The sequence below is a fragment of the Protomyctophum parallelum genome (genome assembly GCF_964188405.1).
Source record: "Protomyctophum parallelum genome assembly, chromosome: 19".
NCBI classification, from domain to species: domain Eukaryota; kingdom Metazoa; phylum Chordata; class Actinopteri; order Myctophiformes; family Myctophidae; genus Protomyctophum; species Protomyctophum parallelum.
Window position 1 is genome coordinate 19,703,639 of NC_139717.1, and position 72,089 is coordinate 19,775,727.

The window sequence follows — 72,089 nt, forward strand, 5'->3', positions numbered from 1 at the left end:
TGTTTTCATTTCATATGGAAATAGAGAATCATAGCAACAAAATAACATTATTTAGATTGTCTATTTTTGGAACAAAGTCTTAAACAATGAAATGCATCTTTAAACACACTTGCATTGGGAGACAGATCATGACAAATGCCTGCTATACAGAGTCTAGTATACTATCTCAAGGTACTTTGTGTGAATGTCTCTGGGACATATCTTCCATTGATCTTATGCATACCTTTGAAAGACACTGTGATGGTGTTGCTGTATTTGGAATATTGTAGGTCATTCATCCGTTGACCTGTACACTGGTATTCACCACTGGGATTTTCAGAAGGACCTAAAATGTATTCAAAGTTTTCACTGGAAGTGAAAACTCTGGTTGAAGGATTATTATTATCCTTCAGCCATGTGTATGTCCAGTCAGAAGACCTTTCTGGTATTTTACACTTCAGAGTAAGAGTCTCTCCAATGAAAGTCTCAGGCCTGTCAGGGTGTCTGCTGAGAACAGGAACAGGTGCTTCTGTAAAACGCACACACACACACACACACACACACACACACACACACACACACACACACACACACACACACACACACACACACACACACACACACACACACACACACACACACACACACACACACACACACACACACACACACACACACACACACAATTATCCTCCACGCACATTTCTGTGTTGCCACCACTGTTACTGTGACACTGCCTGTGGTTGGTGCCAGATGCTCTAAATGTTTGTGATGTCTTTGTGCTCAGATTGAAGAAATTAAAAATTAAACATCTTTAATTACAAAAAAAGAAAAAAGGATATTTGTCTCCACCAGGCCGAAGGCATGTGGGGAGAGTATGTTTTGCACTCCGTCCGTCCGTTTGTGTGTCCGTTTGTGTGTCCGTCCGTGTGTCCGTGAACAGCTAATCTCGGCCACCGTTAACCCGGTCGATGCCAAATTTTGCACACACACTCCCTGGATGCCAACCATGAACCTCTGCCCCAAACTTTCCACAACGGCCTGTTATAGCGCCACCAGGAGGCCGCTTTGTGCAAAACAACCCGGTCGATGCCAAATTTTGCACACACACTCCCTGGATGCCAACGATGAACCTCTGCCCCAAACTTTCCAGAACGGCCTGTTATAGCGCCACCAGGAGGCCGCTTTGTGCAAAACAAGTTTTTGCACAGTACACCTACACATTTTGTCCAAACATCACGCAAATTGGTACACAGTCTCTCTAGAGCCATTCAACCAATCCGGTCTTTCAGATTTCTCAGACTCCATCCTGATTGGTTAAGATTGGCTTCCAAAGTTCACAGGAGTGCTCAGTTTCAAACAAAATGCTGCAAATCATGAACACATCGCGTGATTTCCATGAAATTGTGCACCCACATTCCCACTAGGCCCAGGACAAAATGCCACATGAACAATTTCAACTCAGCCTCAAGGTGGCGCTATAACTGGCCCAAAAGTGTTTTTACCTCTAACTGCACGGATCTGTGGATAACCTGGTGGAGACCTGTGCCCGGAAGGGCACTTTTTCTAGTTATATTGTGTTTCGGCCATTCTCAAATCTTTAAATTGAGAACTGCTAAGGGTGCTGTCATACTCATTTGAGTCTTGACCACAGCTGGAGAGCCCTTTTCTACCAATCGCATTGCTTGTCTGGAACTACCTGATTGGAACTACCTGTTAAGGAATTATAGAGTAGGCCTACATTATATTTGAACTCACCAGAGACAGTGACATAAACATTGTTGCTGTACTGTGTGTAGTATGTTGGGTTTCCTCTCCCTCCTCGACACCAGTATTTTCCTGCACTCTCTGAGACTCCAGTGGGCCTGAATGTGTAGGTTGTCTGTGTTGTCACCGTAGTCACTGGTTTAGAGTCTCTCTTGTCTCGGTGCCAGGAAATGTTCCATGAAGCTGTACTCTCCACTTTACAGGTGAGAGTCACTGGATTTAATTCCAGTACACTGAGTCTCTCTGATTCCAGTGTAGGCTTTGGTTGAGCTGTGATTTATGACAGAGAAATTCATTTGAACTGTGAATCTATTGAGGGTCTGTATTTCTCTGACAAAAACATGGGAATTTGTTTTTATTTCACGCACGCACACACACAGTACACACACACACACACACACACACACACACACACACACACACACACACACACACACACACACACACACACACACACACACACACACACACACAGATACCAGTGTGCTGCAAGCACTATGGAGCATGCCTCATCGATATGCGGTAAATATAACACAGATGAGGTGTACTGCAATTAAGATCATAACACGGACATACACGGAATTGGCATTAAAGTGCTGGGTTTTATAAACCGTACATGAACGTGTATGGCTCGAAATGTGTTAAACCTTTAAATGACCATGAATGAGCATAACATAAACACAATGTCAGTGTGATGAGTAAATTATATGACTTACCTGACACCACCAAAGTGACTTCATCACTTTTTTTCACAACCTGGTTATTCCCTTTAAGACGACCGGTACACTGGTATTCACCACTGGACCGTGTGCTCTGTAGCGTTGTTTTAAATACATAAGGATTCTGATCAGAGCATGTTTTATAGGAAGCACCATCTTTGTCTATTGAATAAGACCAGTCCTTCTCTCCTTCATTCATGTCACATGTGATCGTAACAGTCTCTCCAGTGAATGCTGGGTTGGGCAGAACGGTCAGAACAGCTGGAGGTCTCTCTACACAAACACATGGATCAATCATTGTGTTGTGAATAAGACCATGTAGTGGAATATAGTGGAACAGGGCAGAGCATAGAAGTGGGAGTAGTTTTCTGGTTCCACTGAAAAACTGTCCATTCATTTTTCCCATAGAGATGTACTGTAATGTTTTAAGCCTATAAAGCTATCCATGATCCTGGTGATTCATGACCATAATACCTTGTTTTATTCTGTGAAAAAATAACAAAGATTTAATGGTATGATAATACATTTAGTTTAGCGTTTTTAATAATAATAATAATAAAAAAAAATGCGGTGGCTTGATTTTATAGGCTTAAAATAATTTATATAAATATGTTTGTAAATCTCTATGAGAAAAATGAATTGCTGATTTTTCAGTGGAACCAGAAAACCACTCCCACTGCTTTGCCCTATAAAGCTGTGAAATAGTGTGTTTATAACTCACCAGAGACAGTGATATCAATGGCTTTGCTGTACTGTGTGTAGTATGGTGGGTCTCCTCTCCCTCCTCGACACCAGTAGATTATATTCTCTGAGACTGTGGGACTGTAGGTTGATCCATCTGTCACCGTCACTTGTTCAGACTCTTCGTTGTCTGACTTTACTATGTCCCAGTAGATTCCCCATGGAGGTGTACTGTCTTCCACAGTACAGGTGAGAGTCACTTTGTCTAATGCCAAGACACTGGTACTGTCTGATACCAGTGTAGGTGTTGGTTTAGCTGTAATTTATAAAAGAGACATAAAATAGAACTGTGTAAGTATTTCTCACAAAAGCTTGAAGTAAAGAGCATCCTACACCAAAAAGAAAATATTACACCAAGAAATACAAACAGGACAAATTATGTAATCTATAATCTGAGATATGTCTGTCTGTATGTCTATTGTCTATAATTGTCTGAGGCAATGCCGCTGCTCCTCACTGCAGGCTGCATCAATGGCTCCGAATTTGCACACAGGCATTGTTGCCCATTACATTATCTTAACAGGTCTTAACTTAACAGGGCCCTTGTTTTTCAATTTAACAAATTTAACACTGTTTATTAGCGTTTTTTGCCAACTCTATTTAACTCTAGCACCGAAGTTTTTGCCGTCACTGCCGCATGTGCGCAGTTACAGCACAGTTCGTTGCCTAATCGAATTCAGTTACCTCCCGTCCCCTCCCTAACGCAGGTTACAGAATCGCACAACAAAAACACAGTCATTGTTTATGCATTCATTTTTTAATTGGAAATTGTAAGGGAATAGGGCAGGTATTTTAGAGATAAAACTTTAGTGTCGCAAGATAACAACTCGGCCACGGGAACGCCCATTGCGCAATGTTAAATCCCACAATCATTGGGTAGATATACATGCAGCTCATCCCTGGGAAACAGCACGGTAGATTACTTCATCACTGACATGAACCTGGCATCTCTCAGAGCATTCACAGTCAGCCCGCAAACACCCCTGTCAGACCACAACAGATCTAAACAGAGCAACACACAGACACAAAGAACAAACGCCAAACAAACTACACAACATAAGAAAACGTTACAAATGGAAGGAACATAGCGCAGAAGCCTTCCAAAATGCTATTAGACAAAAACAAGTCCAATCACAACTGGACCAGTTCCTAGAAATAACCTTTGAAGAAAACAGTGAAAGTGTAAACAGGGCAGTAGAAGACCTCAATTATATATTCGAACTTACAGCCTCACTAGCAAACCTAAAAGTTTCAAACAAAAAAGCCAGGAAAAATGCTGAGAATGACAAATGGTACATAACGACTGCAAGAATCTCAGGAAAAAATTAAGGAAACTATCAAACCAAAAACACAGAGACCCAGACAACCACAACACACGTCTCCAATATGGGGAAACACTGAAACAATACAAGAACACAGTAAGAGAAAAAAGAGATCAACATGTTAGAAACCAACTTCAAGATATTGAGGATTCCATACAGACAAACAGCTTCTGGGAAAACTGGAACAGACTTAATAAACTAAAACAGGACGAACTACCCATCCAAAATGGAGATATATGGGTGAACCATTTTTCTAGACTCTTCGGCCCAATCGAGAAGAACGAAGAGCAAAAACAAATAAAAGATAAACTACAAAACCTAGAGTCAGCCATAAAAGACCACTAGATTCCCAAATCAACCTAAAATAACTACAAGACAAAATAAAAACACTTAAAACAAAGAAGGCCTGTGGGGCAGACGGAATCCTAAATGAAATGATAAAATTCACCGACCTCAAATTCCAACTGGCCATATTAAAACTCCTAAATATCGTGCTCAGCTCTGGGATTTTCCCCAGCACATGGAATCAAGGGCTGATAACGCCACTCCTGCACAAAAGTGGAGACAAATATGACCCAAATAACTACCGTGGGATTTGTGTAAACAGCAACCTCGGAAAGATCCTCTGCATGATCCTCAACCACAGAATTCTAAATTTCCTCACATAAAGCAATGTCCTGAGCAAATCACAAATTGGCTTTCTACCAAAATATCGCACAACAGACCACATTTACACTCTCAACACCCTAATTGACAACCAAATAAACAAAAACAAAAGCAAATTATTCTCCTGCTTTGTCGACTTCAGAAAAGCATTCGATTCAATTTGGCATGAGGGCCTGATGTACAAACTGTTGGAAAGTGGCATTGGAGGGAAAACCTATGACATCATAAAATCAATGTACACTAACAACAAATGTGCAGTTAAAATAGGCGAAAAGCACACAGCCTTTTTCCCCCAAAACCGAGGAGTCAGACAGGGATGCAGCCTGAGTCCAACACTCTTCAACATATATATCAACGAATTAGCAAAAACGTTAGAACAGTCTACAGCGCCAGGCATCCTCTTGGCAAACACAGAAATCAAATGCTTACTTTACGCAGATGACCTGCTGCTGCTGTTATAATAATAATAATAATAATATATACGATTTATATAGCGCTTTTCTAGGTACCCAAAGTCGCTTTACAGAAAGAAATACAGTCATATTTATTAGAAAACAAATTAAAAGGTTTAAAAGGTTAAAAACTAGGAATAAAAATCAAAAGAGGGGCAAACAAGAAGGGTGTGTGTGTGTGTGCGTGTGTGTGTGTGTATGTGTGTGGGGGGGGGGTTATGTAGGGAAAGCCAGTTTGAAAAGGTGAGTTTTGAGTGTGCTTTTGAACATTTCGAAGGTGGGGGCAGCTCTGATGTGGGTTGGGAGTGAGTTCCAAAGAGAAGGGGCAGCCACTGCGAAGGCCCTGTCTCCCCATGTCCGTTTGTTGGATCTGTGGGTTTCCAGTTGGTTGGCAGTGCTTGACCTGAGGGAGCGGGAGGGGACATGGCGGTTGATGAGTTCAGAGAGGTAGAGGGGGGCCTGGTTGTTGAGGGTTTTGTAGGTGATGGTGAGTGATGGTTCCCAACCAAGGAAGGACTACAGTAGCAACTTGTGGGTAGATTTTGAAGGTGCGTTTTACCAATGGAAATACATAAATTGGCCTCGCTCTGCGCACATTCGTATTATGAAAGGCATATCGGCCCGTGTTGAACGCACTGGCCCGTGTTGAACGCACACACATTATGGCTTACCGCGTTCCTGAATATTTTAGCATTGTGGGAGTGTCCATATGTTAATTATTTTCGCTTTGCGCAATTTGCTATTAAGCCCCTTGACTTAAAGACACTCAGCGCATAACGATTAGACGTGGGTCTGACCACCTCATAAACGCAACAAGCACTGTTTGATTTTACACTTGAGCGGCTCTGGAAGGCTGGTAGAGTGTTGCCATGTCTGTTTATTATAAGCGGCTTCTTTTTCTGTAAAGTTGCTTGTAAATATTGGTAGTTGTACTATTTTGTGGTTGCTTTTCTTGTTTCTAAAGTGGTTATTTGGGCTTTTCTCCTAATGTTGTTTAAACCAGTGATCCTCACACAGCACATTCCCATGTCAAGGATCCCCAGATTAATGCATTTGCCCAACTAAGGACGGCTAATCCAAAAATTAAAAAAAAAAAATCCAAGATTACTTTTGAAAATAGCAGATCTATACCAGCTCACAATGCATCACATTCATTCATTAAAACTATGAACTCTGACTGCAGGGGGATATATATAATGATCATTATAACAATGTGCAAGAACATATTTTAAAAGAAGGAAGAACTTTATATTTGTGGACAATCAAAATATGTTTTTTTATTTTAATGTGGTGTCATTAAAAATTAATCTGGATGTGGCAGACTCACATGGCACTTCATTTAAAATAGGTTACAGACCCCTGTTATATGCGCTTATTTTTATAGACCTATTTACTTGTTTCTATGAGACATGGCAACAGCCTCGTTTTGCTCTTTCTTTTTTTTAAATGTTGAGATTAGAAACGGCCATAATTCTTTCATTTCTCAACCTTAAAAATAAATAAAAACATCTCCATAATCCGTGGGAAGTTTGCTTTCATATGCTGTATCACACCCGATTCAAGTCTTCTTCAATAAAATGCTACGAGCGAACTCAGCGAAGACCATACCATCGGGGCCACAGCATTACGCAGCACGCATTCAACTCATTCCTTCGTCGTGACTTGAATGAAATAAAATATAATAAACGTTATTTTACTGGTGTTTTTCAATAGAAACAAATAAAGAGCGTGTGTAGGCTACTGTGTGCAAGTGCAACAGTGCATATACATGCATGCACTAGGCTATATTTCTTCCGTGTCGGGATGGTGATTGAGCTCTTCAAGTTCACAGCCCGTTTGTCTTTCATAAAAAAACGTTGATATTAGCCTATAAACACTCATGGTTCTCTCATTTCTCAACCGTTTTATTAAATGTAAAAATCTCCATATTCCTTAGGAATCTTGCTTTCATTCGCTGTATGGTACATGGTTCTATCGTTATCGAATTAAACAATATCAAACGAACTTGCATGTTCGGGGGTTAGACGATTCTGGGAACATTACGCATGGATTGCCAATTTGACTATATAGTGCTATCTACTCGCAGTTCCATTCCGATCTGAATGGTATAGGTGGGTCTGTTCTTTTGAGGCATAAAGGTGATAGCATGCAGTGCAATAGGAATAATTAACCCAAATGTGACAAAGTCATGTCATGTCTTCTATGGTGCCAGCCTGAAGAAATGTAATACCACGATCCCCAAAGTGCGCATTCCGTATGTGACATCAGCTGACTGGTAAATAGAATAGTACGGACATGTTGATTGGGTACGTCTCAAACACGCCTTAAACACACCCATGACTAATTCAAGGCCGTTTTGCGCACTCCGCGGGGTGTCAAAAGCGCTTCTTAACATGCCCAAAATTGCAATATGACATACCACACGCCCCCAGATCATAATACTGTAATTAGATTAGTAATATAGAAGTAAGTAAAATAGAAGTCCTAAATCAACCCCTTGATCTCCTACACAAATTCTCCCAGATATGGGCCCTGACAGTGAACCTAACTAAGACTAAAATCATGATATTTCAAAAAAGGCCCAGCCGCCAAAACCACCAATTTTTCCTAAATACAATCCCACTAGAACAAACAAAAAACTATACCTACCTTGGCCTAAACATCAGCAGCACAGGGAACTACAACCAAGCTGTAAAGGACCTGAGAGACAAGGCAAGAAGGGCATTCTATGCCATCAAAAGAAACATCAAAATAGACATCCCAATTAAAACCTGGCTTAAAATACTGGACTCTGTGATAGAACCAATTTCCCTCTATGGTTGCGAGATCTGGGGACCATTAGCAAACCATGACCTTGAAAAATGGGATAAACACCAAACCGAGACCCTACACACAGAACTCTGCAAATCCATTCTCCGTACCCAGCGAAAAACACCAAATAATGCATGCAGGGCAGAATTAGGACGATACCCACTCATAATCAAAATAAAAAAGAGAGCACTTAAGTTCTACAACCACCTAAAAGAAAGTGACCTAGATGCACTCCATAACAAGGCACTCACACACAGTGAAACTCTAGAGAGATGCCCCCTCAGCCACCTGGCCCTGGAACTCCGGGCACAAACACAAACAGAGCCACGAGATAGAAAACCCATTGGACTAAACCAAATTATAAAACAGCAAAAGGAAAACTATCTGACACATTGGAAAGAAGCAACACAAAAGCAGAGTAAACTAGAATGCTATCTGGCCCTAAACAGAGAATACACAGTGGCAGAATACCTGAGCACCGTGACCGACCCAAAACAAAGAAAAATCTTAACTAGGTACAGACTCAGTGAGCACAGTCTCGCGATCGAGAAAGGCCGTCATAGGCAGACGTGTATCCCGAGAGAAGACAGACTATGCACCCACTGCACACAAAATGAAGTGGAAACCGAGCTACACTTCCTGCATCTGTCCATTGTACCAAGACATCAGAGACACATACTTCCCACTGATTACAACCACACACAGAGATTTTGAAAACATGACCAATGACAAAAAAATCCCATATCTGCTGGGCGAAGTACAACAATGTGCAAACACAGCAGCAAGATTTGTGAGTTGCTGTGATAGGAGAAGGATATCAAATGGAACACAACCACCCTAAAGACCAATCATTGTGTATATTCCTGCACTATACCTGCATCGAGTGACCTGGGTACATAGAATTTGATCTATTGAAGATTCTGACCTTCAAATGTACATAATCCTTGTAATGATTGTATTGCTGTATTGTTGTATTGTTCTTTCTGCTTTGGCAATGTAAACGTATGTTTTCTCATGCCAATAAAGCCCTTTGAATTGAATTGAATTGAATTGGGTGCATGCAAAATAGGGCACACGGTCTCTACAATATATATTTTTTAAAACAATACTTTTGTGACTGAAATACCAATTAGGTACTGTACGTTTAAAACCACAATTTAATATTTGACTCAATTCCTTGACTTACCTGATGATACAATCAAAGTTACTATATTGCTGTCTCGTTGAGGTGTTTTATGTTGACTGTGACACTGGTATGTATTTTGACCATCTTCCTCTGCTTGTAATACAAAACGATTCTGATCAGTGGAGCTGATATGGTTTCCATTTTTGTATAAGTACCAGCCTTCGTCCTCTCCTTCCGTGTCACATATGAATGTAACACTCTCTCCAGTGAATGCCGGGTTGGGCTGCACGCTCAGAACAGCTTTTGTTGTATCTACACAAACACACAAGTAGAATCAAACCAAATGGTACAAACGTGGTACATCATACAAAACTGACATAAATATATTACTGTAATAATTGAGAGGTTGAATTGTGTGACAGGTGTAAATATGATCTTTACTGAGTGAATAAAGACAAAAGATAATAAATTATTCCTCACTTTCGCTGAGTCCACAGGAGAGGAAGATGCTCACCACTGGAGAGAGAGAAAACAAATTGATCAAGCTGAGCATGAGTTCTCAAACTCTGCCCGAACCCGACCAGGGCCAACCCGATCTGACCAGGACAGACCTAACATGTATAATATATTATACAGTATATATATATATATATATATATATATATATAATTATTTATTTATTTTAATAATAAAAGTAATAGTTCTGTTCTGTCTATTTAAATATGTTTGTATTATGAAGATGGTGCTGACTGGCGTTTCACTTTTACAGAGTGACAGAGTTCTCAAATTCTGCCCAAACCCGACCAGGCCTGACCCGAAGTTTTTGGTCCGGGTCGGGCCTAAAATCTATGCTAATAGGGCCAGGCTGGGCCTCGGGCCTGATCAGTTATGGCAATGGCCTGTGGAGAACTCTAACATAATTATGCTATATGGCTCAAGTTCAATGAGAAAAAAGTACATAATGACTTGAAAGCGATTTTACTTTAAAACACTTCTGAGGTCATTTTAACACCCACTCTAGTTTCTGTGCGCAGCACATACAGTATTTAAGGTGTAGGCTACTATTTTATCTTGTCAAATTTGGAAGTATCTATAGAGGGCATTTCCAAAAGGACTTTCACTTCTTCTAACCCACACATGCAAAATGTTTCACTTTACGTCATGCGACTTCCTCATGGGGTTCTGACAGCAGCAGCAACCCACGACTTACAGTCCTGAGTAACGCCCCTTTATATTGTGTAGATTGTGTGTACGTTTTGAAGAATATGTTGAAATCCTTTCATAACGTATGACAATACCAACCTTACAATCTGAGGCTGCACATTAACGCATGGTTAAAGGTATATTCAGTGATTTCACTTAATTCAAATATCACTTATTTTTTTGTTTTGTTGTGATAATCCTCCCTACTATAGAGTGTGCTGGCCATATAAGGAGTTCCTCCCTGTCCCCAGTTAACCCCTGGGGGTCAAAAAACCTTAGGTTTCGTTTTTGACTCTCTATCCTGATTGGACGAAAGGCTGGGTCCCACAGCCAAAAACGTTTTTTGAGTAAAATCACTGAATATACCTTTAATCGTTACTGGAGAAGAATGTAAATGTAGCCATATTTGTAAATGTAAGTTTATGATGGTGTCTCTGTACTGTATACTGTAGTTGCATCATCACTGCTGTAATTCAGCCTGTTGTTCACGTTTTTATTATTATATTGTATTAGTTGTCCTATAGTCACTTAAAATATTGATGAAATGGTAAATATACATTGAGGTGAAAACTTTGGTCACGATCCTAAATAAAATTATACATTTTCATTTACATTTTTTAAACTTTAAACTTTAAAGTGGCACTATGTAACTTTTTTTTAAATTATTACAATGTAATTGTGTTCAATCTGTATCTTAATACAATATAACTTAATATATAATTGAGGTGGTTGTCTTTTGTCTCCCTGCTCTTCAAATGAGACATTTAGATCGTGTCAAAGGTCATATAGACACAGGATCTGACATACATTTTGACCTGGCAGGCTCTATTAGGATAGTAACCATAACACCATATAAAGAGTAAAGTTACATACAGAATTACTGATTTAATGTATTCAAACTCATCAGCTTAATACTAGTTTAATGGTGATATAAAATAACTGACCTACTATAAATAATTATACTCACAGAGGAGAACGGAGGGTTACACTGTAACCCAGGTTCTCTGAGTGGAGAGACTGGCTCTCCACTACATATTATTAAATATGTACGGGAACTGACCCCACAGGGCAGTGTTCATGGATATCTCTTTAAGACACATATACTATGGTGGCCCTGCCCAGATTGCCAATCAGCGGGCTATTTAAGCCCCATCTGTGCAGAGCCACTTCGATTAACTTGATTGACACGAATTTCGGAAGCGGCTCTTTCGTGGAGAGCCAGTCTCTCCACTCAGAGAACCTGGGTTACAGTGTAACCCTCCGTTCTCTATCGTGTTCGAGACTGGCTCTCCACTACATATTATTAAATATGTACGGGAACTCTCTAAGACACACCGCGAGGAAATAAGCAGACCAGCTGCCCCCGCGGCAGCCCGAGGCAGTTTAACCTGAATTCCATCCGAGCCTATAAGTGGTGAGCGCCATGAGTCACAGGTGCTCGCCAAAATGCTCCAAAACTTCAGTATTCATACCAAGTAAGTAATACTCGTGGCCTAGGCGCAAGACGCCACCTAGGCTCAGCTGGCCCAGCACGATGCTAGGCCAGTGACCACCGGGGTGAAGGGCTGCTCAAGCCAGCCCGTCAGATGCCCGGCCGACCTGACCGGTCAAGGTGCCGGTGACCCTACCGCTGAGTAGCACGCAGGAGCGACTCCCACAGGGGGAGCGGATGCCACCACGTTCCATCGGTAGGACAGGGTGAATGTAGGCAGAGTCGCCCATGTCACTGCTGTGTAGATCTCTGTCAGAGATACACCACTGCACACTTCATCCGTCTGCATGTAAAGAGAGGACAGAGCTCAATCACCTGATTGAGATGTGCCCCTGAGAGAACCTTGGGGAGAAGGTTGGGTCGAGGTGTAAAACTACTCCATCACCCGGCCGAGCGTGTCAGGGGTTGACAGCGCTCACAACTCCCACATTTCTCCTTGCAGACGTGACTATATAATACTGCTGTCTTGAGTGACAGCATGTCAGGCTCACTGACTAAACGATTTTAAGGGGGCTCATCATAGAGCCTCCAGGGCTAACGGCCTGGCCCCCAAACAGGACTGGTGGGGCCCTAACCTGAGCTCCTCTGAGCACCAGGGTGCCATTCGGGAAATGTAACCAGGTTACTGCAGTCTGCAGTCATGCACTCCCGCTCAAGTCAGCCCTTCGGACAGTAGGCCAACAGACTGTTGAAGCCGTGTCCTGATGCGGAGCCCAGCCCACTCAGTGAGGAGGGTGCTGGCTGTCACATGGATACCACACTGGTATAACCTGCTAAATGCGGACGGCATCGACACAGAGTCCGTCACACAGATCTCAGATAGAGGGACATCTCGTCATCAGTGCATGGGCCACAAGGCCCTGCACGGATTGTGCCCACATCCCTGCCCACCTATATGCCTGCTAGATTGTTTCACAACCCAATGAGGGAGCCCAGTCTTGGAGACCATCTGCTTAAAACAGTTTGGCCCATTAGAGGCCCTGACAGGGCCCAACCGTGACTGCAATCCTGCTTTACCACCCTGCTTAGGAGGGTGGGGAGGGTGCAACTCAACAGGCTGACTGGCTCGTACTCTGATCAGGCCGTTATGGTATAGAATGCAGGGATTGGTGCCAGCACCACCTAACCAATGCCATGCAGGAAGTGGCAGATCCTTCATGCACTCATAGGGACATTCTTGTGGCTGACACTGCTAACAGCAAGAATGCTGTCCTGCGAGAAGCCACCCAAGTGTCCCCGCTTAATTGGCTCATGCCGCAAGGCAGACAGTACCACCTCCCGTGGGGGGACTGCCGACCTAATGTGCGAGCACCCTTCAGTAACTGGGTGATCCTTGTGTTGACCTTGTGTGGGACAGTGGTCCGCCGTGTCACAAGGTCACCGGCATAGCCCATTACCCCCGGACGAGGAGGGAGCTCACTCCGTGGCTCCGATAACCGGTTTCCCCCACACAATTACACCCAGGCGCTTAACGGCCATGCCGTAATACGCCCTTCTGGTGGTTCTGCTCCCCCATGACAGTCTTTTCACACTCACTCTGCTGTGTGAACCGGCGTAACTATACACGTTTCATACATGTAAACTGACACTGTCAGCAATACGCCTGCATAGTGCCTGACCGTAAAGGACAGATAATGCACTGGCCGCATGTTCAGGGGAGCCGGGGGGACGCAGTGCACCGTGGCCGCCCTCAGCCCTAAGGGGCGGAGGCACCAGCTGGCTCAACTGCCAAGAGATGCCAGCCAGCAAACTAGTGCTGTGGGATCCAACAAACAGGCACCGGTCACGAGGACGTCCCACGCTAACATACGTGGATGTACTCAAGAATGACGCCGGAGCGCAAAGTACCAACAAACTGACCAGATGGAGAACCAGGATGACTGGAAACGACGATGGAGGGCTCGTCTGAGGACGACCTCGAGAGTGATACAACCCTTGACATGGTGGAACCTACTCAGGGGTCCACCTGAATTGACCGCCACTGTCTCGAGAGACAGCATGTGGGGGCTGGGTTCCCTGAACTGTCAGGACTGAGGAGTGGGCTCGGTGTGCTGAGCACATCTAGCCATACCCCGCCGGTTGGCCTCCAACCGGACCCGTAGGCCCCTGGAGCTGCCAAACCTAACTGGGGTTGCGCAGCCTGAGGAGCCGTTGAGGCAAGTTGCTCATGATGGAGCATTCCTGCCATCACCTCCTGCATCTGTTCATCTGCACAAGCCTTCTTAGCTTGTTGGAACAATGCACTGACCTCCTGGCCTAACAAGGCCAATGGCTAAACAGGCAGCTTCATTGGACGAGCTCGGCCTTCCTGCTGCAGCTCGGACTGTGGAAACCGAAGGCGCCACACCCGAATAGTCTTGCCCGCTGCTACTGCCTGGGAAGCATGAAGCCAGTCGCTGTAGCTCCTCAATAAGGTCAGGGCCCTTATGGTCACCGAAGCGCCGTGTAAGCAGGTGACGGTGGCATTGACAAAATAGCCCTGTGTTGGCTAGCTGCGCCTAGATAGCCATGACTTCGTGACTTCTCTGGATGAGAAGAGCTTTCTCTGTGGTTTCAGACCGGTAACCGGATTCTACCCCGCAGAGTCACACCCAGGTGCGTAAACGGCTCGCCGTGACACACTGTATACTGTATCGTGTGCTCTGCGCGACAGCCACAGCACGCTCTGCTGTGTTACTGAGCCTGGCTTCACCGTGAAACTACACCACGGACGCATGAGCTGACCCCGTCAGCAATACGCCGTATAGTGTGCCAATGGCTGAGATTCAGGCATACTTCCTGGCAGACCCAGCATGTCATGTCTGTGTCACTGGGGAACCAGATCCACAGACAGAACTACACCACGGTCGCGTAAGCAGGCGCCCCGCCAGCAATACGACAGTATAGTGCGCTATAATGCCTGCATAATTTGCCTTCAACCAAACGTCGGACAGACATAGCACGTCCTGTCTGTGACAGAACTACACCACGGACGCATGAGCTGACCCCGTCAGCAATACGCCCTATAGTGTGACAATGGCTGAGATTCAGGCATACTTCCTGGCAGACCCAGCATGTCATGTCTGTGTCACCAAACATCGGACAGACACAGCATGTCCTGTCTGTGACAGAACTACACCACTGTCGCGTGAGCTGACGCCTCGCCAGAAATATGACAGTATAGTGCGCTATGATGACTGCCCAACCTAAAGGGAAACATTCGACTGACCCAGCACGTTCTGTTTGTGTCACTGAACCCAGATCCACAATACCGAACTACATCACAGGCGTGTAAGCTGGCGTAACACCAACAATACATGTATTCATGTACTTTTTGTATGTCCGTTTCATATGGACCCCAGGAAGATTAGCTGTCGCCTCGGCATCAGCTAACGGGGATCCATTCAATAAACAATAAACCATACCCTGTAGTGTATAGTGTGCTCTAATGGCCGTCTGACCCCAAGGAATTTTGTTAGTCTCACCTTCAAACGAGACAACAGCTAACCCGAGAGGGCGAGTCAACGCTCGCTCCCTAAACTGCACACTGTAGTGCATTAATAGGCTGCTGACACTCGTAAGTAGTCTCACAGAAAACTTTCACTAAATCCTTCTTTACAGACCTGTCCATACCAGGCAGGGCAGGAAAGAGGTGGAGCTATAGCCTGAGCTTAGCTCACCCAGCTCTGCCAACCTGGGACAAGGTTCAAGGTAGTCTTTATTTATCTCCCTTGAGAAAAAATTGTCTTGGAGACAGAGTCACAGCTGTATACAATTAGCATACATGTTCACATAAAAATGACATTTCTATGGGACATTTTAGTCTGTCAGTGGAAACGACTGGTCTTTTGCCTCTAAAAACAGGCCCCCATGGCCCCTCCAGCTTCAGCTGGAAGGATGAGACCATTCGTACCGGGGGCGGGGTCCTCATACCAGGGCCCCCGCAGGACACACACTGGTCATGGCCATCATCTGTGGGCATGTGAGCTCCACATGCAGCCTGAGAAACCCCTGCTGTTTCCATCTCCTCTTGTCTCTATATAGATATATTCATATACCTATATTATTTATTATATGTGTACCTATATATACATATATGTATACATCTTGTATTGTACACCATATTTTAACTCGGACTGTGCTCAACAGGGAGTGGGCACATAGTAATTGCTTGAACGTGAGGGGTCATAATCTACCCTTTGCAGAATCTCACAATGCTGCATAAACGAATCAAGGCAACATGGTACCCTAAGACATCCCCATGACATGGATTCTCAGTGTGCTCTCTCTTTGTTAGGACAGAGTCCATACCAAATCAATGTCCACAGTTTGTTTTGTGTCACCAGCAGAGTTATGGACCTCTGGAAGAGGTTGTACATAAACTGCTCAGCCGCTCTGAGGCGCTCTAGCACAAAACCATCTGACATTAGCACACTGGAGCTTTTGTATATCATTCCAGTAGGCCTACAAGTACACATGCATAGTGTGGTGTTGTAGCCATTATCATACTTATAAGCATATAAGTATATATTAACCAGAACCAATTGTGACAGAGTAAGCGATTTAATTGCAGCGCCTGACACGGTGGGTCATCGGGAGTTTTTGTCTCCTGATCTTTGAGCCACACCGCCCTCTTGTGAACCATGAGGCACAGTGCAGTCTGGGCAGCCGTCCCTGACGGGAATCCCTCCTACACTATGACGCTCATGTCAACCTGTCAATGAGGAAGTGGAACACGCTGGAATTGTTTGTTTACACTCTCTGCCGTGTGGTCTGGCCGGACCGCGGCGGCAACGATCAGCGACTGTAGATGGCCTCAGAGTACGCCGACTAGGTCAGCTCCTCTGGGTTCTACCCCGCTACCCGCCGCAACGGTGTACAGCCGCGATGATCAACCAGGAGGTCCACCGACGAGGTCGGTTTCGCTCGGGGTCTCACAGCGCTTCTGCAGCCAGGGAACCAAGGCATCGCCAACGTGGTCGGCTTCGCACTTGGCTTTGGCCACACCGAACGCCGTCCCAGGGAGCGGACGCACGGACAAGACTGAGGCTTCCTCCACTGTCTAGCGGATTCGGCACTGCGCTTGTTGTTGCTGCTGTTTTATCAGTAGAGCTACGCGGCGCCCTGAGAGGAGTCGTCGAGACGACCGGCTCTCTCACCGCTTCTGCGGCCAGGGAACCAAGGCGTCGCCAACGTGGTCGGCTTCGCGCTTGGCTTTGGCCACACCGAACGCCGTCTCCTAGTTTCCCCCAACGTGGTCGGGTTTCACTAGGGACGGACGCACGGACAGGCTGAGGCTTCCTCCACTGTCTAGCGGATTAGGCACTGCAGCTTGTTGCTGTTGCTGTTTTGTTTGATTTCTCGATGGAGCTACGCGGCGCCCTGAGAGGAGTCGTAACGACGACCGGCTCTCTTCTTACCTCCGGTAAGCGGACTGTGTGCCACGCAGCTGTATGTTCTAAATATATATATATATATATTGTTTAATAAGTGTCAAAACTGCTGAGATACACGAAACGTCTGCTCGTGGAAATGAAAAAATCGAAGTGGCTCTGCACAGATGGGGCTTAAATAGCCCGCTGATTGGCAATCTGGGCAGGGCCACCATAGTATATGTGTCTTAAAGAGATATCCATGAACACTGCCCTGTGGGGTCAGTTCCCGTACATATTTAATAATATGTAGTGGAGAGCCAGTCTCGAACACGATAGAGAACACAGTGTAGTTTCATCTTCTCTTTAACGGCTCCGAAAAACCTTATACTGTACTTCCTGTTAATAGTGAACTAATAGTTGGGGGGGAGAGAGAGAGAGAGAGAGTCATATGCCGTGAGCGCTTTGGTAAACTGCTGTTCCTTCCTCTTCTACGGTGGAGAGGCTGAGAAAAAGAGTGCAGTTGCAGATCATTTCCAGAGATAATAATGATGATGAAATTTTGACCATGACCATAGACCTCCAGGGGTGCCCAAAAGTTAGATCGCGATCTACCAGTAGATCACAAAGGCTGTGCAGGTAGACCACATGACATTCCCCTAAAAATATATATATATATAAAATAGTTTTATATATACATTTAAAACTATTTTTGCCATCTGTCACTTGAATTAAGGTGAATTATTGATTGATTGACATAAAAAAGGGCCTGTCAGCTCAAACCCACAAACAATGCAATACCGTATTTCCAAGAGTGTTGCATAAACATCAGTAGCATTGTAAAGTTATATGCAAAGAAACTACAATTTCCATTTTCACCCTTCTATTATATTTTGTAACATCATGCAGCGCCACTATTCCAAAGCCCTCAGCTACATTTTTAAACTACCCATCTCACATCTTGAGTGAGGTCATGCGCGTGCACACACACACACACACACACACACACACACACACACACACACACACACACACACACACACACACACACACACACACACACACACACACACACACACACACACACACACACACACACACACACACACACACACACACACGCCACAATAATTATTAGCCAAGTATCAGTAGTTCTCAAAGTGTCATCTGAGGACCCCCCCCCCCCAGTGGTCCTTGAGGGGCTTCCAGGTGGGTCCCCGGCCAAATGTTGTAATAATATAGCATAAAAACCAGTTTCACCACTTTAACCCTTTACATTAGCTATTTGAAAATAGCCGATGTACAAGCTCACCTCACAACGTGTCACCACTGTGAAACCATGTGTGCTTGTGTAGATCAGCTATTTTCAAAATATAGATATAAAGGTCCCTGCACATTGGACACGTTTTCGGATTTTTAGCTGCGTTTTTCCGTCGGTTTTCCAAAAAACGCGCCCAGTGTGCAATGAGAGAGAGAGAGAGAGAGAGAGAGAGAGAGAGAGAGAGTGGTCGTCCACTCACAGTTGTACAGTTTTTTTGTATTCAGTCACAGTGCTCGCTGCAGGGACTCCGGAAGTGCCACTGAACCGTGAACCGATTCAGTGAATCGGATCATTGCCGTGGGCGTGAACCGAATCGCTCACACACTGAAATGATCCGTTTGGCACATCACTAGTAGCATGGTGTGAGCTACAGGTCTGAGCATGCACTTAAAGAGGATGTGGTTTTGTTCATGACTTGTTGGTATTTGCAGTGGTTTCCGGTCTCTCTCCATGCATGTTGTGAAACCGTAAATACATAGATCTATCAAGGTGTCTATTAGGCAAAGTGATGAAGTCAAATGACTTGTAGGATGTCGTTTAATATAAAGATAAACATAGGATAATGTGGCAGGACAGGACTGGGAGATTGAAGTTTAGTGTATTCGTGATTTTTTACAGCAGCGAACAGTAGGCTACAGTAAGTAAGTAGCAATGACAGTAGGAAACCTCCCTTGGTGAGGCTCCATGGCCTGTGTCATTGTGTCAGCAAGCAAAGCAGGAATACATACCGTCATGTCATACAAAAGCGAGATGGAGAGATTGGATCAACCGTCAAAGTTGTCTTATACAACAAATACACACACTGTATTTTGCAGTGGTGGAAAAAGTAGGCTACTCACAATTTGTACTGAAGACATGTATGGAATTCAAAATGTACTTGAGTCTGTATCAAAATGTACTTAAAGTACAAAAAGTACCTTTTAATGTTTGTTCTTATCTTTAGTATGCCTAATATCAAACATATTACTTGGAGAGACTGTTAAAAGTAACTGTCTTAAATACATGACACATGTCATAATACTAATAATAATATTAATAAGATAAGCAGGAGGAGTTTATACAACAAAGTATTTATTAAAATGCAGATAATTATACAAGCACACATCGGATGAACCCATGCAAACTTCTGCACGTTTATTCTAAAATGTATTTATTCACAAAGCCTACTTAAAACAACACCATCTACAACCTACTAAATAATATGCAAATATTACTTGCCACTTGCCATCAACCTCTTAATCACTATAGTTGATCTTCATACAACAAAAAAAAACTATTTCCCAATTTACAAAAGCATTTTATAAATGTATAATATATATGTTTTCAAACATTGTTTAAAATAGAGACTAATGTTGGGTTGATGTGGTTAAAAATATTTGTATAAATCCAGTAAACAATAATATAAAAACTTAAGCCAATAATAAAATAAAAACATAATTATTCAACATTATACTTCATTAACATTTTGAAGGCAGTACAGTAACAAACCTATGCTAAAAAGATAACACCAAAATCCCCCACGGGCTTGTTTCCATTACGGTCCACTATACTCAATTCATCATCATGACATACACTACACAGTACATTACAAATATAAGAATCAGAAAATAAAGACTGTGTGCGTGTGCGCGCATGAATGTGACATGTGCACATGCACATGCATTTTGAGTGCACATGCAAATTGGTTGTGTGTGTGTGTGTGTGTGTCCAATTGCCTAATTGTGTCTATGTGTGTCTAATTGCCCATGTTTCTTGCATTTATATGGTTAGATGCATTAATTTAAACCTACAGTAGGCCTACATAAATTTTTTGCTTGTAATATCCACAACCCATATGAGTTTTATTATGGTCATTTGGGTCCAGGCTGCTTCACATTCTATACGTCTCTTTATCATGTATAGTTTCATTATGGTCATTTGGGTCCAGGCCGGTTCACATTCTATACGTCTCTTTATCATGTATAGTTTCATTATGGTCATTTGGGTCCAGGCCGGTTCACATTCTATACGACTCTTTATCATGTATAGTTTCATTATGGTCATTTGGGTCCAGGCCGGTTCACATTCTATACGTCTCTTTATCATGTATAGTTTCATTATGGTCATTTGGGTCCAGGCCGGTTCACATTCTATACGACTCTTTATCATGTATAGTTTCATTATGGTCATTTGGGTCCAGGCCGGTTCACATTCTATACGTCTCTTTATCATGTATAGTTTCATTATGGTCATATGGGTCCAGGCCGGTTCACATTAGGTCTCTTTATCATGTATAACACCCGATTGAACTGGGAAGACTTTTACTCAGGAGGAGAGCGACGCAGCTGTGTGAAGCCTGATCTATATGCTTCATCGCACGACAGTGTTGCACATTGAAAATATCCGACCTATTAGCTAAGACCGAGATGCGTTGAGACGTGTTGTGAGCTTAGAGTTTGGATACTTTCGCGGTTGCAACAATGTAATGAATAGGCTGATCTAAGATCAGATAACTGCAGTGCAACTATACAGGCAGCAGGTTCATATTGAACTTTAAATATGAATGCTACAAAAAACTATGCATTGCAATGTTGTGTTACATTCTCCAAATTATAATAATAATAGTCTAAGTAGCCTATAATATCTCTGCTTTCGGGAAGAAACCACCTAACTCCAAAATGTTCATTCTTCAGGAAATTAACCTTATATTTTGAAAACAAAGCAATACCGCCTCATCAAAGTTGTTGTTGTGACTTTATATATTGTCAATTACTTGCATGAGAGGGAGAAAGGTGGTGGAGTTAGTTGCTTTAGCAGACAGTTTGAGGGTCCAATGGAGTTAAGAGGTTTTGTCCAAAGTGTGTTTTACTTAGGCCTACTTTACATTGGCTCAATATTTTTCGAAAACAACAAACAGATGTAAAGGGTGTTCAATAGCACTAATGCAAAAACAATTCCAATTCTCAAAAATGGAGTTGGGTGGTTTCCTCCCGACAGCAACATAATAATATAACCCCTGCCTGATATTTTTTATTTAACGGTCAATTAGAAATGCTCTGGGTCAATGGTGGATATATAGTGGCTAACGTAAACCTTGGTGCAGATACATGTGTCTTCATCCACGTGTGGTGTTGGCTTTGGTTTTCCTACACGGCTGTATCTGAGGAAATGAAACAGAGTTACAGTAACATTTTAAAACGGGACACTGTGTCATAAAACATGCAGTATATTAAACATTAGTCTGCGTTTCCCTAAATGTGGAATGTGAACAAGTTCACATCTCGTTCAGTTTTTATCATTCATTAAGTTCTCATCACATATATACTGTATACCTCTGCTCACTGGAGTGGAAATTCACTCAACAAAAATAGCAGATCTACAAGTTCACAGCGCGTCACTTTGTGCCACACTATGACCTATAAATCTGCTATTTTTGTCACATCGTGAATCACAGGCACAAAACACATTTCTAACAAATCCAATTAATCTGAACCTGTATTAACTCTCCTGACATGAATGCTCCACAATAACACCAAATTAAACCAGATTTAAATATTGTATTGGATGTTTTAAAAAGTGCATACTGTACCATTTGCATATACACCATCAGGTTGTTTTATCTGAGACTCAATGACTCTGAAATTGAAATATGTATCAGTGATGAAGAATAAACCAATATGTAATCCACTGCTGTCATGTTGGTGAATATACAGAGATCAATACTGTACCATACCTGACATAAGCTGGATCTGTGAATTAAAAACAATATGTTATAACATCAATAGTTGAACCAAATGAAAACCTAATCTGGATAATTTCATACTTTGAAAAAGAGCAGATCTACACAGTCATAGTGCGTCACATTGTGCCATAATATGAGCTTGTAGATCTGCTATTTTTGTAAACTCGTGAACATTTTGTGCAAATCACAGGAACAAAACACATTTCTAACCAATCTAGAATAAATCTAGAACCTGAAAATGTAATGACTCTCTCCTAACACGAATCTTCCACAATAACACCAAATGAAACCAGATTTAAATCGTTGAATTGGATGTTTAAAAAAAAGAAAGAAAAGTGTATACTGTACCATTTTCATAATCATCATCAGGTTGGTTTATCTGAGACTCAAGGACTCTGTAATTAAAATATAAATATGTATCAGTGACGAAGAATAAACCAAGATGTAATCCACTGCTGTCATGTTGGTGAATATAACAGAGATAAATACTGTACCTGACATAAGCTGGATCTGTGAATTAAAAACAATATGTTATAACATCAATAGTTGAAATGAAATGAAAACATTCAGCTATAAATGTTTAGTCAGTGTCTTCCACATGTTAACCCAATCTAGGTCATTTCATACCAGATCTACAAGCTAATAGCGCGTCACTCTGTGCTATGAGCTTGTAGACCTGCTATTTTTGAGAAAGAAAACACACACATTTCTAACAAATCAAATGAATCTGAACCTGACAATTAATCGACTCCCCTAACATGAATGTTCAAGAATAACACCAAATGGAACCAGATTTAAATAATTTGATTGGATGATTAAATAAGTGTATACTGTACCATTTTCATAGTCATCATCAGGCTGGTTTATCACCCCATAGACGCTTGTGTCGCCTAAAAGTAAATTACATGCATTAATGTGGTGCCAACTTTAATTATTTCAGTGATGGTTCCTATTTAGTTAATGCTAATGAGGAAAAACAAACACAACTGGACTACCAAAAAGGACTTTAATTGAAGATGTATTTCATTTTGAGTTAGACAAGAATTGATTCAAAGTAGAAGCAGTTGTCACAAGTGTCCTTAATGAACGTGATTGGTTGAAAGACTGACCGTGCTGCAGTGGGCTGTACACATCATCAGCAGACGCCTGGTCTGTAGCTGGGCTCTGATTGGTTCCCTGAGACCGGGCGGGTCTGCAATTAAAAGATCCATATTTATCAGCGGTAATGAAGTATAAAAGAAGATGTAATCTATTACTGCGGTCATGTTGAGGAGTATAGACAGAGTAAAGGTCATTACACACTGGCGAATTGGCGACGCGATATATTCGTGCGAATAATTCGAATTAAAAAAAAAACAATTGAAGTCCATGACAGCTTCCACATCAGTGGCGAATGTGCAAATGTGCGAAAATGCGACCGTTTTCGCTTTTATTTGTTCGCTCTGGTGTCGTATTTTGCAGAGATTCGCAGGCGAACTGCAACATGCAATATTTCGCATTTTCAGATCGCTTATTCGCATCGCGTCGCTAATTCGCCAGTGTGTAATGACCTTTATACTTAGTAGTACTCACCTGACACCACATGGATCTGTAAATGAAAAACAACACAAGTATTTAAACCGTCTAATTATCATCTTTGCAATCTAGATACAATCCTAATGTCATCTATAGGTAATCCATGCAGTGCAATCACACACTTAGACCGCAAGCATTTATTGATCAATTATGATCTAATTCACGCCAGTATTTTTTTAGTTGAGCTCCTATTTTGAAAAGCCACAATTCCAGACTCCCGGAAGTGAATTAACATAAACTAGGAAGGTGAACAGGTCCTGGACATGCCTTGTTTATAAGATGGATCTATGCCAGTGCGCTGGAGAGCTCCACATCGGCGGCTCTGTGCCATCAAATAAACGTTGTTTTGACCAAAAATCTGGGATGGGGCGCTACGAGCTTGTAGATCTGCTATTTTTTGAAAAATCTTGAAAATGTGGCGCAAATCTTTGAATATATATTCTTTCAGAGCGAACGTTTTTAACTCAAATCTTTGCTTCTGGGGGGGTCCCTGCAGGAACAACATAATTTCCAATGGCGGTCAGCGGCCTATATAACTTCTGGGTTCTTGACATCAAATTGTTCGAGAACCACTGATAAAGAAACATAGGTTTTTCAGAAAACTCATGATTTAGAACACATTTTGTAGAATCGGCCTCAAGGTCTAAATGGTTTAATATAATAATCAATTTGTGAGTGTTTCTCACCTTTAGATGTTCCGTATCGCCACAGCAGGAGCAGCAGGATGGACAGTACAATCACAACAAGAAGTCCTACTATCAGACCCACATGTAGAGGACTCAGTCCTGCAGGCATAGGAGTCAATGAACGTTGAGACAGGACCGGCAAAGACAATAACATTTTAGTTACGGAATACCTTCATAAATTGGACTACAGTACACATTCAGTATAATCTACAAACATGATATATGGCATAATTGGCATTTAGTGTTTTGATGGTCCTTGTCACATGACTTAGGTACAGTACAAGATAATTTGTTGTTGATGATTCATTCTATTTTGGCAATAAACAGTGACATTTGTAGCATTTTACGTGCCGTTACGTGACGTGTTTAGAGGCCCCTCTCGCAACATTTGTCAGACAATCATAGCCAATTAGACTGGAATATATCTCTGACTCCAGAGATGACAGTGGGCTGGAATTGCCACCAATTTGGGATGGTGCATCGTCCTTGATAGCCACAACCGGGGAGTGTGCAAGCAAATGATGACACTGATCGGTCCAATTGGTGTCCAAGATTAGCTGCTCACAGACAGACAGACAGACAGACAGACGGACACATGGATGGGGATGAACACATATAATCTCCGCCTCCCGACCGGTCGGCCTGGCGGAGATAATTACTCACCATTAGTTGTGTTCAAGGTAAGAGCATCACTGAACTGAGAGTATAGTAAACTGGTTCTCCTCTCCCTCCTATGCACCTGTAGACTCCCTCTGACACTGTGATTGGTCCAGTAGAGTACTGACCACCCTCTAACTCTCTGATTGGTCCAGTAGAGTCAGAGTAGTGACCACCCTCTAACTCTCTGATTGGTCCAGTAGAGTCAGAGCATTGGTACCAGTAATAGTTCCATCCAGAACCCTCCTCCACAGAGCAGCTCAGTGCAACACTGCCCCCTGCTGGGATGACTGTCTGCTCAGCTGTCAGTGTGGCCTTTGGTTGATCTGTTGTTCACATTAGAGAGAAAAACGTAAAATAAATACACTGGCTGAGCATTTGTAGAAAGGTGGTTGGTTATGACAAATCCTGGTGTTTTGAAATGTATTTATTTGTTTTCATTTCATATGGAAATAGAGAATCATAGCAACAAAATAACATTATTTATGTCTCTATTGTCTCTATTTTTGGAACAAAGTCTTAAACAATGAAATGCATCTTTAAACACACTTGCATTGGGAGACAGATCATGACAAATGCCTGCTATACAGAGACTAGTATACTATCTCAAGGTACTTTGTGTGAATGTCTCTGGGGCATATCTTCCATTGATCTTATGCATACCTTTGAAAGACACTGTGATGGTGTTGCTGTATTTGGAATATTGTAGGTCATGATTCCGTTGACCTGTACACTGGTATTCACCACTGGGATTTCCAGAAGGACCTAAAATGTATTCAGAGTTTTCACTGGAAGACACAGCTTTATTATCCTTCACCCATGTGTATGATGTCCAGTCCAGTCCAGCCTTTTTTGGTATTGTACACTTCAGAATAAGAGTCTCTCCAATGAAAGTCTCAGGCCTGTCAGGGTGTCTGCTGAGAACAGGAACAGGTGCCTCTGTAGAACACACAGACACACACACACACACACACACACACACACACACACACACACACACACACACACACACACACACACACACACACACACACACACACACACACACACACACACACACACACACACACACACACACACACACACACACACACACACACGTTCAGTTCAGTTTAGTTCAGTTCAGTTCAGTTCAGTTCAGTTCAGTTCAGTTCAGTTCAGTTCAGTTCAGTTCAGTTCAGTTCAGTTCAGTTCAGTTCAGTTCAGTTCAGTTCAGTGAACCTGCGAACAACAGACCTAACTTTTATTTTATTTAATTTCGAGTAGACAAATATTATTTATTTTCACCGCTATTTCTCCCCAATTGTCATTATGTGACAATTATCCTCCACTCACATTTCTGTGTTGCCACCACTGTTACTGTGACACTGCTTGGGGTTGGTGCCAGATGATGTATTGTATGTTTGTGATGTCTTTGTGCTCAGATTGAAGAAATTAAAAAACATCTAAATTACCAAAAAGAAAAGTATGTATGAAGTGTTTCGGTCGTTTTTAAATTTAAATTCTTAAATTGAGAACTGCTAAGGGTTCTTTCATGCTCATTTGAGTCTTGACCACAGCTGGAGAGCCCTTTTCTACCAATCACATTGCTTGTTTGGAACTACCTGATTGGAACTACCTGTTGTATATAAGGAATTATAGAGTACAGTATATTTTAACTCACCAGAGACAGTGACATTAACATTGTTGCTGTACTGTGTGTAGTATGGTGGGTCTCCTCTCCCTCCTCGACACCAGTAATTTCCACTCTCTGAGACACTGGTGGGCCTGAATGTGTAGGTTGTCTGTGTTGTCACCGTCGTCAATGGTTTAGAGTCTTTCTTGTCTCTGTACCAGTAAATGTTCCATGAAGCTGTACTCTCCACTTTACAGGTGAGAGTCACTGGATTTAATTCCAGTACACTGGTTCTCTTTGATTCCAGTGTAGATTTTGGTTGAGCTGTTATTTATGACAGAGAAATGAATTTGAACTGTGAATCTATTGAGGGTCTGTATTTCTCTTAACTGACTAAAGGAACAAAATATTATTTCACACACGTGCGTGTGTGAAATAATGCACGTACGTACACACACACACACACACGTACACACACACACACACACACACACACACACACACACACACACACACACACACACACACACACACACACACACACACAGATACCAGTGTGCTGCAAGCACTATGGAGCGTGCCTCATCGATACGTGGTAAATATAACACAGATGAGGTGTACTGTAATTAAGATCGTAACACGGACATACACAGAATTGGCATTAAAGTGCTGGGTTTTATAAACAGTAAATGAATGTGTATGGCTCTAAATGTGCCTCATCTGTGTTATATTTACGATGAACCTCTGCCCCAAACTTTCCAGAACGGCCTGTTATAGCGCCACCAGGAGGCCGCTTTGTGCAAAACAAGTTTTTGCACAGTACACCTACAGATTCTGTCCAAACATCGCGCAAATTGGTACACAGTCTCTCTAGAGCCATTCAACGAAACGGGTTTTTCAGATTTCTCAGACTCCATCCTGATTGGTTAAGATTGGCTTCCAAAGTTCACAGGAGTGCTCAGTTTCAAACAAAATGCTGCAAATCATGAACACATCGCGTGATTTCCGTGATATTGTGCACGCACATTCACACTAGGCCGAGGAAGAAATGCCACATGAACAATTTCAACTCAGCCTCAAGGTGGCGCTATAACTGGCCGAAAAGTGTTTTTACCTCTAACTGCACGGATCTGTGGATAACTTTGTATGCCAACTCCCTAGTTTACTTTTGTTGCCCTTTTATCCAACCACCAGATGAAGGCAAGCTGCAATGTCCTACATTCCTATCCTGGTGGAGACCTGTGCCCAGAAGGGCACTTTTTCTAGTTATAAATATAATATTACATTCCTCCAAATAGCTGACATCAGCAGCCCGACTTGAGCATATCATTTATTTTTTAGCATAGTAGAATATGTTGGAAATTCCCCCTGGTCACAGTGGTCACTGGTCAGTCAGAATGACTGAACACTGAACAGTGTAACAAACCCCACCGGGCACCCAGTAGTTTCTAAAAATATATATTTTAAAGCATGTACTTTTTCCTACTCCAGTTCTTGAACTCTTCAAGTAGGCCTACACATTTTGGCTGAGTAATCACTTGTAGTTGAGTTGACCAGGAAATTGGAATAGTATACCCTAGCTCTGGTCCATAGCCCTGAGGTCCATACTATAGCCCTAATGCAAAGGCATTAGGGCTATGGACCAGAGTCTATACCCATTACCCTGACTCAATTCTGGGGTCTAGTAGGCTACTGCCTACTAGTTAAACTTAAACCTTATGACCATGAATGATCATAACATAAACACAATGTCAGTGTGATGAGTAAATGATATGACTTACCTGATACCACCACGGTGACTTTATCGCTTTTTTTCACAACCTGGTTATTCCCTGTAAGACGGCCGGTACACTGGTATTTACCAGTTGACCTTGTGCTCCGTGGCGTTGCTTTAAATGCATAAGGATTCTGACCAGAGTATGTTTTATAGGAAGCACCATCTTTGTCTATTGAATAAGACCAGTCCTTCTCTCCTTCATTCATGTCACATGTGATCGTAACAGTCTCTCCAGTGAATGCTGGGTTGGGCAGAACGGTCAGAACAGCTGGAGGTCTCTCTACACAAACACATGGATCAATCATTGTGTTTGGTTTAGACCATGCAGTGGAATATAATAGTAGAACAGGACACAGCAGTATAAAGCTATCCATGATCCTGGTGATTCATGACCATAATACCTTGTTTTATTCTGTGAAAAAAATAACAAAGATTTAATGGTATGATATAATACATTTAGTTTAGCGTTTTTAATTAAAATAAAACAACTATTCACCAGGATCCTGAGTGGCTTAAAATAATTGATATAAATATGTTTGTAAATCTCTATGAGAAAAATGAATTGCTGATTTTTCAGTGGAACCAGAAAAGCACGTCCACTGCTTTTCCCTATAAAGCTGTGAAATAGTGTGTTTATAACTCACCAGAGACAGTGATATCAACGGCGTCGCTGTAATGTGTGTAGTATGGTGGGTCTCCTCTCCCTCCTCGACACGAGTAATTTGTACTCTCTGAGACTCTGGGACTGTAGGTTGATCCTTCTGTCACCATCACTGGTTCAGACTCTTTGTAGTCTCTGTACCAATGGATGCCCCATGGAGGTGTACTGTCTTCTACAGTACAGGTGAGAGTCACGCTGTCTAATGCCAAGACACTGGCTTTGTCTGATACCAGTATAGGTGTTGGTTTAGCTGTAATTTATAAAAGCAACATAAAAAGCTTGAATTAAAGAGCATTTTACACCAAAAAGAAAATATTACACCAAGAAATACAAACAGGACAAATGGTGTAGTAAATCTATCTATAATTTTAGAGATGTCTGTCTGTATGTCTATTGTCTATAATTGTCTGAGGCAATGCCGCTGCTCCTCACTGGCTGCACCAATGGCTCCGAATTTGCACACAGGCATTGTTGCCCATTACATTATGGAGGTCTTAAGAGCCGAGGGCCCTTGTTTTTCAATTTAACAAATTTAACACTGTTTATTAGCGTTTTTTGCCAACTCTATTTAACTCTAGCACCGAAGCTTTTGCCGTCACTGCTGCATGTGCACAGTTACAGCACAGTTGGTTGCCTAATCAAATTCAGTTACCTCCCGTCCCCTCCCTAACGCAGGTTACAGAATCGCACAACAAAAACACAGTCATTGTTTATGCATTCATTTTTTAATTGGAAATTGTAAGGGCATAGGGCAGGTATTTTAGAGATAAAACTAGTGTCGCAAGATAACAACTCGGCCCATTGCGCAATGTTAAATCCCACAATCATTGGGTGCATGCAAAATAGGGCACACGGTCTCTACAATATATCTTTTTTATCTTTTTTAAAACAATACTTTTGTGACTGAAATACCAATTAGTTACCGGTAATAACAATACGTTTAAAACCACTATTTAATATTTGACTCAATTCCTTGACTTACCTGATGATACAATCAAAGTTACTATATTGCTGTCTCGTTGAGGTGTTTTATTTTGACTGTGACACTGGTATGAATTTTGACCATCTTGCTCTGCTTGCAATAAAAAATGATTCTGATCAGTGGAGCTGATATGGTTTCCATCTTTGTATAAGTACCAGCCTTCGTCCTCTCCTTCCGTGTCACATATGAATGTAACACTCTCTCCAGTGAATGCCGGGTTGGGCTGCACACTCAGAACAGCTTCTGTATCCACACAAACACAAGTAGAATCAAACCAAATGGTACAAACGTGGTACATCATACAAAACTGACATAAATATACTGTAATATTTGAGAGGTTGAATTGTGTGACAGGTGTAAATATGATCTTTACTGAGTGAATAAAGACAAAAGATAATAAATGAATCCTCACTTTCGCTGAATCCACAGGAGAGGAAGATGCTCACCACTGGAGAGAGAGAGAAAACAAATTGATCAAGCAATATCAAGCTGAGCATGAGTTCTCAAACTCTGCCCGAACCCGACCAGGGCCAACCCGATCTGGCCAGGACGGGCCTAACATGTATAACACGGGCATAACATTATATACATAATATATATATATTTTTTTTTAATAATAAAAGTAATAGTTCTGTTCTGTCTGTTAGTTGGATCAAGTTCAATGAGAACAAATGCATAATGACTTTTTTTTTTTTTTAATTTTTTTTACCTTAAAACACTTCTGTGGTCATTTTAACATCTACTCTCGTTTTACAGGCACCCCAGACAGTATTTAAGTTGCTTGAGCAAATCAAATATAGAGGGTATGCACATGACATCATCGTACCTGGAAGTTACAGTATTTTTGCCACTGAGTGGCAAAAAAATACTCTCTGGCCTTGACAGCCCATTCATCCACACAGAAAAGTCCTGTCTGTTTGCATTAAACAATGTTAAACTCACCAACAGCAGCTGTACGAAAAGCTTGAATTATCCTCTTTCTATCTGCAAAGTTTTTGTTTCATAAAAATGAACCATAGAAACGTTGTCGTTATGAGCTACTTTCTGTCAAGAAATGTCCTGCATTTGATTATTTTTCTAAGTATCAGACTTTGGAAGTGCTTGTTTTCAATAACACAACATTTTACTGCCTCCTGCATTATGTGGCATTTAGAAACAGGTGGTACGCAGAGACAATTGAGTGATTTCCAACGAGCGCTTCCAAACTGCAACACTCCATGCTGCTCAATGTTTTGCCTAGATGAGGGGGGCGTGTTCTGATGGGAAAATCATGCATGTGCATACTCTCTATAGCTACATTTATTTTATATCCATTTTATCCATATCTTGTCAATGGAATTGTGTTTATCTATAGAGGGCATTTCCTAAAGCACTGTCACTACTTCTAACCCACAAATGCAAAATGTTTCACTTTACGTCATGCAACTTCCTGGGGTTCTGACAGCAGCAGCAACCCACGACTTACACAGTCCTGGGTAACACCCCTTTATATCATGTGTACGTGTGTGTTGACAGTGTTTTGAAGAAAATGTTTAAATCCTTTCATAAAGTATGACAATACCAACCTTACAATCTGATGCTGCACATTAACGCATAGTTTGATATATTGAGAAGAATGTAAATGTAATTTATGTAAATGTACTTTTAAGTTCATGATGGTGTCTCTGTACTATATAGTTGCATCATCACTGCGGTAATTCAGCCATGTTGTTCACGTTTTTATTGCTTAGTCAATTAAAATATTGATGGAATGATAAATATACAGCGAGGTGAAAACGATCCTAAATAAAAACCAAAAACATTTTCATAGTTTAAACTTTAAAGTGGCACTATGTATGTTTTTAAATTAATACAATGTAATTTTGTTCAATCTGTATCTTAATACAATATAACTTAATATATAATTGAGGTGGTTGTCTTTTGTCTCCCTGCTCTTCAAATGAGACATTTAGATCGTGTCAAAGGTCATATAGACACAGGATCTGACATGAATTTTGACCTGGCAGGCTCTATTGGCGTAGTAACCATAACACCATATAAAGAGTAAAGTTACATACAGTATTACTGATTTAATGTATTCAAACTCATCAGCCTAATAGTTTAATGGAGATATATAACTATACTATAAATAATTATACTCACAGAGGAGAACACAGGCCACAGTGTGTAGTTTCATCTTCTCTAACGGCTCCGAAAAATCTTATACTTCTGCTAATAGTGAAATAGAGAGAAAGAGAGAGAGAGAGAGACAGAGAGAGAGAGAGAGAGAGAGAGAGAGAGAGAGAGAGAGGGGGGGGGGGGGGGTGAGGGGGTAAACTGCTCTTTCTTCCTCTTTTACAGTAGAGAAAGATAATTGCAGATCATTTCCAGAGATAATATCTAATGTAATCCTGGGCGCTACACTTCCTCTGCCAAACTGTATGCATCAAGCATAGACGTAGCACGTGGAAGGAACACGTTATTCCGACCAGTTCCTTTCCCCTCCATCAGGCCAGGGGGAGGTAGTTTAGAGACCAGGATTACTGCATGTTTTTGTGAGGGTACCTACCCTAGGGGACACGGGGAGAACATGCACACAGAAAGGCCCTTTCGCCAACCCCACCTCGGGTATGGGCACTGATGACGCGGAGGAGAGAACATAGCCCACAGCGCCCACAGCGTCCCCAGCGGGGATCGAACCCAGAACCTTAATTCTAGCTGTGAGGTGACAGCACTACCGACTGTGCCACCGTGCCCCTCGAGTGACTTCTTGACCCTCAAGGCTCCTTTTGCTAACACAAAGTGGGGCAAGGCAGCATTCTCTGTCGGTGCTCCATCTGATTGGAATGAGCTCCAGAAATCCCTAAGAATTGGGTAATTTCTGGGAAATGATTTCCAGCACTTTAGTTCAACATTGTGACTGTTTTAATTAATTCTCTATCTTTTATAGTTCTAGTTTTCAGTATTTTTGTATTCTATTTGTATTATGTGTACACACACACACACACACACACACACGCACGCACGCACGCACGCACGCACGCACGCACGCACGCACGCACGCACGCACACACGCACACACACACACACACACACACACACACACACGATTATTATAATTAGCCAAATATCTCAATAACTATAGCAGTGCTTTTCAAAGTGTCGTCTGAGGACCCCCCCCCCCCAGTGGTCCTTGAGGTGCTTCCAGGGGGTCCCTGGCCAAATGTACTGTATTAATATAGCATAAAAAACAGTTTCACCACTTTAACCCTTTACATTTTTTGGAAAAAAAAAACGATCTACAAGCTCACACAACGTGTCACCACTGTGAAACCATGTGTGCTTGTTTAGATCAGCTATTGTCAGCTATAAATGTGAAACATACTGTAGCCTATATTTTCTTTTTAAATAACGCTGTTAGGCTACTGTAGCCTACATATGTTTGTGTGGACCCCAGGAAGAGTAGCTGCTGTTGCAACAGCTAGCCTACTATAAGGTAGAGCTATGTGGATCCAAATAAACAATAAAATGCAGGGTGCACAGGGTAGCATACAGGATATCGCTCTTGCTGCGTGTTTACAATCTCACATGTTTATAATGATTCAAGGTTGTACTTTATTTAATCGTTACATCTTGTGTACTGCAGGTACATATAAGCAACTCTTGCATGGTGTGAGTGAGCACTTAAAGAGGATGTGGTTTTGTTTGTATTTGCGGTGGTTTCCTGTCTCTCTCCATGCATGCTGTTGTGAAACCGTGACTACATGCAATAGCAAGAGGTGTAATAGACAAAGTGATGAAGTCAAATGACTCGTAGGATGTAGTTTAATATAAAGACAAACATAGGATAATGTGGCAGGACTGGCATGATTTAAGTTTTTGTGTATTCGTGATTTTTGACAGCAGTGAACAGTAACACCCCTTAGCAATGACATATCAGTAGGAAACCTCCCTTGGTGAGGCTCCATGGCCTGTCATTGTGTCAGCAAGCAGAGCAGCAAATGGAATACATGTCCTATACCAACAAGTTGTCCTATACCGACAATTAACAACAAATACACACACATTTGCAGTTTGTTTTATCATTAGTAATATCAAGCATATTATTGGAGAGACTGGTAACGCTGTCTTAAATACATGACTAATAATAATAATAATATTGATAAGAGAAATGGGAGGAGTTCATCCAACAAACTGTTTTTATTTTTTTTAATTAAAATGCAGATAATTATATACAAGCACACATCGGATGAACCTTGTTTACATTGAAACGTCATTCAAATTTCTTAACAAACTGAAGCTACTGCATGTTTATTATAAAATTTGAAAACCACCACTTCACAACTTTTCAACCTATCTTCATATAATAGGTCCTCACTAATAATCACAATTATTTTCTACTCAGTCTGTGTCTCATAGGAGGGCTGTGGGCAGTTCAGAAACCTGTCCACCAGTGACATCATCGTTAGGCAGATTTTCTTTTTTAAACAATTTCTTTCTACAAAAGATGTTTCGATTTTTTCCATTTTAGGTTTTTAGGTTTTATTTTCCCATTGCAACTTTTCAGGACTAGAAAGCCTGCCGTTTCTATTATCTTGGATTCCCCATTGATGATGAAAAAATGGTGCCATTTTACCATGATTATTAGTGAGTTATTAGTGATTATAGTAGGCTTATGTAGATAGGTTGAAAAGTGGTGAAGTGGTCCTTTAAAACAACACCATCTACATTACAACCTAAATAATATGGAAATATAAACACTTGCTACTTGCCATCAACCTCTTAATCACTTAATCACAAAACAGCTGATTGACAAGCTTAAAATGTAGTGATATGAGATCCCATCGTGAGCTTGTAGATCACCTATTTTGACTATTTACAAAATAATTTGGAGTTTTGTAAGTTTCTAAACATTGCTTAAAATAGAGACTAATGTAGGGTTGATGTGGTTAAAATATTTGTATAAATCCAGTAAACAATTAAAAAACATTATACAAAAGTTATAATGAATTAACATCTTGAAGGCAGTACAGTAACAAAACTATGCTAAAAGGATAACACAAAAATCCCCTGCGGGCTTGTTTCCATTGTGGTCCATATACTGTACTCAATTAATCATCATGACATACAATACACGATGCATTACATGTCAGCAACAACTCTAAGAGCAATACTAGTTATATTTACAGAAAACAAAGTGTGTGTGTGTGTGTGTGTGTGTGTGTGTGTGTGTGTGTGTGTGTGTGTGTGTGTGTGTGTGTGTGTGTGTGTGTGTGTGTGTGTGTATATGCGTGTGTGCGTGTGACCCGTGTGTGTGTGTGTGTGTGTGTGTGTGTGTGTGTGTGTGTGTGTGTGTGTGTGTGTGTGTGTGTGTGTGTGTGCACGTGCATGCGCGCATGAATGTGACTTGTGCACATGCATTTTACGTGCACATGCATTTTACGTGCACATGCAAATTGGTTGTGTGCGTGGCTACAGTAGGTGTGTCCATTTGCCCATGGTTCTTGCATTTATATGGTAGCCTATACCCTACCTACAGTACATAAATGTTTTGCTTGTAGGCCTAATATCCACAACAATGACTTTTGTTATGGTCATTTGGGTCCAGCCTGGTTCACATTCTATAGGTCTCATGTATAACGCCCGATTGAACTGAGAAGACTTCTACTCAGGAGGAGAGAGACGCAGCTGTGTGAAGCCTGATGTAGCCTACGCTTCATCGCACGACAGTGTTGCACATCCAAAATATCCTATCCTAAATATCCTATTAGCAAAGACCGAGATGCGTTGAGACGTGTTGTGAGCTTGTAGTTCGCATACGTTCGACGTGCAACGATGTAATGAATAGGCTGATCTGGGATCAGATAACTGCAGTGCAACTACAGGCAGCAAAGCGTTTTTTGCCTACTTTCCATTCGCTCAATATTTTCGAAACAACACACAGACGTAAAGGGTTCAATAGCACGGATTTATGCAAGAAATCCTCAAAAACGGAGTTAGGTGGATTCCTCACAGCAACGATTATAATAACATTCCCCAGCCTGATATATTTTAATTTAACGGTCAACTAAAAATGCTCTGGGTCAATGGTGGATATATAGTGGCTAACGTAAACCTTGGTGCAGATCCATGTGTCTTCATCCACGTGTGGTGTCACTGTCGGGTTTGGTTTTCCTACACGGCTGTATCTGAGGAAATGAAACAGAGTTACAGTAACATTTTAAAACGTGACACTGTGTCATAAAACATGCAGTATAAAACATTAGTCTGCATTTCAGTTTTTATCATTCGTTACGTTCTCAAAACATCACAAGTACCTCTGCTCATTGGAGTGGAAATTCACTCAACAAAAAAAGCGGATCTACAAGCTCACAGCGCGTCACTTCGTGCCACACCTTGTAGATTTGTAGATTTGCTATTTTTTTTAGAATCGTGAACATTTCTAACAATTCCAATTAATCTGAACCTACGGTATTTACTCTCCTAACATGAATGTTGCACAATAACATGAAATGAAACCAGATTTTAATAATTTGATTGGATGTTGTAAAAAGTGTATAGTTTACCATTTGCATATACACCATCAGGTTGGTTTATCTGAGACTCAAGGACTCTGAAATTGAAATATAAATATGTATCAGTGATGAAGAATAAACCAATATGTAATCCACTGCTGTCATGTTGGTGAATATAACAGAGATCAATACTGTACCTGACATAAGCTGGATCTGTGAATTAAAAACAATATGTTATAACATCAATAGTTGAAATGAAATGAAAACATTCAGCTATAAATGTTTAGTCAGTGTCTTCCTCATGTTAACCCAATCTGGGTCATTTAATACTTTTGGCAATTCAAAAAATAGCAGATCTACAAGCTCATAGCGCGTCACTGTGTGCTATGAGCTTGTAGACCTTCTATTTTTGAGAAAAAAACACACACATTTATAACAAATCAAATTAATCTGAACCCGACAATGAATTGACTCGACATGAATGTTCAAGAATGACACCAAAATGGAACCAGATTTAAATAATTTGATTGGATGATTAAATAAGTGTATACTGTACCATTTTCATAGTCATCATCAGGCTGGTTTATCACCTCATAGACGCTTGTGTCGCCTACAAGTAAATAACATGCATTAACGTGGTGCCAACTTTAATTATTTCAGTGATGGTTCCTATTTAGTTAATGCTAATGAGGAAAAACAAACACAACTGGACTTCCCAAAAGGACTTTAAATGAAGATGTATTTCATTTTAAGTTAGACATTAATTGATTCAAAGTAGAAGCAGTTGTCACAAGTGTCCTTAATGAACGTGATTGGTTGAAAGACTGACCGTGCTGCAGTGGGCTGTACACATCATCAGCAGACGCACTCTTGGTCGTCTGGTCTGTAGCTGGGTTCTGATTGGTTCCCTGAGACCGGGCGTGTCTGCAATTAAAATACCAATATTTATCAGCAGTAATGAAGTATAAAAGAAGATGTAATATATTACTGCGGTCATGTTTATGAGTAGACAGAGTAATACTTAGTAGTACTCACCTGACACCACATGGATCTGTAAATGAAAAACAACACAAGTATTTAAACCTTCTAATTATCATGTCATCTCAATCATTGCAATCTAGATACAATCCTTCTAATGCAATCTATAGGTAAACCATGGCGTGCAATCAAGTGTTCATGTATTCTAGGTGTAATCCATGTAAATATGTTATCATGTAATGTAATCATGTGAGTTAGTAGTTGTCACCTGTGTATCTCCACAGCAGCACCACCACCAGGATGGTCAGTAGTATCACAAGCAGAGCTCCTCCAACCAGACCTACTACATACAGAGGACTCTGTTCCTTTGATCCAGACCCTGAAACCACAATGTCGTTTAAAGAACGAAGCAAAAAAGATCAAGCTAATATAACTACCAGTAAGGGGCGAGAAGCATGCACCTATCCGCCTCGTTGACGGCAGACTGCTGGACGAGTGCTGGCGCATTGGCATGGGGCGGCAGATCAACATGTGGAATGAATTCTGTACTGGCCAGTACAGGGTTTGATGAGTTCAGAACAACATATGGATTTGAGGCATTTTGTTCCAAACCGGTCACAGTGTGCAACAAAGTTTTACGCAGTTATAGGTAAAGATTTGTCATTTCTTCCTCAGGCTAACTTTAAAAGCCAATCTGAAAAATCTGAACGAGCCGTTTCGTTTAATGACTATAGAGTTACTGTGTAGCCTGCTGATTTGTGCATATTTGGACAAAATCAGTTTTTTCCCTTTTCAAATATATACAGACAGACAGACAGACATGAGCTGCAGGGTCTCATAGTTGCATTCGCAATCACTGCGTTCGCAATAAGTACAGCATATTTGAACTCACCAGAGACAGTGATATAAACTGAGGCGCTGTACTGTGTGTAGTATGGTGGGTCTCCTCTCCCTCCTCGACACCAGTATCTTCCACTCTCTGAGACACTGGAGGGCCTGAATGTGTAGGTTGTCTGTGTTGTCACCGTAGTCACTGGTTTAGAGTCTTTGTTGTCTCTGTACCAGTAAATGTTCCATGAAGCTGGACTCTCCACTTCACAGGTGAGAGTCACACTGTTTGATGTCAGTACACTGTTTCTGTCTGATGTCAGTGTAGGCTTTGGCTGAGCTGTTATGACAGAAAAATGAATTTGAACTGTGAAAAAATTGTATTCCTCTCAACTGACACGGGAAAAAATATTATTTTGCACGCACGCATGCACATAAACACACACACACACACACACACACACACACACACACACACACACACACACACACACACACACACACACACACACACACACACACACACACACACACACACACACACACACACACACACCATTATCCATTATCACAATATAAACCCAATGTCAGTGTGATGAGTAAATTATATGACTCACCTGACATCACCACCAAGGTGACTTTATCGCTTTGTTTCACAACTTGGTTATTCCCTGTACGACGGCCGGTACACTGGTATTCACCACTGGGCCTTGTGTTCTGTGGCGTTGTTTTAAATGCATAAGGATTCTGACCAGAGTATGTTTTATAGGAAGCACCATCTCTGTCTATTGAATAAGACCAGTCCTGCTCTCCTTCATTCATGTCACATGTAAACGTAACAGTCTCTCCAGTGAATGCTGGGTTGGGCAGAACGGTCAGAACAGCTGGAGGTCTCTCTACACAAACACATGGATCAATCATTGTGTTGTGAATAAGACCATTTAGTGGAATATAGTGGAACAGGGCAGGGCATAGCAGTGGCTTTCTGGTTCCAATGAAATATCGACCATTCATTTTAGAGATTTAAATCGGCCATTAATTTTTCCTGGTGATTTATGACCATAATACCTTTGATTCTATGAGAAAACAAATTGTTAATGGTATGATTGATATAAATTCATAGTTTTTATAAAACAAAATAAAATCACAGAATCAAATGTTTTATGGGCATGATTCACCAGGATCCTGGATGGCTTGATTCTAGGCTTAAAATAATCTATATCAATATTTTTGTAAATCTCTAAGGGGAAAAATTAATTGCAGATTTGTCAGTGGAACCAAAAAACCACGTCCACAGCTTTGCCCTATAAAGCTGTGAAATAGTGTGTTTATAACTCACCAGGGACAAAGATATCAACGGCGTTGCTGTACTGTGTGTAGTATGGTGGGTTTCCTCTCTGTCCTCGACACCTGTATTTTGTACTCTCTGTGACACTGGAGGGCATGAATGTGTAGGTTGTCTGTGTTGTCACCGTCGTCACTGGTTTAGAGTCTTTGTTGGATCTGTACCAGTAAATTATGTTCCATGATGCTGGACTCTCCACTTCACAGGTGAGAGTCACACTGTCAATTGATGTCAGTACACTGTTTCTGTCTGATGTCAGTGTAGGCTTTGGCTGAGCTGTTTTGACAGAAAAAAATATTTGAACTGTGAAAAAAGGATGGTCTGTATTCCTCTCAACTGACAAAAACATGGGATCTTTTTTTCTTTTCGCACGCACGCACGCATGCACGCACGCACATAAACACACACCACACACACACACACACACACACACACACACACACACACACACACACACACACACACACACACACACACACACACACTGCCCCAAGCACTGTGGTTCAAGTCCCATTTCCCATATCCTTGGTACATCTCTTTATGTCTACACAGTATAGTACAGAACAGAACCATAATTAAACCATTATCATAATATAAACCCAATGTCAGTGTGATGAATAAATTATATGACTCACCTGACACCACCAAGGTGACTTTATCACTTTGTTTCATAACCTGGTTATTCCCTGTAAGACGACCGGTACACTGGTATTTACCAGTGTACCTTGTGCTCTGTAGCGTTGTTATGAATACATAAGGATTCTGGATTCTGTATATTTTAAAGGAAGCACCATCTTTGTCTATTATATAAGACCAGTCCTGCTCTCCTTCATTCATGTCACATGTAAACGTAACAGTCTCTCCAGTGAATGCTGGGTTGGGCAGAACGGTCAGAACAGCTGGAGGTCTCTCTACACAAACACATGGATCAATCATTGTGTTGTGAATAAGACCATGTAGTGGAATATAGTGGAACAGGGCAGGGCATAGCAGTGGCTTTCTGGTTCCAATGAAATATCGACCATTCATTTTAGAGATTTAATTAATTAATTCAATTTATTTATTATTATTATTTATTTATTTTAATTTTTCCCATAGCGATATACGTTATACTACAGTATATTCTTTAAGCCTATAGAATCAAGCTATCCAGGATCCTGGTGATTCATGACCATAATACCTTTGATTCTATGAGAAAACAAATTAATGTTAATGGTATGATTGATATAAATTCATAGTTTTTATAAAACAAAATAAAATCACAGAATCAAATGTTTTATGGGCATGATTCACCAGGATCCTGGATGGCTTGATTCTAGGCTTAAAATAATCTATATCAATATTTTTGTAAATCTCTATGGGGGGAAAATGAATTGCAGATTTGTCAGTGGAACCAAAAAACCACGTCCACAGCTTTGCCCTATAGAGCGTCGCAGTCCCTCCCCTTTCAGAACAACGAGTGGCCCAGGAAATGGTTCTCCATTCATTTTCTCCATAGGCTTTTCCTAAAGTATTTATTTAAAGACGGTTACGCCGCGGACAAAGCCAACTCGGATCGTGACAAATCATGACAATGAACACAATGTTTTGGGCCGATCAAATAATTTATAAGAAGCAAAACAACAAAATAAGTGTTATAACATGCCGTTTTTTTCTACTTTCTAATTATTTGTTTGGCCCAAAACATCGTGTTTATTGTCATGATTTGTCACGACAAGAGTTGGCTTTGTCTGCGGCGTAAACGTCTTTAAATAAATACTTTCTGAAAAGTCTATGAGGAAAATGAACGGCGATTTCTTTTCCGGGTCTCTCGAGGGGGCGGGACTGCGACGCTGTGAAATAGTGTGTTTATAACTCACCAGAGACATCAATATCAACGGCGTTGCTGTACTGTGTGTAGTATGGTGGGTCTCCTCTCCCTCCTCGACACGAGTAATTTGTACTCTTTGAGACTCTGGGACTGTAGGTTGATCCTTCTGTCACCATCACTGGTTCAGACTCGTCTAGTCGGTACCAGTAGATGCCCCATGGAGGTGTACTCTCTTCTACAGTACAGATGAGAGTCACGCTCACGCTGTCTACAACGCGTCTGCCTACTAGTGTAGGTGTTGGTTTAGCTGTAATTTATAAAAGTGACATAGAATAGAACTGTGTAAGTATTTATCCCAAAAGCTTCATGAATTAAAGAGCATCTTTCACCAAAAAGAAAATATACACCAAGAAATACAAACAGGACAAAATGGTGTAGTAAATCTATCTATAGTCTTAGAGACGTCTGTCTGAGGCAATGTCGCTGCACCTCACTGGCTGCACTAATGGCTCTGAATTTGCACGCAGGCATTGCCCATTACATTATGGAGGTCTTAATAGGGCCCTTTTTTCAATTTAACATATTTAACGCTGTTTAACAAGTTTTTCACAAACTCCGTTTAACTCTAGCGCCAAAGTTTTTTGCCATCACTGCGCATGCGCGCTGTTGACTACACATCCGGTTACGTCAAGTTACAGCACAGTTGGTTGCATATCGAATTCAGTTACCTCCTGTCCCCTCCCTAATGCAGGTTACAGAATCTGCTGTAACTTCACACAGGTCCTGTAACACGCAGAGCTGCGCCCCAGAGAAGTATTAGGGCTCTGCTCATTGAGCAGCGACGGTCTGTGCGGACGTGTGCGTGTGCCATGCGTGCGTGTGTGTGAATGTGTGTCCACCGACGTGTGATAGAGAGAGACAGAGAGGCAGTGACAGTGCTTTGCTTGCTTCGTGGACCACTTGGGGGTCCACGGACCACTTGCCTCAAAATTCCTACATCAATAATAATAATAGACATGCATGCACGGCATGCACACATGCACCACATAAACTCCCACAAAAGAAAATCACTACACACAGTTGAGACGCTGATTATCAATTCCCATTTTGCACATCCTTTTCTCTCTTACAAAACCTTAATTATAGTGAGTGCTGTAAATGATCAACCTACAGTTTTTTTTTTATATTATTATTATTTTTAATACTGTTTAGACCAGTATACGTTCTTGGTTTACCTACGATGCTAAATGCAAACATTGATTCAATTCAACGCAATAATTTCTAAATTGTAAACTGTAAGGAGTAGGACAGGTGTTTTAGGAAAAAAGCTTGTGTAGCAACTCGGCCATGGGAACGCCCATTGCGCATGTTAAATCCCACAATCCTTGGGTGCAAAATAGGGCCCACGGGCTCTACAATATATATTCTTTTGTTTGTTTTTGTTTGTTTGTTTGTCACTGAAATGTCACTTTGTTACGGGTAATAACAAGACGTTTAAAACCATAATTTAATATTTGACTCAATTCCGTGACTTACCTGATGATACAATCAAAGTTACTATATTGCTGTCTCGTTGATCCTCTTGAGGTGTTTTACGGTGACTGTGACACTGGTATGTATTTTGACCATCTCGCTCTGCTTGCATTACAAAACTATTCTGATCAGTGGAGCTGGAAAAGTTTCCATCTTTGTATAAGTACCAGCCTTCGTCCTCTCCTTCCTTGTCACATATGAATGTAACATTCTCTCCAGTGAATGCCGGGTTGGGCTGCACGCTCAGAACAGCTTTTGTTGTATCCACACAAACATACAAGCAGAATCAAACCAAATGGTACAAACGTGATATAATACATCAACCTCTCAATTATTACATACAGTATATTTATGTCAGTTTTGTGTGTGACAGGTGTAAATATGATCTTTACTGATTGAATAAAGACGAAAGATAATAAAGGCCTATTCATAGTCTGGATTTTCGGTGGTGAGGTGACCACCGCTCCGGTGGTGAGCTGAAATAACGTTGAGCGGTGGTGAGTAAAAACAGAGCGAAGGGCTGGAGCGGTGGCGGTGGTTTGCTCTTCACCGCGGCGCGTGACGTCATGTTGTAGTTCGGTGGTCAGTGGTCACCTAACCACCGAAAATCCAGACTATGTATGAGCCTTAAGTTAATCTTCACCTTGACTGAGTCCACAGGAGAAGAAGATGCTCACCACTGGAGAGAAAGAGAGAAAAAAACATTTGATATCAAGCAATATCAAGCTAAGCATGAACTGCATTAATTATTCCTAATTAACAGAATACCAACATAGACTAGAGTTCTCAAACTCTGCCCGAACCCGACCAGGCCCATGTGTTAAATGTTAAACCAAAACCAAACTAAAATGTATGCTAATAAAAATGAGGGATTTATCTACGTGGTGATAAGATGGTGCTAACAGGCGTTTCACTTTTACTCTGCAGAGTTCTCAAATTCTGACCAAACCCGACCCGGTTCGGGCCTAAAATCTATGCTAATTAGTCGGGCCAGGCCGGGCCGGGCCGGGCCTGATCAGTTAGGACCGGGCCTTTATTATTTTCAGGCCCGTGGAGAACTCTAACATAGACAGCTATATGGCTCAAGTTCAATGAGAACAAATACATAATGACTTGGAAGGGTATTTTACTTTAAAACACTTCTGTGGTCATTTTAACATCTACTCTCGTTTTTATGTGCACCCCAGACAGTATTTAAGTTGCTTGATTTAATCAAATATAGCTACATTTATTTGATATCCATTTCATCCATATCTTGTCAATGGAATTGCGTTTATCTATAGAGGGCATTTCCTAAAGTACTTTCACTTCTTCTAACCCACAAATGCAAAATGTTTCACTTTACGCCATGCAAATTCATGTGTACGTGTGTGTTGACAGTGTTTTGAAGAAAATCTTGAAAGAGTTTAAGAATGTAAATGTCATTTATGTCAATTTATTTTATAGTATTATTTTAGTTTATGATGGTCTCTCTGTACTGCATACTGTAGTTGCATCATCACCGCGGTACTTCAGCCTAAAAATATTGCTGAAATGTATACAGCGAGGTGAAAACGATAAATAAAAACCAACAACAACATTTTCATAGTTTAAAGTTTAAAGTGGCACTATGTAACTTTTTAAATTAATACAATGTAATTTTGTTCAATCTGTATTAAAGGGCTCCTTGAGGGAGTTCCAGGGTTGTCCCCATGGCTAAATGGATAGATAGTTCGGAACCACATGGACCCTTATTGGTCTGTAACTTTTAAAGTGTAGAAATGGTACTGTGGCAGGGGGCGGGATCAAGGTGTCTGTGGAGTGGGGTGACAGGGCTGGCTTTGCCAGCTCACAGGCGCACAGGTGCAGCAGATTGTGTCAATTAAATGAAGGACAGCTGCCGTGTATATAAGGAAGCTAATGTGCTTGTGTTCTCTGTGGCAGTGAGAGGCTGGGTCCAGAGCAGACAGAGCCACACAATACTCCACATTCCTGCCTGCTAGAATTGGATGTTTAATGTCACACGATGACTCTTTAGTTGAGGTTATAGGATTCACATTGAGGACACTATAGTTGTGACTTGATACATTTTAGTTTTGGCTCCTGTTAATGACGGAGACAGTGTTTGATGACCAATTCCCTGGTTTAAGAGGAATAAACAGCCTACTTGAGAACAAATGCCCGTGTCGTGTCCTTCCGTGCCCTGGGTTGTGACCCGCTTGGTCACAGGTACCAATTTGGTTCCATTTGTACACTCTAAAATTGGACGAGTTGAGTTAACTCAATAAAAGTGTGGAAAGTCATTGCCTCAGTCGAATCAAGTTAACTTAAACTCAGAATAGTGAGTTTGTGTAACTCGTTCATTCTGAGTAAGCAGTACAAGTAACTTGAAGTAACTTGTTTATTCTGAGTTAGCAGAACTTGGTTTTTCAGATTGTACACTACACAACGTGTTTATTCTGAGTTAGCAGAACTTGTTTATTTTGAGTGTGCACTACACAACGTGTTTATTCTGAGTTAGCAGTACTCATTCATTTTGAGTGTGCGGCACTATAAAACATGTTTATTCTGAGTTAGCAGAACTAGTTTGTTTTGAGTGTGCGGCACTATAAAACATGTTTATTCTGAGTTAGCAGAACTAGTTTGTTTTGAGTGTGCAGCCCTATAAAACATGTTTATTCTGAGTTAGCAGAACTAGTTTGTTTTGAGTGTGCAGCCCTATAAAACATGTTTATTCTGAGTTAGCAGAACTAGTTTGTTTTGAGTGTGCAGCCCTATAAAACATGTTTATTCTGAGTAAGCAGTACTTAAACATTATATGTAGCCTGAATCCCTTAATTGCATTTCCTTTCAATCCAATAAGATAAATGCATTAAAATTACTTAATACTTAATAAATTAATACAATTACAACTATCTTCATGTGCAAAACAATAATCCAATAAAACAATGCATTAAGTAGGCCTACTGATGTTTATTTTCACAAAAATGCTGTAAAAAATACCGTTTTGTACAGTAAGCATCAAGAAAAGCTTCTGTAAACAGTATAAGTATATACTGTCTTGTACAGAACATCTGTAAACAATACTGTCTTGAACAGTAAACATTTGATTTGTATGTTTACTGTACAAGACAGTATTGTTTACAGACAGATGTTTACTGTACAATATTGTCTTGAACAGTAAACATCTGTCAACTTCAACCTACTTCAATCGTGCTTATGTGAGAGATGGAACACTACTACAGCATCTTGCAGAGAAAATATACAGTTTCAAAGTATATCCAGAGCCAGAAGAGTACATCAGTGTGGCAAAAGCACCACTGCGTGGCAAAAGCACCACTGCCTTTCTGAGTGTGGTTATGACGAACCATGGCAAGGCTGGGTAACCTATCTTAACTAAGATGGGCAACTTTTGCTCAAAGCTTCGAAGAAATGGAGTAGTGGGCTGGGCTGTGGCTCATCAGTCCAGGCACCTTGGCCGGTAGCCAGAGTCTGGCAGTGTGCCGCGGGTTCGACTCCCGATCCCGACGGCCTTTACTGCATGTCACTCCCCCATCTCTCTCCCCCTTTTCCTGTCAGCCTACTGTCTGTCTCTCTATAAAATAAAGGCGAAAACAAAAAAAGGAGTAGTGGATGAAGTACTAGCAAATGGGGGTAATAGTAGTAGAGCCAATCCAACCACCATCAAACAAGGATATCAAGCAGCCAAAAAGAGGTGAAGCAATTATTTGCATGCTTTACTTGACAAAGAATGCAAAAAGCCAAAAGAAATGCCAGAATGATTCTCATGATTCTTGGAACCGTCCAAATGCCACACATCTCAAAATGTATAGACCAAACATTCCCACTACACAGACGAGAGATAGTAAATCAGAAGCCTGCTGTAACGAACGTGGTAGAACGATGGCCAGCAGTTTTCACAGACAGTAAGGGTAAGCTACTGTTGTTTTACTTCGAAAAATGTCTGCAAGGTTGAGCTTCCTCCAAGGCATTGTACATTCCCATCCATCAGCATCAGTAAATGTTTTTCAAATTGAAGTGTACCTGGTCTTTCTATATCGTAACCTATAATATCTGTTAGCTTCGCGGCACGAAGCGACACACGAAGGCCAGTGTTCTCTTCTCTCAGCAGTGGACAGGCTCTCTGTGTCATCTGTGCTGCAGTCTGTGTCTGATGTTGAGGTGGGCATTACGGATGGTGTTGCTGTCGGTGTTCAGTGGGTGTTGCCGTGGGCGGGCGGTGCTGTAGGTGATGAGGTGACCTTATCGGCGAGATGGCCGGGTGGATGGGATAGGTGGACGGACGGTGACCCCAGATGAGCCTGACACCTGAGAACAAAAGTTAAGCCAAGTATGTAAAACAATAATAATAATAGCTTGAATATATAATAAATCAAGTCCCCATTCTTTTAAATCCTCTGCCATTATATTTCCCTCTACACTAAATCTATGCTTTATGTGACAGAAGTTTACAACGATTACTGATTTTAATCTACAGTACTGGTCTACAAGCTCACAACATGCACCTACCCGTGGTCTCAAAGAACTTCTCCAGCACCTGTAGTTCCTCCTGTGACCAGGGGCCAGCATTCTCTGGCGTAACTTTGAGCTGCAGCGTCTGGTAGTTATTTGGGTTTAGAGCCACACGACACTTCAGCACCTCCGTCTTGAACATGATGACACCTGGTTTGTTGGAGTTCACAATGGACAGCTGCAGGAAGGAGGGAATCGAGGGATTAGCAAAGAAACAATGGAAAGTTTTTGTATGAATTACTGTAAATGGAAGGAAAGAGGCTAGAAAGAGACTCTACGTAAAATCCCTGCTGAGCTGTGCAACACTCACCTCTTTCTGGATAATGCTCTGCAGGTGGTGTCTCATGATGAGAGCCCAGGAAGCGTTCCAGTGGAGAGCGAAGGTAGCTCCCTGCCACGCCCGGCACCAGGCAGGGCATGGTTGAGGGGAGCAAGAGGATGTCGGTGAGGATGGTGGGGATAGAAGGAGCCCATGGACGCTGAGGTAGAGGCAAGGCATACTACTGGGCATGACCTGGGAACCTGGGCAAACGAACATTAAGTTAGATGTCATGATTCACAATCAAGATGCTGCTGGTAAATCTAACAGTTGTGTCTGAGGACAGACAAAAATAATCGTTAGTCGGTTGTGTTGACAAGAAAAAAACCTATGCCAGCCTTATCCTTTAACCAAGAGAGCATGGCCGATAAGTGAACTGAAAAAAACTGAATGTTTTGATGGTGGGCTGACAAGCTCAGGCAGCAATAAATACCTAAATGAAATGCATTTTAATATAAAAACACACACATACTGTAGATTTCTTCAGTCCATAAAAAACATAAAAGCTGGGCTCCACATGGTATCTTTACCTGGTGACTGGGTGGGCATTATGGAGGGTGATGGCTACGTTGGTGTGGTAAGGTGTTGGTGGCGATGTGAGTGGTGGGTACACCCCTCCCACACCACCTCTCATTTGCTTCTGCTGGGCTTGCAATTGGTTCACCAGGGTGTCCATCATGTCTGCGAGCATCTGGTTGCTGTCCACAAACATGTTGAGGAATGTCTGCACTCTGCAATGGAAAAAACATAAAGAAGAGTAGAGGAAAATGAAGAACATAATAAAGACAAAGTTTAAGGTTTAGCTTGCAACACACAATGCCTTCTGTGTGGAAACACGGTCTAGCAAAAACTAGGCTCGTAAGGCTCCATGTGGCCCAGTATGTACAGGCATTTATCTCCAGGTAGCTTCGGCAGAGTCATCGTCTATCCTAGATAAGATGCAGCATTCCGTAACTCTGCCTTGTCACTATGCCAATACCTTGAGTCCCGGGGGCCGGGTAGAAGCCCTCTACGATCTGTGTGTTGTCGAAGAGGCTGTAGGCACTGTCTCAAATGGCCACCACCCCTCGGCTTCTGCAGTACAGTGTTGCGGAAGGCCACTCGGATGTGTGTCGTTGACTGGGGTAGAATGGAGAAACACTGTAGGCTGTGTTGGTGCGCTGCGTCAGACCGAGCATGGGCACGAGGCTGATTGGATGAAATGAGGGATAACACATTTAGAGGCTGAGACAATGTGGTGGAAAAGAAAAGTACAGAAACGACACAGTCATAATTCAACATACACCTTGCTCCTTGTGCCTTTTAGTGGGCAGTTGGCCAGCACCAGTTCAGCCACCCAGGTATGGTTGTTCCTGCCCTGCAGGCAAAAGGTGCAGTCCAACAGGGAGCATTCTAGAGCTCTCTGGGTTTCCTCTCCTACCTCTTTACTGGGAAGGATTCTAGGGAAAGGGAGAGATATGTAAAGCGATTTTGTGGTCAGTATATTTTCAGCAACATTTCTTGAAATAGTTTGATGGTTGTGCTCGTGTGTGTATTAACTTGAGAAGGCGTATAGCGTGACTGCATCCATCTCCCTCCACCTGGACTTCTTGGTTGGGGATCTCCATGTTGGACAGCTAGACACACACACACACGCAGACAGACATGCACATTAGTCTGGTGAACCGTGAGGAGGGAAAATTAGATGCAAGAACAGAAAATAATGGCTGGATGTGTTCATAGGAAGACAAAAGTGAGGAATTGTTAGAGAAAGACTGAAACAAGGTCTTTGATTCCTGTAAGGGAGGGAGGAAGGTAATAACACCCCTCAGAAGCAAGTAAGCAAAACGTGATAAAAGGCGTGTTGCACAACTAGAGGCCCTGGTTGTCCCAGGTTCGATTCCAGGCCAGGCCAGCAATGTGCCGATGACGTGTCCTATAAGCAAGACCCCTAAGATATGGGGACATATCTGTACCTCTGCTCTGAGGCCAATGAAGGGCATGTTGGTGTCACACATGGCCACTTGGTTTTTTGTTGAAGGCACACATCTTTACAGATCGCTTGGGCTTCTTTGGCTCCAGAGCCCTCTGGTCTCCAGACATCTAATGCACAACACAGATAAATGTAATCTCAACACAACATATCAAAATAATCTACTTTATACTAAGCAAACAACAAATCATAATACCAGTAAGCTGACTTTATCCTAGACTCTTCTACACATAATCTACCTTCCTCTTTGTTCCGGGGCAGGCCTGTTTCCCTGTCATGGTGTCTTGGACAAGTTGCTCAACGTTGGGTTTGAAGAGTTGCAGGAGCTGGGCACATGGATGTCCATCCTCACCCTCCAGCTGCGACACAGAGATGAAGGAATACTTGTACAATAGGTTTGTAGGACAACCAGGCACATCCAACATCTCCACAAGGAGATGTAAGGAGAGATGACGAGTGGGAAGAAGAGAGGCAAGAAAATAAGAGATGATAATTGAACCAAAGTGATTGCGTAATTTAATAAAGGACTGACATTGATTTCATAAATCATGCAGGAGTAACTCACATTGTAGTACTGTGGTAGTCGCATGAGCTTGATGAAGAGCTTGTGTTTGGATAAATCGCCTACAGGATGAGACGTGGCGTTGGCGAGGTGGAGGACATCAGAGCACACGGTGGGGAGGTGCTTCACAGACTGTCGGCAGCGCTGCTCACCCAACCACAACCTGGACAGAGAGAGAAAGAGATTATGATTCTAAAGAATTTCACATTTCAAATTCCTATCCATGTATAATTTCAGGGGGTGGACAATGGACATACTTAGCTGCTGTAGCCAAGATATAATACACTTCATGTCATCATTGATGGTCTTCTTGATGTCATCCAGCATGGACTGGTCTGTTGAGTAGGGATTATAGGTTTAGAGATGAAAAACCACAGGCCGATGTTAACCTTATAATTGTTCTTTAACTTATTTTGCGTTGTGTATTACAAATCTGTTACAATCAGATTAATTTGTTGTCACAGACAAGGGGGACAAGGGCCTATTATAAGCTTTGCAGATCTACAAGCTATGAGCTTGTAGATCTGCTATTTTTGAATAGCTAAAGCATAACATAATGCTTAAAACACCAACAGGGTTCCCACCCAGAATGGGTTAAAGGGATAGTTCAGATTTTTTGTTACTTAAGCTATATGAAATTTTTTACATTAATATAGTGGTTGCAACTGTATTAATTGATTGCCCGAGTCCCGTGGTGGGAGTTCTGCTCTGGTTTTGGTAGTAGTTCCGGTCATTTTGTGGGGGGCACAGGGGCCACGCATTAAAAGTAAATGAATCCACAAAACTAACATTTGTATTGTTGACCCATTTCAAAAATATTAGTGCAACTTTCGTTCATTTTTGACCCCTCTATCACATGGAACTATGTTTTTTTGTGTCCATATCACTACGCCCCAAAAAATAGTTCCATGTGATAGAGGGGTCAAAGTTGAACGAAAGTTGCGCTAATATTTTAGAAATAGGTCAACAATACAAATGACGTTAGATTTGTGGACTAATTTACTTTTACTGCGTGGCCCTCTGTGCCCCCCACAAAATGACCGGAATTACTTAATATTGACCAAAATCAGAGCAGAACTCCCACTACGGGACTCGGGCAATCAATTAATACTGAACTTGCAACCACTATATTAATGGCAAGTATTTCATACAGCTTAAGGTAAAACAAATCGGAACTATCCCTTTAAATCCTCTGCCATTATATTTCCCCCTACACTAAATATATGCTGAATATGACAAAGTTTACAACGATGGCTGCTTTTAATCTACAGTATAAACCTCTCCAAAAACGACTAGTCTACAAGCTCACATTTGCCCAGTAACCTCAAGTTCAAGTGATCAATGTTAGTAGTCAGTGGTTTTCAACCGATTTCATTTCAAGATCCATTATTTATTGGCAATTATAGCCACGGACCACCATTTGATGAGATTGACAGACGCCAGCCAACACAGTCAACTAAGGATTTGACCGTGACGTCACAGTCACACGGAAAGACACATTCTGTGTCTGGGGTAGTGGGGCTGTGTGACGTCACTGACTTGCCCTATTATGGCTTTAGCTAGCCCCTAGCCTAAAAGCTACGTGCAAATAGCCTATAAGTGAAGGGATGTTACCCTAACCAATAAACATAACGTGGCGATTTAATGAACACATAAACATACTGTTAATGTTACAGCAGACACGTGTGCTGCATGCTGCCTGCTGCCGTTTATAGAGAGACACGTTAGGGCACCGAACCAAACGTAACAACAACAAGGCTTGAAAAAAGGCTACATTTTCGTCATGTCTCGCAGTCACTCAAACATGGGTGAAATCATTTCACTTGCTGCCCGTACACACATGCTGGTAGAAGGGCCTTTTATATACCCTTCAGTGAGTCTGGTAAATACTGTTTTACAAGTCAAACCTACTGAATTGCGCAGTGTTTTGTAAAGCAGCCAAGAAACACTGCAGCCAACAACACGATAAACAGGGAAGCAGATAAAACTAGCTCACACAATTTCGGAAAGCAGATAAAACTCACACAATTTCAACACCGTGAAACGATTTGAGAAATGATAAAATATGTAGGCCTACTCACCAAATTTAAAACGTATTTGCGGAGAGTGGAGACAGTTGCATGACCTGTTGTGTTGTTGTTCTTCCTGAAAGTGCATTCAGTGAACAGCAGCAGCGCGGGCTTTCAGAGAAGTACCGCCTGCTGAGTGTGCGCATGCGTGAAGGATGGTTCAAACTTCAAAGTACTTTTACCAAGTTGACCCAACTCTTTCGACTCTTAACTTACTTTTACTCATTTTTAATGTTCAAAACTTATTTTTTCGAAATTAACTAAAATCAAACACATCAAGTTAGACATCTTTTTTGACCAAAAGTCCAATTAACTTTTTTTAAATTAGTTATAATAACAAGTTGAGAGAAACTGAGTTAGACCTACTCCATATTTCCGCCTAAGCAGGATGATCCGGCCTGTTAAATGTTAGGGTGTACAATAAGTTAAATTAACATTGATTTTACAAAAATTATACATTGGGGTCCCAGAAAATGCCATTAACCCATTCTGACCTGAGATCAGATTCATACAAGGTTTCCGCCGGACACACACCGGTCTGACGAACCCATTCTGACCTGAGATCAGATTCTAAAAATGTCAGTCGTTCTTCGATTTAAAAAAAAAATAGCAGACCTACAAGCTCGTATCGCGCCACTCGGTGGCGCGATATGAGCTTGTAGATCTGCTATTTTTCAATAGCTAAAGCACAACATGATGCCAACACCAAAATGGGTGCCCGGTCAGAATGGGTTAAATGGGGGTCCGTAGCCTAATGCATGTCAAACTGGGGGTCCTTGAAATTGAAATGGTTTGAGAATCACTGCTAGAGCCGTAAAAAGCTTCTCTTAGTGCATGGGGTCCCTGGCATGTCTTTTAAAATGGTGGGTGGCCCGCAGGTATATATAAGTCTCGATTTGGGAGTCCTTGACATGAAACGGTTTTAGAACCACTGCCTAAGGTGCGATTCATACTCCTATTTTAGAGCCGAATAAAAGTCGGTTCGGCTCTGCAGAGCCTACACTGTGACGTCATTTGAAGTTCGGGTGGGCAGGTACCGTCCTAAAGTCGACTCTTCGGTGCTACTGAAAATTTCTGACGAGCCGAGAAATCATTTTGGCACTACAGCGGTAAAATAGGAGTATGAATTGGCCCTTAAAGTACATTTCTTCTAACACACAAATCATGCAGCTTCCTCCAGTATACTGACAGCGGCAGCAACCCACAACTTACAGTCCTGGGTAACACCCCTTCATAGCAATACTGTGTTGAAAGGGTTTTGAAGTTGATGTTGTAAATCCTTTCATAAAGTGTGACAATACCAAGCATACAATCTGAGGCTGCACATTAACGCATAGTTAGATTTTTTTGGAGATAAATGTTTTACGATGGTGTCTCTGTACTGTATAGTTGCATCATAACTGCTGTACATTTGCCTGTTGTTCAGGTTTATACTGCATGATTTTATGATTTTGAGTTAATTAAAATTGCAAGGTGAAAATATCCCGATACCATTTTTCCGACTGAGTATGAGTACAAGTACTTATTTTTTTAGTACTCGCCGATACAGAGTACCGATACAATTAGGTACTTTTTATTTTTGTTGAGTAACCACATATTTCACCCCCTTTTTCTCATAGATGCAGATGGACCTCTGATCTACACTTGTCAGTTGTCATTTATGCTTGTAGAGAGACTTGCTCCCGTTGCATTCGTTCAGCCTATAGTGTCAATTGGATGTTTTGGTACTCGGGTCAGTGTACCGAGTACGAGTACTTGCTGTGTGTGGTATCGGCCCGAGTACCCGGTACCAGTATTGGTATCGGAAACAACTCTAGAAAATATCTGTCAAGATCCTAAATAAAAAAACATTTACATTGTTTAATGTGGCACTATGTAACCTTTTTAATTAATTATGGTAGAGTAGGCTATGTTAATAAAATATAACTTATATAATTGAGGTGATTTAATTTTGTCTCCCTGCTCTTCTATTGAGACATTAGGTCGTGTCAAAGGTCACGTCTCACCTAGACACACTATCTGACATGCATTTTGACCTGGCAGGCTCTATTATCTCAATGGGAAAAATCACTGTACTTACTGCACTTATAGTAATAATGGTGATATAACAGACCTACTATAAATAATTATACTCACAGAGGAGAACGCAGGCCACGGTGTGTAGTGTCATCTTCTCTTGAACGGCTCCGAAAAACCTTATACTTCCTGTTCATAGTGAACTAATAGAGAGAGAGACAGAGAGGCGCAGTGGGGGGGAGTTGGCGGGGTTTGGTGGAGTTTACATCATGCCATGCGCTATTTAGTAAACTGCTCTTCCTCTTTTTCGAGGCAGAGAAAAATAAGTGAGTTCATTCCTTGTCCAACGATATTTGTTTTCTTATTAGAAGTAGAAGTCAACACCTAGCATGACACATTCCAGAGATAATATATACTGACTATGTTGGACCCTCTCGAAAACGAGGGGGTATCCTTTCAATAAAGGTTATGTCATTTTGACCATGACCTTATAGACCTTTTGAAGTCTGTTCTGGATGATGGCCTTGACTGTCTTGACAGACTGGATGGGGGAAGTGAATGGCAACCACTTACCCATCTCACATCTTGAGCAAGCTTCGTGAGCACACTTTTATTATTAGCCAAGTATCTCAATATCTATACCAGTGGTTCTCAAAGTGTCGTCGGGGGGACCCCCCCAGCCCCCAGGGGTCCTTGAAGGGCTTCCAGGGGGTCCCCGGCCAAATGTATTACAGTAATATAGCATTAAAACCAGTTTCACCACTTTAACCCTTTACATCGACTATTTGAAAACAGACAACACGTCACACTGTGAAACATTGTGCCTGTGTAGATCAGCTATTGTCCAAAAATAGACATAAATGTTAAACAGACAATTTTTAACAACACTGTTGTACCTACGCAGGGTGACTCAAGTTCAAGGTTGTACTGTATTACATCTTGTGTGCAGGTACGTAAGAGTAAAACGTATTTTTGTTTGGCTTCCGTCAGACAATGCAGCAGCATCTAACTAAATGCACCAAGTCTGTGAGTGTGTGTGTGTGTGTGTGTGTGTGTGTGTGTGTGTGTGTGTGTGTGTGTGTGTGTGTGTGTGTGTGTGTGTGTGTGTGCGTGTGTGCGTGCGTGTGTGTGCGTGTGTGTGTGTGTACGTTTGAAATCCACATAACTAGGGATGTCCCAATCACGTTTTTTTGCTCCCGATCCGATTTGATTTTGAGACATGCCGATACCGACTTTTCCAGATCCGATCTTTATATTACACGTATGCCATGTGAGAAATGTATATGTCGCTCACTCTAGTCTGGTCTGTTGCCTTTCAATTATTCAAATTCAAACATATGTGACTGATTTTATTAGGACAGTCATTGTGGATTTTTTATTATGAAAGCAGGGAATCATAGCAAAAATAATGATGTAGGCTATTGGTTAATTAGATTGAGTGAATCTTGCTGCAACTACAGCTTATGGAACTGCAGTCAAAGTTAAAACCCTTGTAGAGAACTCTTGTAGAGTAGCCTACTAGGCCTATCTATCTCATTCAGAGATAAATATGACATATAATGGTATTGAATGGTATGGTGTGTGTTACAATTGACCCACTTTTGCAAGTTGTTATTTGGCGTTGCTTACAGACCAGAATGAACGTGCATTCTGTCTAAACACGATGCAAACTAATGAAGAACATAAGCATGAAGACATCCATGTGGATTTTTATTCACCAACATCAAATAAAAAATTGTAGCCCACATATACTCCAGGTGTACATTTTTACGCATTTTGAGAAAAGTCAGTTTTTCGCCAATAACTCCCGGATGAAGGTAAACACTTAAAACTTCCTGGACACGTAGAGTACGTTGTTGTACACATACTGACGTATTTTTTGTATTATTCCCTCCAGCACATATAGGTTACTGGTAGAATATTATGAGCTCCACTATGTCCACTCATGTATTCATTCATATTCATGCAATAATGATTCTGTTCATTGATATGCAGTAAATGCAGTATATAATGGTGTCATAAAGTGCTGACATGTGTGCTGTTTAGTACATACTATAATAGATTCCAGAGATAGTGTACATTCTGCATAGTTTTATGTCTTCATACAGGTGTTTGTATGAACTCAAAGATCCCCTGTTATCCCTAGGGATAAATTACATATGTTTTTGTATTGCATAATGTTACATATATGTTTTGTATTGTTCTGTCTAATAAAGGTTTCGCCACTACAGGTCCTCTATGTGTGCTATTATATCATTCAAATATTCAACTTCTTGTTTATGTCCAGAATGAAGAGGTATTTAAATACGACAGGATTTGTGTTTGGAGTAGACCTGCGGCAGTGGCTCAGCGGTAGAGTGGTCGGGTGGTAACTGCAAGGTTGCCAGTTCCATTGAGAGTCATTGAGCTCGAGTCCGAGTCGAGTCTAGAGACCCATTTGTGGCGACTCGAGTCTTTAACCCGAGTCGCCATCTCTGGTCTGGGGAGACAACTCGTTTGCAGTTTATTATGCCACTTATGAGCTTACACTTTGATTCATTCTCTGTATCACAAATGTAAGCATACTTGTAAGGCAGCTGAAGAAAAAAGAAAGAAAGGTCAACGTGTGCAAAAAGTTGTGCAACTTTGCACACACATCACAACTGGTAATAAAGTACGCATTCTATAATTAGGCTCTCGACAAGAGTATGACATCATTTCGGAAAGGCAAGCCATGCATTGGAAAATTGCTGTAGGAAAAATGCCCGACAAAAAAACCAAGCAGAATGTTGTGGAAAAATGCCATCAATATTTACCCATCACCGGAGCACACTTCCATTAATTGAAGTAAATCATCACTGTTTTGTCCCTAATTGCCGTCTGAAAACGATTTTACAATCAACAACATTGTTTTATAGGATAGCTATGAGCATAATATATGATTGCAAAATGTGCAATTTATTTATTTATGTTTGATGTGACCATGACACTCTAAATGAGTATTCTACTAGTCTTGTAATCAGTGAAATTAGTCATGACATTTTAATAGACGATTGATTAGTCACACAAATAATAAGATTTACAATTTAATTGTGATTCAAACTATTTATGTTTGGGCATTGAACTTTGGAACGTTATAAATAAATAAAGTAAGTAAGTAAATTTCCATTTACAAAGGCTTGTAAACAAACTTTTGGCAGATTTGACCAATAACTTAAATTGCGGTATACAATGAAATGACTGACAATAAATAATGTAGGCTACTATGGCCAAATAGGACACACTTAATTATTTTTACTAAAACAAATTAAATAAAAAATTGTGGAAATAGCATATCTACGAACAAGGTCATATCACAATGTGTCACATCGCGACACGTTTTGACCAAGACATTTTTCAACAGTTGAATTCATACAAAATAATGGCAAAAAATAATTGATAATTTCAAATAATAGCGATCAGGCGACTACAGTATGTAATAAGTGCGACAGGCCTAATGACATTATCAGTAGTGTAGTCATCTGCATAGTCGCCATTGCGCCTTAAGGCTCATACAGTACATAGTCTGGATTTTCGGTGGTTAGGTGACCACCGAACTACAACATGACGTCACGAGCCGCAGTGAAGAGCAAACCACCGCCACCGCTCCAGCTCTTATCTCTGTTTTTACTCACCACCGCTCAACGTTATTTCGCCGTTGTCAGCGGTGGTCGCGGTGGTCAGCTCACCACCGAAAATCCAGACTATGAATAGGCCTTCACTCTCCCGTCTCCCGTCGAGTGACGTCGAAGGTCATCATAATAGCCATGCTGCCGGACTCCTCGGACGACGCGGCCAGCTTCAGCTTCTGCGGCGCCCTCCCCGTGGACACGTCCGCCTCCCACACCCCGCTGCCGTTTGGCTCCAGCTGGGTCCACTCGCCGTCCTCCGCGATGACGCTCGCCCTGCGCGCCCAGGGCACCCTGACCCTGAAGCGCACCCGGGAGAGAGGCTCCAGGAGGCCCGCGCGGGGCTCCAGCAGCTCACAGCCTTTACCCCAGATGGAGTAGACGTGCGGGAACGGAGGGCCCGGACGAGTGCAGCTGTTCCTCACCACAAAGTCACACACGGGACTGAACTCGTTATCTCCTGGAGACGTCTTGGCGTACAGCCCCAGCCGGTAGACGCCTGGCTTCGGCAGGCTGACGCTGACCGTCACCTTGCTGTCGGCGTGGGCGATGAAGGTGTGGCGTTCGAGGCGGGAGGTCGTTCTCGTCTTGTCCTCGTCCCGTTCCAGCATGGCGAGAATTTCCAGCTCTTTCTGGTTGCGGAAGGTGATGTCACATGTCCCCTGCCGTGTGCTAATGAAAGCCCCTGTGTGGTTGAACCCGGAGAGCCCTGCCTCCTCTGCACAAGTCCCTGGACCGCACGACGAGCACAGGTTGGAGGGGAAAAGCTCGTCCGCGCCAACCACCTTCCCTTGGCAATGCAACAGGTAGTTAGCAGCGTTCTGCAACTCGGACCCCGCGTTTTTGTCCCCTACGAACAAGGACAGGCGGTAGAAGCCACGCAAGGGGCAGAGCACGTGACACGTGAGGCGGCGGGGCTGGATCTGGGTGGCCAGACAGCGCTCGGCCACTGCAGGCTCCAGCTCGGGATGCACCAGCTTAGCCACCACCGTCAGGGACCTGGAGGTGTTTAACGCCAGCTCAAACACGCCCGCCTCCACCGTGGCTACTTCGCTCCTCTGGCCGCTCCCCGCCACCCCCAGGGACCCAGCCTCGGGCTGCAGGCCCCAGGAACTAAAGGGGTTGTCGGGGATGGCCTCCCTGGCTCTGGTTGTGGTAGGGCACTCTACGGTGAAGGAACAGACCAAGCTGTGAGTGGTGGCTGCCAGTTCTGGGCTGGCGAACACCTCCACAACGTACGTGCCGCTGGAGGGCGGACGTATCTGCAGATTCATGCCACGGTCAGAGTAAGTGAGGAATCCGTGGGAGTTTAAGCCGGAGTTGGAGTTCTCTGTGTGCAGGTTCTGCTGCAGGTTCTGCTGCTGACTGATCTTGTATGTGAACTTCACGGGCCTGGAGAAGCCCATGGACACGTTGACCTCACCGTCAACTGCATGGGGAAAACAACCACATGTGATTTTAGCACCCACGACTGTTCACACCCGATAAGAAGCTCTCTGTGTTTTGCGAATGGAATCCCTCACCTGTGACTACTTTGTGGTGTTGGGGTAGGAGGCGGCTGAGGCCCATGGTGTAGAAGTCTGCGGTCCTTTTTACCCTCTTCTCAAACTCCTCCAGGGTCAACGGTGGCTCTAAGAGCTGCCACCTCTCCTCTACGGGGAAGTGGGAGTCGATGAACTCCTCTGGCTCCGTCAGGAAATAGAAGTCATTAAACCTTGAAGGGTGTACAGGTTCAGGTTCAGGTTTATTTTTCATGTCTATAGATACAGAGTATAAATACATACACAGGACATAAACAAACATCTATAGTGCAAAAAAAAAAGTGCAAGTGAAGTGACAAAACAGTGCAATACAGTTCAATGTCAGCTGTTCAGCAGCCTGACTGCCTGGGGGTAGAAACTGTTACTGAGACGGGTGGTGCGAGATTTGATGCTCTGGTAGCGTTTTTTGGAAGGGAGTGGTTTGAACAGGGTATTTGCGGGATGGCTGGTGTCTTTCATGATGTTGTGGGCTTTTTTCATACAACGAGTGGTGTAGATGTTGTGGAGACTGGGTAATTCTGTGCTGCCGATGATTTTAGCAGCTGTTTTAGCGGTCCTCTGCAACCTGTTGGCAGTCCTGAGCGGTCGTGTTACCGTACCACACTGTGATACAGCCAGTTAAGACACTTTCAATTATACAGCGACAAAAGTTCACTAGTCCTTTTGTACTTAAGCCACATTTTTTAAGGCGCCTCAGAAAGTACAGTCGCTGCTGCGCCTTCTTGAGGATGTACTCAGTGTTAAGTGACCATGTGAATGTGTCTGTGATGTGTATGCCCAGGAATTTAAAGTTATCAACTATGTCGACAGATGACCCTTTGATGGAAATGGGGGTGTGGATACCTTTGGACTTTCTAAAGTCTACAATGATTTCTTTGGTCTTATTGGTGTTAAGTGAGAGGTTGTTGTTATCGCACCATAGAGTTAGATCTTCTATCTCCCTCCTATAGGCCCTCTCATCACCGTCGGTTATTAGTCTGATCACTGTGGTATCATCCGCAAATGTAATTATGCTGTTATTCCCACATCTGGCGACACAGTCAAACGTAAACAAACTGTACAACAGAGGACTGAGGCAGCAGCCTTGGGGCGCACCGGTTCTGTGGATGAGCATCTCTCTCCTATGCGTACACACTGGGGCCTGCCTGTCAGAAAATCAAATAGTCAATTACAGATGGAGCTGCCCACACCAAGGCCACTGAGTTTCAACACTAATTTAGATGGTACAATAGTGTTGAATGCGGAACTATAGTCTATGACTATAGTCATAGACTAGATAACAAGGCACAAGGCTGGGTTGAGAATCAGCTCGGCGCTGCATGGTTTCATTTTGTTTTATCCGCCAGTATTTGCTGATGGATCAAACAGCACTTTGGCCATCTGTAAGAAGTACAGATACAGATGTAATAACATGTTCTTTACCATCAAGATATTGGACCCACACATTATTTACAGCACTTTAACAGTCACACATCATAGCAAGACTGTGCATTAGGCCGAGAACCTGTTAAGGCTCATACATACTCCAGTTTTAGGTAATAATCTATCACCTTTTAGGTGATAACTTAATACCTAAAGGGTGATAATGAGTCGAGGCCATCATACTCGTAGTGATGTCCTTAAGCATTGCCAACCCCCTGCCCACTCTGAAAGCAGCCTTCCGGAAACACAGCAGTTTGGCATTGTGGGAGAAAGTAGAAACGCGAGAGAAACAATGGAGGAAGAAAGAACGGAGAGAATGGAAGACGAGGCAGAAGAGTTGGACATGCGTCAGCGAAGATGGCGGTTGTTTGTCAGTTGTTGGATGAGATCAGATCGGCTATTTTCATTATGAAAATAATATCAGAATGTTAAAAAGTAACAGACAAAATAGGACAAAAGGCCTTTTCCGACGGGGAGCGACTGATGCGCCTATAGTATGAGAGGCGTGTGTTCATTTTGAAGGCGCAGAGAAGTTGCGATTACGCAAACATAATATTTCATGGGACCCGTGAAATTTAGACCTGGATTGTGGTGAGCTTGTGTTCACGCCACGCGTCCCACACCCCTCATGAGCAGACCCAGACGACATTGCGACAACACCTGCGTCACTGAAATGACCTAAAAGCTTTGTCAACCTTTTCTCGAAGATCTTGCGCTCCATGTCCACCGTCCCTGCACCCCAGCAGGCGTCTACGAGGAACCACTGTCCAGCCAGCAGCACAGCGTTCCAGGCGTGGTCAGGCTCCGCGTTCCTCAGGCTCTGGCCCGGGCGATGTTCAACACCTTTACTGTGTCCGTAGACCTCCTGGCACCCGATACCCACCTCCCTGCAAGGGGACAACCAACCGTGGACAGTCATTACTTGCGCAAGCAGAGCGCGCAAGTAATAGTTTCGCCCGGTCTCCTTCGTCGTGACAGCTGTTCCGCCATTCGAGGCTTACGCAGAAAAACATCAAATCTGTGCCTGTGTTGCTGGACCAATGATGACGAAATGACCATATTTCTTACGTCATCATTTAGAGCTAGTCATACGTATACTATATACATAATCAGTAAAAAATAAAATAGCAAATTGTGCCTGATCTGCTGGGACCAGAGTACGTGGTGTGTATGTGTATGACTAGCTCTAAATGATGACGTAAGAAATATGGTCATTTCGTCATCATTGGTCCAGCAACACAGGCACAGATTTGATGTTTTTCTGCGTAAGCCTCAAATGGCGGAACAGCTGTCACGGTTTTTGGCGCAAAGTAACCACAGTATACCGCTAATCAACTTACAACTACACACTTTATACAGTATAGAGTATAGAGTATATATGTATACGTATATAGTATATGCCTATATACTATATATATACTATATATATTTCTTCGTCATCATTTAGAGCTAGTCATACTTATACTATATACATAATCAGTAAAAAATAAAATAGCTAATTGTGCCTGATCTGCTGGGACCAGAGTACGTGGTGTGTATGTGTATGACTAGAAAAACTAAAAAGGGATCCAGAATATATCTACAACGATAAAACAGTATTTCTTATATAGATAGAAACTTGAATCATACTTAATAATACTAGATGTTTATATGTATAAAGTAGGTAGCAAATAGTTACATCTAAACATTAATCATTTCAAACGTTCCTTCACAGAGATACTGAGATTTGACAGTTTACAGCGGTCGAAAGGACTTGCGCACTCTGCTTGCGCACTAGTTGGCCATTTATGGCCTACTAGTGTGCAACAAGCAAGTATGCACTCGACAGAGTGCAGTTCTAGTTGCCTCTGTGTCCGATGCAATTCCAATGTTTATTATAGTTTTTCAATAGTTGTTATATTTTTGAGGGGCACTAGCCCCTCCTATATTCAGCTATAGTGTAGATTTCCGTCTTACACAAACATTAAATTCCCACTGACAATGAATGGAGAATTTACGTCATATGTGTCTGAGCAAATCGGTATTTTTGTCCTACAATTTTTAAAATTCCAATTGACAATGAATGGAGAATTTACATCATACTGTATGTTGTACGATGATAAGAGCGCCCCTCACTTCACACGGGCGTGATTTTTCAATTTCAGTTTAGTTTTTATGAGTTTGTATTAATTTATTTTGTACATTTAGAGTGACAAATGTAGTCGTTATGCCAAGTACACTAAAAACAATTTACAACTAAAATGATTGCAACTAAACTAAAACGCGAATTAAAACAACACTAACATTGAAATATGCAAAAGAATCTCTGTAATACGTTTTGTTTCCAGGTGAGTTTACCTGCACATTTGCAGACAGATGCTGGAGTATCCACAGCAGACCCCCTTGCCTGCTGCGATCACCTCCTCCGGAGTACACAGCTTCTGTGTCTGGCCCAGGTACCCACTGACATCATATTCTATGATGACATCACACAAATCACATCATACTCTATGATGACATCACAGAAATCACATCATATTCTATGATAGGGTGGCCGTATGGGAACCGCAAGGTTGCCAGTTCAAACCCGGGCTCCCCCAGAGTTAGTGTTGAAGTGTCCTTGAGCAACACACTGAACCCCTAATCACTCCCGATGTGCAGGTTGGTGCCTTGCGTGTTTTCCTCTGTCATCGGTGTATGAACGCGTGTGTGTGTGTGTGTGTGTGAATGGGCGGTGTATGAACGTGTGTGTGTGAATAGGTGGTGTATGGACGTGTGTGTGCATGGGTGAATGTAATGCACAATCTATGTCATGCGCCTTGGATAAAGGCGCTAAAATGCACCATTTACCATTTTATGATGACATCACAGAAATCACATCATACTCTTTTCAGGCTGCATTAGGAACCGCTGATGTAGTGACCATTATATGGCACCTATGTATAGTGGCACAGCCACACCCAGATGTAGTGAACTACATTACCCACAGTGGCATGAGCCACACCCAGATGTAGTGAACTACATTACCCACAGTGGCACAGCCACACCCAGATGTAGTGAACTACATTACCCACAGTGGCACAGCTACACCCAGATGTAGTGAACTACATTACCCACCTATGCAGTGGCACAGCCACACCCAGATGTAGTGCATTACATTACCCACCTATGCAGTGGCACAGCCACACCCAGATGTTGTGAACTACATTACCCACAGTGGCACAGCCACACCCAGATGTAGTGCACTACATTACCCACCTATGCAGTGGCACAGCCACACCCAGATGGCCCGCAGTGTCTCCAGCTCTGTTCTGGTTCCCTGTGTGATGCTCTGCGTTATCCTCTTCACGTCATACACACGCTTCTGCTTCAGCTGCATGGGCGCATACACACCAACACGCCAACATGCACACCAGACAGACATGCAGCTAAAATGTTTATCAAATATCTAAATACTGAATTGAGCATCTTAAAAACTGTATGGGGTCACATAAGACAGACACACTCATTTTGCGTGTCTTAAGTACCAGGTCTTATTCCCTAACTTGAGTAAACTAAAGACCTGGAGCCGTGATCAATGCCATTTGGCTATTCTGAGTGGCCAAAGAGCATTGATCACGCCTCCAGGTCTTTAGTTTACTCAAGTTAGGGAATAAGACCTGTTACTTAAGACACGCAAAATACAGCCCAGAGTCAGTAGATGATAAAATGACCAAAAGCTTTGAAATATCCCTTTATAGGCCTATAACTTATACAATTGGTTGTAGCCTACTTTGTCCCCCTTCTATTGACATATTTAGATCGTGTCAAAGGTCATGTCTCACCTAGACACAGGATCTGACACAAAGTTTGACCTCATGGTCAAGATTTAAAAAATCCCCTGGGCAAGCAGGCAAGCTCTTTAGGTCAATGGTAAAGAAAATGTCAGCAGCACTTGTGCAGGAAACCAAATCCAAATCCGAGGTAGGGAGAGGAAAGCTACATAGTGCAGCTTTAAACAAGCATATCATTGCTGTTGGGTAGAAACCCATTATTTCCAGATTCCAATTCAAAAATAGCAAAAATAGCCGATCTATACAAGCTGTGTGACCCTGCATGACGAAGAGGAGGGCTCTGCCCAACGCTTAGGGCAGTGATCTGGTTATAACTGTTATAGGACATGAATCACTGGCTTATTTCAAAACTGGTCTGATAAAGCATCCATCAGGAAACTTCAAGTGGGGATAGATTAGATAGATTAGGCCCCATTCAAATGAGGCCTAAATTCACTGTCGCCGTTTGTTCTTATTTTACAATACATATACAGCCTATAGCTATATTTGTATTGGTTGGTTGATGACATTTATTAATTATTGTGTTCATATTCTATGCGATGTTGATGAATTGAACACATTGACCACAAAGGAAGCAAGTGCTCATGACCTTTTGGGGACTAATAAGATCTGATCAATCAATCAATCAGTCAGTCAGTCAGTCAGTCAGTCAGTCAGTCAGTCAGTCAGTCAGTCAGTCAGTCAGTCAGTCAGTCAGTCAATCAATCAATCAATCAATCAATCAATCAATCAATCAATCAATCAATCAATCAATCAATCAATCAATCAATCAATCAATCAATCAATCAATCGTTTAAGAGTCTCTTAAAACACTGTGTTGTGACATTTCACTTTTATCTGTGCCAATGCTTTTTTGTTGCCTTGTTTTAAACTATAACTGTTTTATCGTTATTGTTTGAACTGTTGTTTCAGTGGTATTTAGCTTATGTTTTGAAAGGAGCTTTATAAATGAAGTTTACTTATTTACTCATACAGAATGAGACGGCAGAGGAAAAAGTGCAAGGTCCTTTTTTGGAGCAGTGCATTGTGTACCAATATATATATTTTTTTTTTTGCCCCACAGTGTAAGCTATACTGTATACAGTGCGATTTGTTTTAGGGTACTGACATATTGATATTCTTTAATATTTCAATCAGAAGGCCACAAGGGGGAGGTAAATTCCCATCAAAGAGGTGTTATTCACTGGGACTTTTCTCCTTTGTACATAATGGTGATTTATATTTGTTGATGACAAGTATTATTGTAAATGTTTGTATGCTGTGTTGATACATTTAATATATATGACCAGAATGGAAACCAGTCCCCATGACCTTTTTTGTTTGCTTGTTTGTTTGTTTGTTTGTTTATTTCAACCTTTAAGCCTAAACGTTTTACTGTACCGCATGCTGTTTACATTTCTGACTAATTCAATCAATCAATCAATCAAAACCTTTTAAACTAGCTTGTTTAAAGAAGCACTATGCGACTTTCCTCTTCTACTCTTGAACCCGGTTTTGAACAATGAAAGATTGCGTGGGTGCGTGCGTGTGTGCGTGCGTGCGCGGGTGTGTGCGTGCGTGCGTGTCCCTCACCTCTGCCCCTGCCCTGATGGCATGCGCGTCGACCCTGTGGAAAACCTCTGTGCTCGTGAAGAGGTCCTTTCGACGCCTCCTCCTCTTGACCGCCACTGCTGGGGTTGTTCTCTGTCCCCGCTGGCTGTTAGACCTCTGCACTGCAGCTCCATCTACCTCCGTCGTCTCCTTCCTCGGCGCACTCTTCTTCAGCACAGCGTCGCTTCTCTCTGTCTCGCTGCCGGAGGACAGCCGCCTCTTGGCTACAGGGGCTGCACGGGCAATTAACCAACAATTATAGAATCAAAATCGATATTTTATTATAACTAATTATAATACCCGACTTAATCTTGCTCATACTGGTTCATTGGTTCATTGTACCTTTTGAACTTTTCAAGAGGGCCCTGCTGCTCCAGAAAAGGTGGAGAACCGATCTGGTGTAGACTGATAACCAGGTTTCACCCTATACTGTATGTATGTCCAATGTCATATTGAAGTCAACTTTACAGTTATTGTATAATGTAGGGTTTAACTTATTGAAGTCAACTTTACAGTTGTGCGAGAAGGGCACTTCAGAGCATACAAGTAAAAACCTCACTGTTAATTTAACTCTGAGGGTGTACAAAACAAATCAGACCAGTCTGAAGTGAGTGGTACAACAGCGCCCCCTGTTGGTACCCTAAACATAGGGACATAGGTAGGGAGAGACATTGCTGTTCCTTGAATGTCCCGTGCCATCGGCCGGTAGATGTGAGTCATGAAATATGAGCCGTTTTATCTTTCTAAATAACAGATTGTCCAGATAACCTTAGCCCTCTATGGTGCTTTGAAAACACTGGACGACTTTTTTTTTATGGCTTTATGACTTCATGACTCTCAGCCTTCAACTAGTTGTAATGCAAGGTTGCTTTTGGAGGAACAATCAACAATACACGTTTATGAGTGAATTATGAATCGTGCACGGCGGTCGGCGGCATTGCGATTTATCTCGGAATGCATTGTTTTCCCAACATTCTGATAAACAGCAGGAACACATTTTTTCTAGTGTAACCATATTAGTGATGGAGCCATTAACATCTCTCAGCTGTCGGGCAGAAATCTTACGCTTTCAAATTTGACCCTCTGCAAATCTGCAAGCCCACGACGTGTCACATCGTGATGCGTTGTGAGGTTTCTGCCAGTGATGAAGTAGTGAAATCATGAAAGCTCTTACCTGTCTCACTTCTTGCAGGAATGGTGCTGCTGCTGTTTGTCATGTTGTCATCTTCTTCCTCATCACTGTCTGGTGAGTATCCAGCGTTAACAGCTTGGTGGTGGACACCCTAAGGAAACGGGTCAATTCCACATTTGAATGATCTACAGCATAACCATTTGTAACCTTTAAGTTTGAAATGGAAAAACAAACTCCTTCGCCGTATGATTTCATATAAACACCCTAAGGGCACGGTCACACCGCACTTTTATTCTACCTACAGTATGAGGGTGGATTCTTTTCTCTTTTTTTTATCCCACGATTTTGCAACCGATTTTTTCACCCAGTGTCAATTATCTAATGTAATCCTGGGCGCTACACTTCCTCTGCCAACCTGACCTCATACTGTACCTCCTTCTATGCATGAGGAGTCCCATGAGAGTTTCCTTCGTTCTTTCTTTCTTTCTTTCTTTCTTTCTTTCTTTCTTTCTTTCTTTCTTTCTTTCTTTCTTTCTTTCTTTCTTTCTTTCTTTCTTTCTTATTATTATTTTTAACCAACAATATCCAACAATCCGGACATGTTTCAATGGTTTTGTGCTGTCAAATATCAAACTAATATCTTACCTGATTCTTGTTCTTGCTGCCATCATCATCGATGGGTCCTGTTATACAATTTAAATGTATGCATTAAAGGAGTCGTTCACCCAAAAGATGACTTATTTTCCATCAATTACACATTAATTACATGGAGCCTTGAATTCATGGAAAATTCAAGGAAGAATTATTTGACGCATTCCTGAGCCAATAATTTGATGACCGTCGGAAAGATGCTAATGTCATCAAATTATTGATGTAGGAATTAAATTTAAATATACGTATTTTGTGATGGTTTCTGTTTTCCTTATTAAAGTCAGTGTAATTGAGCTATTCGATTATTACAATTTTTAATTTGTTTTGGCTGAGATTTTTCCCCCACATCTGGTTCCTGTCTGTAGTATTTGTCTCCTATAACAACCAATCATTCAGATGGTGGCGACAAGCGCCCGCTAGTGGTTGACATTGAAATCACAAACCTAAAAACTAAACTGACTGCGAGCAATCTCGTCCTTGGCACACAAAGAGTTTTAAGGTTTGTACCTGTCTGATGCGTGTAGACATTGTCCTGACGTGTAGACAGCTCAATGCAGCTGATATCTGAAGACTTGTTGTTTTCAGCATCTGCTTTGCAACAACAACACCGCTGGAACCATGACCACCAAGACCGCTTTCTAGTAGCATCTCCTCCTGCATCTACTGTGTGGGCCATCTGAAACTATACACAGAAGTAACATTAGATAAAGATCATGGCAAACTATAAAGTGAGTCAGGAAATGTCTTAAAGTACAATTTCACCTATTTTCCAACCTCTCTTCATATATATGAAAATTAACTTGTTTGCCAAGTGAAGAATGTGAATTACGGTCAGGTCGTAGAGTATTCAAATTATACCTTTTATCACCAAGCCCCTATTTTTTTTTGCTAGGAAATATGTCACAATGCTGAATATAAATACTCTCAAAATGCTATTTCCATGTTTTTTCTCAAACATTTTGGTCTCAGGGCCCCGTGGTTAGAATGGCTGCCCTGAAACTGGGAGGTCAGGGTTCGATCACCTGCTGAGTCATACCAAAGACTGAGTGCCTCCCTGGTTAGCACTCAGCCTTTAAGGTTGGAATGGGGATTAACTAGGGGGTGTACTTGTACATTATGCTGCCTCACGCTACAGAAACAGGAGATAGGCCCTATGGCTTGGAAAGACCCTAAGATACAGTATGAGGACAGATTGAACTATACTTTACACTATATTGATGAATTCAAAATATTATTAAAGCATAAACAAAACCCTGGTTTATTTTAATACAAGCCACATGCATGGTAGCTTCTGACTCACTGATGCCCATATTTATTTCTACAGCACACCTACTTCTAATCAACCCATGGGAACCTTTGATCCTATCGGTTCCTGTAAGTGTGTGTGTGTGTGTGTGTGTGTGTGTGTGTGTGTGTGTGTGACTGTGTGTGTGTGTGGAGCCAGACTTCATCTGCCCCTATTGCATATGCGCAGTGGTATATTAGTGTCGCAAGACTCGCAACGCAAGGCTAATGTGCGTGTGTGCGTGCGTGCGTGTGTGCGTGCGTGCCTAATTAGTTAATGTTTGGATGGATAAGCTATGTGTATGTGTAAATACTGTTATCTCTTTTTGTTTCCTTCTTTTTTCCCCTTCCCTTCCCTAACCATTCTTGAGCATTCATACAAACATTTCCTATTCCTTTTTTGCCTATAACACAGACAATAAAAATATATACAAATAATAGTAACTGCCAAAAGGACTGCCAAAACATTTTGTTAGTGCCCAATCTACAAGCTTAATTGCAAATCAACTATTTTCAAATTGGCAATGCTGTACAGTATACATGTATATGCAGTAGGGATTAAAGTGATTTTATGCAATATGCTAACTAATTTAGCTTGGAGCCCCACTGGAACCCCCTTTGAGAATCATTGTATTAAAGCAGTGGTTCTCAACCAGTGGTCCGGGGACCACCAGTGGTCCTTGAGGGCCTTCCAGGTGATCCCCAGCTAAATGATGGAGAGTTGGTAACCAAATTATTAGATATTTAACTCTTGAAATGAAACATGTTTTAATTTTACACTCTCAAGAGTGACTTTATTTACACAATGTCTAAAAAATTAGAGCTATTTTGATCAACGTCTGCCTGTTATCTTGATGTGATGCATTGTGAGCTTGTAGATCTGCTATTTTCAAAAGATTATTATACATTTTAAAATGTGAAACTGGACATTCTGCGTTCTATAATTTTGGCACTTCAAGTACAATATGCCAATACTTTTGTAAGTACATTTTGAATTCCGGACTTGTACTTTTACATAAGTGAAAATTGTGATTACTTCTTTTTCCACCACTCCCGTTTTGGATACCAGGTTTCCACCAGACAGTAATAATAATAATATGGTACAAACACGCCCACCCTATAGTGGACGTGTGTCTCCTCCTCTCCTCTTAATAATAATATGGTAGGGGCACGGTGGCACAGTTGGTAGTGCTGTGGCCTCACAGCTAGAAGGTCCTGGGTTCGATTCCCGCTCGGGACGCTGTGGGTGCTGGCGGCTTGTTTCCTCCTCCGTGTCATCAGTGCCCATACCCGAAGGCGGGGTTGGCGAAAGGGCCTTTCTGTGTGGAGTTTGCATGTTCTCCCCGTGTCCCCTAGGGTAGGTACCCTCACAAAAAACATGCAGTAATCCTGGTCACTAAACTGCCTCCCCCTGGCCAGCCAGGGCGCCTGATGGAGGGGAAAGGAACTGGTTGGAATAACGTGTTCCTTCCATGTACGTCCAACCAGGGAAACTCCCCCCTGTCAGGTGTAAAGGAGCAACTTGGACACTCAGTCATGAAGGAAGCATGAGTTCAAGTCCATTGCTCTCCCCTTGTCCCCCAAATATGGGGACTAGGTTGGTGGAGGGTGTGTAGAGCCCAGGATCACATTAGATGATTGACACAGGAGTGAAAAATGGGTTTCAAAATTGTGGGATAAAAAATATATATTAAAAAATATATATATATATATATATATATGGTACAAACACACTTACCCTATAGTGGACGTGTGTGTCCTTCTCCTCTGCTCTGTGTTCCTCCTCCAAATGGAACGTGAATAATAGCGTATTTACTCTCTCTATTTCCTTCTGCACCTAACACCACGCCTACTTCTCCTAATCTATACCTCACACACCTGTGTTGAACTTTGCCCTCACCTTTCCTGTAAGTCAGCCGTACTTGCAGTCAGCCATCTGCATAAGATA

The 72,089-nt window shown here is 42.0% G+C and overlaps 5 protein-coding genes and 3 long non-coding RNA genes across 8 annotated transcripts in view; all 8 read right to left on the minus strand.

The window, feature by feature from the left end:
- Positions 1-500, minus strand: part of LOC310876321 — a 1,509-nt gene extending 1,009 nt beyond the window's left edge. The window contains exon 1 of the long non-coding RNA XR_014570719.1: positions 224-500. This is a non-coding gene — a long non-coding RNA (uncharacterized lncRNA). The remainder of the gene's footprint in view (positions 1-223) is intronic.
- Positions 501-13,686: 13,186 nt separating this feature from the next.
- LOC310877285 lies at positions 13,687-17,193 on the minus strand. Its single transcript, XR_014570794.1, has 3 exons — positions 16,995-17,193; positions 13,843-14,362; positions 13,687-13,809 (listed from the first exon to the last, which is right to left on the minus strand). It is a non-coding gene; the product is annotated as an uncharacterized lncRNA (long non-coding RNA).
- A 3,975-nt stretch (positions 17,194-21,168) lies between these two features.
- On the minus strand, positions 21,169-23,069 carry LOC310877023. The gene is made up of 4 exons (XR_014570777.1): positions 23,020-23,069; positions 22,663-22,678; positions 22,519-22,565; positions 21,169-22,089 (listed from the first exon to the last, which is right to left on the minus strand). It is a non-coding gene; the product is annotated as an uncharacterized lncRNA (long non-coding RNA).
- Positions 23,070-24,239: 1,170 nt separating this feature from the next.
- Positions 24,240-43,858, minus strand: LOC310876829 (Fc receptor-like protein 5; the record flags this gene model as incomplete). Its single annotated transcript, XM_083790483.1, has 8 exons — positions 43,616-43,858; positions 29,626-29,892; positions 28,986-29,261; positions 27,253-27,528; positions 26,253-26,528; positions 25,718-25,915; positions 24,933-25,031; positions 24,240-24,259 (listed from the first exon to the last, which is right to left on the minus strand). Exons 1-8 carry the CDS (start codon positions 43,722-43,724, stop codon positions 24,240-24,242), a joined length of 1,521 nt encoding a protein of 506 aa, XP_083646609.1. The 5' UTR covers positions 43,725-43,858.
- Positions 38,070-42,610, minus strand: LOC310876355 (uncharacterized protein; the record flags this gene model as incomplete). Its single annotated transcript, XM_083789879.1, has 6 exons — positions 38,070-38,169; positions 38,365-38,475; positions 38,989-39,264; positions 40,905-41,180; positions 42,129-42,314; positions 42,574-42,610. 6 exons carry the CDS (start codon positions 42,608-42,610, stop codon positions 38,150-38,152), a joined length of 906 nt encoding a protein of 301 aa, XP_083646005.1. The 3' UTR covers positions 38,070-38,149.
- A 3,184-nt stretch (positions 43,859-47,042) lies between the features above and the next one.
- Positions 47,043-48,271, minus strand: LOC310877283 (mediator of RNA polymerase II transcription subunit 14-like). Its single transcript, XM_083791095.1, has 2 exons — positions 48,122-48,271; positions 47,043-47,920 (listed from the first exon to the last, which is right to left on the minus strand). The coding sequence occupies exons 1-2, from the start codon at positions 48,264-48,266 to the stop codon at positions 47,781-47,783; spliced, it is 285 nt and encodes a 94-aa protein (XP_083647221.1). The 5' UTR covers positions 48,267-48,271; the 3' UTR covers positions 47,043-47,780.
- A 1,096-nt stretch (positions 48,272-49,367) lies between these two features.
- Positions 49,368-51,370, minus strand: LOC310876831 (mediator of RNA polymerase II transcription subunit 14-like; the record flags this gene model as incomplete). Its single annotated transcript, XM_083790484.1, has 7 exons — positions 51,235-51,370; positions 50,981-51,140; positions 50,655-50,774; positions 50,478-50,525; positions 49,983-50,059; positions 49,729-49,882; positions 49,368-49,631 (listed from the first exon to the last, which is right to left on the minus strand). The coding sequence occupies exons 2-7, from the start codon at positions 51,002-51,004 to the stop codon at positions 49,368-49,370; spliced, it is 687 nt and encodes a 228-aa protein (XP_083646610.1). The 5' UTR covers positions 51,005-51,140; positions 51,235-51,370.
- Positions 51,371-58,798: 7,428 nt separating this feature from the next.
- On the minus strand, positions 58,799-70,167 carry LOC310876832 (kyphoscoliosis peptidase-like; the record flags this gene model as incomplete). Its single annotated transcript, XM_083790485.1, has 9 exons — positions 58,799-60,138; positions 60,233-60,423; positions 62,368-62,559; positions 64,010-64,127; positions 64,910-65,024; positions 67,057-67,307; positions 68,249-68,357; positions 68,852-68,889; positions 70,158-70,167. The coding sequence occupies 9 exons, from the start codon at positions 70,165-70,167 to the stop codon at positions 58,799-58,801; spliced, it is 2,364 nt and encodes a 787-aa protein (XP_083646611.1).
- Positions 70,168-72,089: the final 1,922 nt, after the last annotated feature.

What these genes read in the sequence shown, in the direction of transcription:
- LOC310877283 (XM_083791095.1), bottom strand. Translation starts at nt 48,266, where the DNA reads ATGTTCAAGACGGAGGTGCTGAAGTGTCGTGTGGCTCTAAACCCAAAT. An exon ending in GAAGTTCTTTGAGACCACGG is followed by an intron (nt 47,921 to 48,121) that starts GTAGGTGCATGT and finishes TTTTGTTCTCAG; the next exon opens with GTGTCAGGCTCATCTGGGGT.